This window comes from Plecotus auritus (assembly GCF_963455305.1).
Source record: "Plecotus auritus genome assembly, chromosome: 7".
Classification (NCBI taxonomy): domain Eukaryota; kingdom Metazoa; phylum Chordata; class Mammalia; order Chiroptera; family Vespertilionidae; genus Plecotus; species Plecotus auritus.
The window spans coordinates 151,563,175-151,634,382 of NC_137774.1; the positions used below are offsets into that span (position 1 = coordinate 151,563,175).

Sequence of the window (71,208 nt, forward strand, 5' to 3'; positions counted from 1 at the left end):
CAGATAAATAAACTGAGGCCTCCGAGGTTAATCAGCTTGCCCAAGGCCTCACAGTGAGGAAAGGCAGAGTGACTGCAAAGCAAACTGGCTCTGCAGTCCCTGTTCTTAACCAAAGAAACCAATCTGAGTTTGAGATTGGGCTGTGTGCCCTGATTCAAGTCCTGGAACAGGAAACTTTTAGCAAACTCCATAAGACAGTCAGGTTTTGTTTACCTAGAACTGCTTCCCTGTACAGAGCCACAGCTTACTAATACCTTGGGCTCTGGCAGTAAGGTTTGGGTTGGCTGCCAATGAGCTCAGTGGGAGGGGGGCACAGCAGCCCAGGGACGGCTCCATCTGCAGGCAGTGTCTGGGATGGCAATGGCAGCTGCGGAGCTGGTGTGTAAACAGCCAGTGCTTCTTGTTGTAAATATTATCACCAGGGATCAAGGAGAAATAATGGAGTGAAGGGGTCTTTACTAGATAGAATGAATTACTGAAAAATGAGAATTTTCCTGTTTCACAAAGTCTTTTTACGTCGTAGATTTATATTCATTTATATAAATCCCATTATATCCATTTATATAAAATCCCTACCGTCAACCATGTTCATCACAATTCCATCTGCTATGGCAGAGTAAGACTCTGAAATATGTATATATATAATGAAAGCATTTCTCCCATTTACAGGCTGCACAGTATTAACAGGCAGTCAATGCTAAGTGCTCTGTGGTGCTTTCAAAATAGACCTACTGTCCTCCTTACTAAGGCAATAGCTCCCGTGCTCACCATCCAGGGCATCCTGCCCCAAACTCCTCGGTGGAAACCTGGATGCTCTCCGACTCTCCCTCTCCCATTCCTCCACGTGGAATCAATTATGGGGCCCTGATGATTTTACCCCTGAAACGTTTTGTGGCAGAGTCAGTGTTATGTTAGCCGGACCCATTTCCTTTCTGTTCTGAGCACTCAGCTCAACTATGCTTGCTAGACTCCCTCGTACGGGGGGTGGGGCCATGAGTTTGAGTTCTGACAACCGACAACCAGGATGTGGGCCGAAGGTCCGTGTTGGCCACCCCCAGGCCTGGCCTCTAAGCTTCCTGCAGGGTCTTCCATCCTATTTCTTCCCTCTCCTGCTGGCCTTCTGCAGAGAACCAAGAGGACTGCCAGGCAGGCCCTAGGGAGTGGCAGAACTCCTAAACAGAAGAGCCTGCATCCCTGCATGACGGCATGGACCGGGACCCTCCTTCCTCACACCCAGGCCCCATCACAGACCCACATTGGACTGGGATGGAAGCAGGAAATAAACTATGACTATACCATGTTCACTGAGCTCTTAGGCTACTTACCTTAATTGACCTTCACCTAAATAATTCTTTCTAAACCTAATATTCTACCCATGACTGACTTTCTACTTCTCTCAACAGGCCACACCCTCCCAACCTCTGTCCCTGCCTTCAACCGTGTCCATCACAATTCTACCTGCTAAGGCAGAGGAAGTCTCCTGTTATAAATCTTTTAATAATGACTTCGAATATGGCCTCCAACTGCTATAACGTGACAGATGGTCTCTCCATGCCTGGCTTTGGTCTACAGTGTAACCCTCATATTAGATTTCTGTTGCCACCCATAGGGCCTGGCCACAGGAAGTGCTGGGCATTTCTGTCTCAGGACTGTTTCTCTCACCATGCCTCCTCGGGAACATCCTTCATCTGCCTGCCTTCTACCTCCCTCTGTTGGCTTAACCTCTCTGGGCAACACTTCTTCCAGGCTCCCTTCCACTTTATCTCCCGAATCACCTGCACACCATGCATGCCCCTGTGTTTTCTACACTGAGAGCCCCTGGGACAGAGATTGTGTTGGTCGTCTATGCTCCTGACACACAGTAGGCGCTCAAAAGCTACCCCCAGATGTGCCAATCAAAAATGTCTTTAGACATTGCCAAATGCCCCCTGGGAGACAAAATCAGCCCTTGAGAAGCCCTGCTCTGGAGTCATGTGGGAGAAGGGACTATCTGCTAACCCTGACAAGAAAGCACAAGGCACATTATTTTGGTGGAGTCAACCTTGTCAATGCTGACCTGAAACTGGATTTTGTCTAAAAAGGCTCCTGGAAGCAGACTTGTAGGGACCAAATTCAGAAGAGATTGGGGGTGGCAGACATTGGCTTACACAAACCCGCCATCTGCTTTTGGCTAACGCCCCCAGTCTTTTCCAACATGGCCATATGCCCAGCACAAGCACGTCTCGTGATTGGTCTAAGCCAGGGGTGGGGAATGTCCTGTCTCTGGGCCATATAAGACCTGCAAAATCATTTGGTCTGACCCTGCCAAGGCATTAGGGGTGAGTTAATTAACTGTTTGACCAAATATAGCAGACTAATTTTTAAGTTGATAATTTTGTATGGCCTGTGAATGAGTTTGTAAATATCCAAATGGCCCTTGACAGAAAAAAGGTTCCCCACCCCAAGTCATTCACAATCCTTCTGTGTACCAATATCCCAGCCTCTCTTGTAGGTAGGGGTGGTCTTATAACCAGTTATAGTCAATGTGATATAAGGAGAAATCCAGTGTGAGGGTCTCCTGGAAATTTTTGCTTTTCTGATAAAAATGGTCACACACAGCAGACAACCCACCTCTCCCCTTCCATCATTGACTGTGGGCATATGGCTAGGGCTGGGACAGCCATGGTGCCAAGCCAGGGGAGTCACAGTGGGTCAGCTCAGACATCCTGGAGTGCTGCTTCACCATGGCAAGAGCCCTCTATCTCTTGATTTCTTATTTTGGTAGAAAAAGAACTCTGCTTTGTATAATCCCCTGTAGTGGGGATTCATGTCTACCTAGAACCTCAGAATATGACATTATAGTATTTGGGAATAAGGTCTTTGCAAGGGAAATTGGTTAAGGATCTTGAGATGAAATCATCCTGGATTTAGGGTGGGTCCTAAATCCAATGACTGGTGTCCTTATAAGAAGAGGAGAGAACACAAGGAGTCTTGTGGAGAGAAGGCCATGTGGAGACAGAGGCAAATGCAGCTACAAGCCAAGGGACACCAGGAGCCACCTGAAGCCAGAGGAGTCAGGAAAGATTCTCCCCTAGAGCCTTCCGACGGAGGGTGGCTCTGGTGACACCTTGATCTTGGACCTTTGGCCTCCTCAACTATGAGAGACTAGATTTCTGCTGTTTTAAAGCTCCCAGTCTGCAGTCACTAGTCACATGCAACCCTGGGAAACAAATACAGCCACTGTCAGAAGTTTTCTGTTACTCTTGATGAAACTATTCTTAACTGACACAAGACATAAGTTGAGGGCTAACTTATAACTTCCACTGGGGAATTCTATTTCCAGGAATAAAATGGGGGAAGGGGATGAGCTGGTTTCTTCTAAGTCAAGGTGGAGTCCTTAAAAAAATGACTCCAAATATTTACCACTAATTTATTTTTATTATGTATCATCTAAACATTTAAAATGGAGAATAGCATGCATGCATAACACTCCATTTACCTTATTGTGAAGTAGTAAGACTTTCACACAAATTCTATTACAGATACCTGAGGCTTACCATTTTTTATGTTCACAAACTTCTACTATTTTCTAATATATATCTATTTAACATTAATTTTGAAGCATTTTGAAATTATATTTTCTTACTTCTCAAAACTGATTGTTTTTTTAACATGATTTAATTTATGTATGAATTTTTATAAATATAACTTAATTTATTTCTTTATTTTTCTATAATTAAATTTGTTCACATTTAAGGTATATAGCATAGTAATTTGATATACCTATACACAGCGTAATGATTACTAGTCAAGCTAATGTATCTATCTCCTCACAAAGTTTCCTTTCTTTTTTTGGGTGGAGCTTTTTGAAAATCTCTCGTCCCCCTAGAGCTCAACTTCTGGTGAAGGATAATGTGCTTCCTTGGATAAAGAAAATCAAAGTATATTTGAGGGGCTCCCTTTTTATAGATTCCCTACAGACCATTTCCCCAGTTCTGTTACATATTCCTTCCACTGGAATATACCTTCCATATTCTGTGTGACCGAATGAAGTTAATTTTTTATGGGGTCTAACTCATAGTATGTGCTCTGCTGAGGTCCCCACTCTCGTCATCCTGACTGGGCTGTGGTTTCAGACAAACCTCAGAATGCTCACCTAGAAAGTAAGGCGTTAGACCTGGGGATCTGCAGGGTGTCTTCTGCTTTTCAGATTAGGTGGGTGGAGCAGCCTTGGGATCCTGTGCTGGTTGGATGTGATGATTCAGCTCTGAGGAAACAGTGGACCTAGTGTTTTAGGCAATGCTCATCCAAGGCACTAACGTCACCACAAGAGAACACCAGATGCTGGAGCCTCCAGGTGGGACACAGCACCACCTTTGCAGTCGTATTGCCAAAACTAAAAAGACCAAACTGAAATTCCATCAAGACTCCAGATCCAGAGACCAATTCACAGAGATGACAGGAAACATGTTACATGATACCACATGGAGATATAATTGCAAAATACAGCCTGTGGGAAAAAGGAACCCTGTTTTCTTCAACAACAGATTAAAAAAAAAAAAAGATGAGGCAGAAATCACAGATTAAAAACCTTAGAAGATATAAATCAACCAATTGTAATGTGTAGATGTTTTTTTGAAAAACAAAACAAAACAAAAACAACCAATTAAAAATTTTATAAGATACTCAAAGATATTTATTGTTGGTCAGATATTTGATTAGATTAAGTAAGATAGTAATTATACTAGTGCTTGGATAGTATCATAGTTATGTTTTAAAACAAGAATGCTTAGAACTTAGAAATATGTACTAAAATATATATGGATGAAATAATATATTATCCAGGATTTGCCTCAAAATTGTTGAAGAGGAAGGAAGTGGGTGAGGATTCTGATGAACAAGCATGGCCATGAGTTGGTAATTAGGAAAGCTGGGTGATGGGTACACAGGGGCTCATTACATATGTCCTCTCTACTGTTATATAAATTTGAAATTTTCCATAATTAAAGAAAAAAGAGAGTTCACTCATTTTACAGAAAAACTCACTCCAAAGATTTCCTCTAATTGAGTGGCACCACTGCTTGAAACTTCCAAAAAGTTCAGCATTCACATTTGCAGAAAACCTCTCTTCGTGAACACAACATCAAAATTGCTAGGTGCAGATCTCTTTCTCTCTCTCTCTACCTCCCTTTCCCCCCATCAATGACAAGAGATTACCCACAAGCTAGACATAACCCATTGACTGTTCTAGACTGGGTTTCACAGTACATTATTATTTTCTTAATTAAATGCCATATCATGGTGCTTTCTGCAGCAAATGAAAGTGTGACCTGTCCAGAAAATACTTCAACTAGTAAGGAATGTTATCACCTCAGATGCCAAAGGGTCTGAGGGAGCCATGGTACGGTTAGATCTGCTGCTCAGCAAGCAGTCGAGAGCATCTTCCCATCATTCGGCCCATCCCCCAGAGGGTTGGTCACGTCTCTCTTCTGGCCTCTAGATGACCACAGCAGTGTGAGGGGTCCTAGGCAGATATAAGTATGTTCAGTGTGAAGAAGGAAGTTTCCTCTTATAAGTCTTTTTTATTCAACTGGGAGACTCCCAGGAGAGTCTTGGCAGCTTTTCCTGAAAGTCCCTCTAGGATAAAGTTACCTGCTGTGCTTACCTCAGTGCTGGCAGGAAGAATGAGATCAGGAACGACACAGACTCTGTGTCTGAGGAATGTGGCATCTTCCTTTGTACCTGGCCATGAAGACACCTGGGAAGAATCAGGGCTCTTCCAGCCAGAGCAGAGAAGCGCAGCAGGGCCAAAAGACTTGGGTGGGCAACCAGCTGCATTACTTAAGGGTTGACATTTCAGATCAGGTGATTACAGGCTCACAACCGCATTTTCCAGTTGTGTGGATCCTGCATTCTGGCAGCCTGGAGAGAAGCAGCGTTGGACCCTTTCCACTAGGGTCCCCACCACTCTTCATTCATGTCACTTTGGGGTCCCAATTATTCCCCTTCAGTATCCCACACCCTTTGCAGCATGAAGCTCCTTGCATCAAGAGGTGAAAGCTATTTCTCTACCACCTGAATCTTGTCAAGGCCTCGTCACTTGCTTTGGTGAGGAAGTGAAGGCATGACAGTTCTGACATTGTGTTTGTCCACTTTCGGCTATATTGAGAACAAGCTGGGTCTAGCCTGCTAGATAATGAGAGACACCTGGGCCAGTCCCTGTTGCCCAGCTGCCAGCCAGCCAATTGTTGGCCATGTGAGTGTGGCCACTTTAGACCACCTGCCTTCAGCTCACCTGCCAGCTGACTGCAGCATATAAGTGATCTGTAAGCCAAGTTTGGCTGTATCTGACCTAGATCAGCAGAACCACGCAGTTGGTCTGTAGACTTGTGAGCAGTAGAAAATACTTATTTTAAGCCACTGAGTTTGGGGGTGACTTATTACTCAGCAGTAGCTGACTAACACACACACACACATCTCTGATTTTTTCAGTTACTTACATTATCTATTCAGTTCCTGTAAACAGTTGAGGTTGGGAACCCTATATTAGGCAGAGGTTTCAAACTCTACTGTGTTTAAGAACTGCTCAGGAACTTACTTAAAATACAGATTCCTGGGCCTCACTCCTAGAAAGTCAGGTGAGCCCCAGATATCTGCATTAAACTAATATGCATCTCTAATTCTGGTGCAAGAAGTCCACTGTAGGCCACACTTTGGAAACCATTTATTAGTGAGAACAAACCATAATGTGATCTCTACTATTACCCCTCCTCTAATATCAGGAGAAAGAGAGAGAGGAGTGGGTTTTGGCCAAAAAGAGAAAATGCTGGGCTCATCTGTGAAACTAGGTAAGCAATGAGAAAGACCTCCCTTGCCCAGAGTCTCAGGGACTGCATTTTACTCTCAGTAGTGCTTCTTGATTTACATTAAGAAATATATTGCTTCTAATTTACATAAAAAGATTTATGACCAAATACACAAGTAATAAAATCCCAGGTCTAATTATAAGAAGTTGAATGGTGGATGATGAATCAAACTAAGGGAATTATCTAGAGGCAAACAGCAAAGATGGAGCATCAGGCTATAGGGGGGGGGGGGGAAGCTTAAAATATTGAAAAGAAGTAAACAACTTCAATCTATATAATAGATCCTGGAAGCTGGCAAGGTAAGTGCCTGCTTTTATATTCCCATTGGGTCGGTCAGTAGATCCTTTGTCATTCCACCAATGTTCACTGAGGACCTACCATGTGGCAGACATAGTCCTTGAGCTGGCCCACAGTATGGAAAAGGACAAGTAAAAATTCTTCTCCTTGTGGATCTTACATTCTACTGGGGTGAGGGGGCACAGCTGATGAAAAAGATAAATTTTATGTTAGATGGTGTAGAGTAGTTGAATTGTGTGTCTGCCCAAAAGATATGTTTAAGTCCTAAAGTTTGGTACCAGTAGAATGTAACCTCATTTAGAAATAGGCTCTTTGCAGATGTAGTCAAGATGAGATCATTAGGGTGAGCCCTAATCCAATATGACTGCTTACCTTATAACAAGAGGAGAAAAGACCCAGACACAGGGAGAATTCCTTGTACTGATGGAGGAGGCAGTGATTGGAGATTGGAGTGATGCACCTATAAGCAAGAAATGCCAAGAATTGCCCCCTCACTAGGAGCTAAGAGAAAGTAGGAACAGATTCTCTCCACAGCGCTTAGAGACAGCGTGGTCCTGACATCTTGGTTTTAGACTTTTAGCCTCTAGAACTGTGAGAGAATTTCTGTTGTTTTAAGCCATCCAATTTGTGGTATTTTGTTTCATGGCTCTAGGAAACTAATGAAGATGCTAAGAGAAAAATAAAGCAAGGAAGGGAAGTAGGAAGTGTTGAAGGTTAAGTGGCAGTTTAAGAAGAGTCACTTGGAAGTCCTCACCAAGACCTGAGACTGGAGTGGGGAGCCATGTGGACATCTGGGGGAGGAGCATCCCAAACATGTAACAGTAAGTGCAAAGGCTTTGAGGGAGTGTGCCAGCTGTGCTGTGGCTGGAGCAGGCTAGGTTAGGGGAAGAGCTGGGAAAGGAGGTGGGAGGAAGAGGGAGGACCAGGCAATGTAGGGACTTGCAGGTTATACGTAGTAAGGCTGATTGAGAGAGAAAGCCATGGAGGGTTTTGAGTACAAGAGTGATATGATCTGAATTTTTAAAGAGTAGCACTTAAAAAAAAAAGATCTCTCAAGCTGTTGTGTTGAGAAAATGGCAAAAAGGATAAGAATGGAATGTGGGAAACTAGCTAGGAGGCACCGTTTTAAAAAAGGCTATAAAAAGTGGTGGCTTGAAGGGGGTAAAGGTGGGGGAATGAAGAGGGGGGGAATAGCAGTTGGATTTTGCTGTTTCTTGCAGGTGAAGCCAAGAGGATGTGTTGGTTATGAAGAGGGGAGCCTGGTATGACTGCAAGAATTTTAGTCTGAGTCACTGGAAGCAAAGGGTCCTAAAATAACAATTATTTTTTTTTCACTTTTGTGTGATTTTCTGACCTTTGTGTGATTTTTTTTGTAGTTTAACACAAGTTCTAATCCTTGTCATAATTTCCACATGTACAATATACAAGTATTGAAAAATGTATGAACCAAAATGTTCATTTTTTTACATTAACACCATTTGCCAAAAAGCCTTAGTATGCAACACACGATCTTTCATGTTGGTACAATGTTTGAAGTGTCAAGCGCTTAGTGACATGTACTCATTTATGGTATAGATGAGGACGAGAGCATCCTATCTAACAAGGAGGGAATATGCAAATTAACCATCACAAAGATGGCGGCCCACAGTGGAGGCAGGGTTTCCGTAACACAAGATGGCTATGCCCACACCAGAGGCTGAGTTTCTATAATGAGCCTTAACAGCCTTAATGAGCAATCAGCAGGGACCTGAGGCTGCATGACGCTGGGCACCCCCCCTTCCCGGTAGGGCTTGACAGGGGACCTCAGGCCATGCCCCCCCCCTCCCCCGCTCTGGTGCCAGTCCGGGGGACCTCAGGCCGCACCCCCCTGCCCAATGGGGCTTGACGGGGGATCTCAGACCATGGCCCCCGCCTGGCGGGGCTTGATAGGGGACCTCAGGCCACACCACCCTCCCTGGCGCCAGGCTGAGGGACCTCAGGCCACGCCCCCCACGCACCATGCACCAGGGGACCTGAGGCTGAGACCCCCCGCCTGGTGCCAGGCTGGGGGATCTAAAGCTGCTCCCCCTACCCTATGGGGCTTGACAAGAGTGGGGCCTGCCGGGTCTGGATCTCACCCAATGGGGTTGTGGCCGGCAGGGTCTGGGTCTCGCACGATTTTGAGGCACCGCAGGTGGGTGGGGACTTGACTCTGGGTCCCGTGGTGTGCCCCAGACTCTGACAGGAGGAAGATTTTCATATACATCTTACTAATTTTCTTTCATTTCTGCCACTTCTATTATAGAGAAAGGGCAAATAGCAATATTAAAATATTTCCTCGCCCTGACCGGTTTGGCTCAGTGGATAGAGCGTCAGACTATGGACTGAAAGGTCCCGGGTTCGATTCCAGTCATGGGCATGTACCTTGGTTGCGGGTACATCCCCAGTAGGGGGTGTGCAGGAGGCAGCTGATTGATGTTTCTCTCTCATCGATGTTTCTAACTCTGTCCCTCTCCCTTCCTCTCTGTAAAAAAATCAATAAAATATATATTAAAAAATATATATTTCCTTGAATCCCCTTTTAATGTGCACGAATTTTGTGCACCAGGCCACTAGTCCTATACAATAAAACCCTAATATGCAAATTCACCAAACAGCATTAGGACGGGTTGTTATGATGCGCACTGACCATCAGGGGGCAGACGCCCAATGCAGGAGCTGCCCCCTGGTGGTCAGTGCACTCCCACAGGGGTTGCGCAGCTCAGCCAGAAGCCTGACTCACTGCTTACGAGTGCCCTGGGGGTGGCTGGAGGAGTCTCAGGTCAGGTAAGGAGCCAGGGGTCCCAGAATGCGAGAGGGCACAGGATGGGCCAAGTACCCCCCCCCCCCAGTCCACTAAATTTCATACACGGGCCTCTAGTTTAAAATATAATGCTCTTAAAAATACCTTGCTCAGGTTATGTTAAAAAGCGGTGGTGCCCTGGTGCTGCTGTGGGAGCAAGGAAAACGCCTTTAGGGCTCTGGCTTGGGTTCCTTGAAGCTGACAGCGAGAAGTGAGTGCAGTCATTAGGCTTAGACCAGGAAGGGCGGGAGTCCCCCTGAGGCCGGGAGTCGGGTGGGGCCAGTGGTGTCCTGTCAAGCCTTCTGGGCTTGCATGGCACTGCAGGTTTATATGACACTGGCGTTTGCTTTGGACGTCACAGAATATGTGCTTAGCCTTGCCTTCCAAACAACACCATTGTTAAACCGGGCTCATAGCATCCTCTGGACACTGGGAAGTCAAACAGCAGACAGCTGGGCGACTCTCTAGTAAGTCCTGCCAACACTATGTCAGCTTGAATAATCAAGGCCACGAGGCCTTACACACAAGTACACGGAGTGTTTCTCCCATGGGCAGCTGGGTAGCACTGCCAAGTTTGCCTCCGGAAATCGCACCAGTGAGCCGACTTGGAAGACTGAACCTCGTTTGCTGCACACAAAATTATTAACAAAAGGAAACAAGTAAAAAAAAACCCGGTGAGGTGACCCTCAGAGAAGGGTACTGCCAAGCCCCCACCCCCCACCCCCCTCCTGCTCTGGCACAGCATCGCCCAGGCCGCAGGGGAGCACGTGGGTGGGTAGAGACACGAGTGACTGTAGCGTGACCGGCTGCACAAGGAGCCCTGAAGATGGACGGGAGGGGACTTGGGCATTTTTGTCTTCCCCTCGGAGCAGCGGGCGCAGCGTGGTTAGGCTGCTCCGGCCTTTATATAAGGCTGGCGGACTGCATAGCGCGAAGCGTCCGAGACCCCCACCCGGCTGCTCGGAAACTTCCACCCAGCGGTGGCGACCTCTTGCCGCTGCGCACGCGCAGCGCGGCCTGTTGGCTGACAGGGAACCTCGCCCCAGCGCGCACGTCTCCACGCCTCCGCCTACGCACAGAGGCTGAAGGTGGGATTGGCGGAAGCAGCTGGGCCAAGGACGGCGCACTGAACTCCCCGTTACTTTCTCGCCGCTGCCAAGTTTAGGCTGGAAGGGGCCAGGCTGCCGCCGCCACCCTTGAGTCAGCCCCTCCCAGTCGCGTATCCTTCCGACTCCAGCTCTCCCCACCCGCGTGGAGGAGTGCCCAGCGCAGGCGCGGTAACCAAGGCGGCGGTGTCTACTGAGGATTTAAAATTGGCCGCGCGTGCGCACTGGCGCCCCGGCTCCGCCGAGAAAGGCCTTGCTTCCTCCGCGCCCGCCCCGCCCCCGCCCCGCTCCCTCTCCGCCCCTCATTGGAGCGGAGGCGGCGGCGCCCCCTCCTTCCCCCGCGCCCTGTCGCCGCTGAGACTGTCTTTTCGCCGCCGCCGCCGCCGCTGCAGGAGCACGGAGCCAGCGGCGCGAGCGTGACTGAGGGCCCGGCGCACGGCGGCGGCCCTTCCTCGGGTCCGGGGCCGCGGCGCCTGGGCCCGCCCCCTCCGTCCGGCCGCCCGCCCCTCTCCCATGGCCTCTCCCCGCGGCCCCTGTGGAACGCCGCCGCCGCGGCCCTCGCGCCCGCCCCGCGCCGCCTGAAGGAGCCCGACAGGCCCGAGCCGACCCGCGGCCTGCTTGGGTCGGCCCGCGCCGCTTCGGGACCCCGCGAACCGCCGCCGCGACCCGGCCGGAGCCGCAGCGCAGGCTCGTCCGCCCGCCCGTCTGTCCACCCGCAGCCCGTCCGTCGGTCCGTGCACGGCGCGGCCGGGCTCGGGGCGCGGCGGGGGCGGGGCCGCGGCGGGGCGGGCGGGCGCGCGGGCCCGCGGGGCGGTGCGTGGATGGATCCGCGCGTGGCCTGGATCCAGCCGGAGCAGAAGGGGCCGGCCAATGCCCTGTGGATGCAGATCTGGGAGACCTCGCAGGGCGTGGGCCGCGGCGGCTCGGGCTTTGCGTCCTACTTCTGCCTCAATTCGCCCGCGCTGGACACGGCAGCCTCGGCGGGGGCTGCCGGGCTGGGCGGCGGCAGCCTGGCCGGGCCCGTGCTGCCCGCCGCGTCGCCCCCGCCGCCGGCGGCTGGCCCCGCCGCGCTGCCCCCAGCGCTGCTGACGGCGCTCGGGCCCGCGGCAGAGGGTGCTCGGCGCCTGCACAAGTCACCGTCACTCTCGTCCTCGTCCTCGTCCTCGTCCAACGCCGAGTCGGGCACCGAGAGCCCGGGCTGCTCGTCGTCGTCCTCGAGCAGCGCCTCGGTGGGACGGGCGGGCGGCGGCCGCGGTGATGCCTTCTTCCACTTCGCCGACGGCCCTCCCAGCACCCCCGGCGCGGCCAACGGGCACTCCGGGGCACGCGGCCCCGCGCCCGCCGGCTCCCCGCCGCAGCACCAATTCCACCCGGGCCGCCGGAAACGCGAGAACAAGGCCAGTACGTACGGCCTCAACTACCTGCTGTCAGGCAGCCGCGCGGCCGCGCTGAGCGGAGGGGGCGGCCCGGGCCCCCAGGCGCCGCGGCCCGGCACTCCGTGGAAGAGCCGGGCATACAGCCCAGGCATCCAGGGGTGAGTGCGTGCGGGCGGCGGCGGGCGCGCAGGGAGGGGGAGGGGCAGGGAACCGGAGGGGTTAGGGAGGTGGGCACCTGGCCTGGCCAGCGAGCGATCCTGCGGTGGGTGCTACGGGCGCTGAGACATCTCCGTCTGGGCTCTCGTTTTATTTCAGGGGTGGATGTTGGAGGCTAAGGTCCGACTGTGCTAGAAGGTTTTCATTTATTTTTTTAAATATTAATCTTAAGGCTCTGGCTATTGCTTAGTTGTGTTTCCATATTTGCAAACCTTTTAGTAAATCTTCATTTCTAAAGAAATATTAAGCTCCTTTTAGAAACGAGCGATCAATTAGACTTGTGCAGATGTGTGCTGTTTTTGTCTTTTGAGACTGGGAAGGGGTATCAGATCCTTTTCCTCCTTTCCTTCCCCCAGAATGCTTAGGGACAGACCTTTTGTCAAAGTGAGATGCAGGTAGGTATGGCGTTTTATGTAAGCTAAGTTGCAGAATGTAGTATTGCCAGGAACTTGAATCAAATTGAAGGTAAATATTGTTAATATTGCTTTTTTTGGCAAAGTCCTTCTAAAAGATGACTTTTTTGGGGTAGTAAAACAATTTGAGAGGGCTTGTATGTTATGATTTAATTTAATTTTGTGCTGAAATTAACGTAAAAAGCATCAACTGCATTTTTTAAAAACCAGTAGCATTCAAAGAAAAGAAAAACGTTTATTGCACATACTTATTTTTTGGAAGATGCCACCTTTATTTTAAATGTTTCCACAACAGGATAGAGGGACTTAGAAGTTCTCCTTAAGTTTAGTGCAATTACAGATGGCCAGGCCAGATAAAAACGTGTGTGGTTGGATGGAGCTGTCCTAGGTGAGCCTGCTCAGGTACCGATGTTACTTACCCAGTCCCTGTGATTTTCTGTGCTTTTCTAAGCATCTAGAAATAATATTTGCACATAGGTTTTACTTCAGTATTTCAAGATTCAAATCATAAACTTTCCTTGCACAATTGCATGCTCATTTAAAAGGCACTTAAGGATTTCCCAGGTGTCAGGGTTGTCACAAACATTAGAGTCTTACTAATTTCACAATTGCTAAGTATTGGGATTACTTCTTAAAGGAACTCTCTTATCGGTCTGCTTATTCTCATTGGAAGTGAGAATAAATTGATCCTACTTTAAAGCATGCGTGATAAACGTTAAAGCTGCATGTTCTGCAACTTAATTTCACCTGGTTTGGGTTAAAAGTGTTACTTTCTTAATTACCTGAATCCTGAGAATGCACTTTGGACCCAAGTAGGAGACTTGTCTTCTTTCCCTCTCTCCTTTCAGTTTTCACTTGTACAACTTGTTGAAAAGAGGTGGTGGGAGCGCTCTCTTGATGTATAACATTATATCTAAGGGCTCTTTGGGGAATCTTCAGGTTTCCAAAACTGTCATGTAACTGGAGTTGGCTCTGTGTCTTAGTACTAGGAAATGGGAAGATATGTGATCTTCACTATAGAGCATTTTTGGACCAAGACAGCTGGGATTCCTGTTTCTGCCCTTCTTGAGCTTCTAGCAATGGCAGCATCATGCCTTGTGCAAATCACTTGGGCTCTGAACACTGCTTCCTCACCCTTAGGTTTCTATCTAGTAAGCCTCAGAAAGTGCCTTGCTGTTGCTTTTCTTAATGAATGAGCCCACCATATGCCAGGTACTTTGCTAGGATCTGGGTCAGTGTTTGGCACAACCTCATGATCCTGACCCTGGAGCCTGGCCCTCCTGAGAGTGACTCTGCCTAGCACACATGAGCACTGTTTGTCCAGGTATGCAGATTTCATGCCCATCACTCTCTTGTATACAGTGTTTCATCATTGTCCTGTTCAATCTCTCTGTACCTCATCTTCCTTATCCTTCCACAGAACTGTTGTTACCTCTAGTGGAGATTGCTCAAGTAGTGCCACGTGGTTGTCTTGCCCCGTCTCTGGGGCCTCTCCCAGCACTGCCAATGGGGTGATATCCTGCTAGGTTTCATCCCACCCCCTTGTAATTCTATGAGGGCACCTCCCCTGTATCCCTTAAGTCAGTGGTCGGCAAACCGTGGCTCGCGAGCCACTTGCGGCTCTTTGGCCCCTTGAGTGTGGCTCTTCCACAAAATACCACGGCCTGGGTGAGTCTATTTTGAAGAAGCGGCGATAGAAGAAGTTTAAGTTTAAAAAATTTGGCTCTCAAAAGAAATTTCATTCGTTGTACTGTTGATATTTGGCTCTGTTGACTAATGAGTTTGCCGATCACTGCCTTAGGTTAAAGACTAACGCCTTAAGCTTTCAGCAGGCCACAGGCACTGCTGCTCTGGGCCCTGCCAGGGGGCTGGCTTGGTTGGCTTCCCCTCTGTGAGGATTCCCACCCTGCCACACCTCCGAGCTTGCTGGTTAGAACTCAGCTCACAGGCCATGTAGTATAGAACTAAGAATGGGCACTGAAGCAACCAGGAGGTCTCTGTTTTAACCCACCTAGAGGTGGTGGGAGCGCTTCCTTAATGGATGACATTATATCTAAGGGGCAGTAATGCTCAAGTTAATGCTCCCCCCCCTTACTGGCCACATTTCCTTGCCTGCCTTAGGGGTTGGGGGAAGTGGGGAGAGGCATGTACCTCACCCCCAGTACTGACCTCAGTGTATCTACTTCCTGCTATCTCTGCCTGGAGGAGAGCCTGCTAGGATTGCCTACCATGTTCATGAAGGGTGGGGTGCCCTCTGCTTGGTTTGCTACTCCCAATCTATCAGACTAACATTTCAGAGGGGACAAGGAGGAGTACACTCAGAGTAGTGGTTGAATGGTGCCTATGGTTAAAGGAGGAAGGCCACTCTGATGGTCATTAACATGGGACGCTCTGGGCTTAAGGGAACTAACCTTTTGATATCAAGAAATAGCTCTATCTGGAACTTGCCCCTGGCTACTAGCTTACCCAGAATGATGGGGAGGCCACCAAAAACTCTTTCACTTGTGGCTTAGAAAGGGAAAGAGTTGAGATAAGAGAGTCCCTGGCCTGGCCAATAGAAAAAAACCTTGTTGATGAGAAGCTGCTCAGACTTACCTACACCTAGGACAGGTGTTTCTGGAAAGACAGTGTCTGTGGTCCTCAGAGATGATAAGCAGTTGCCTGGTGCCGTGGAAGTTTGAGTAGCATCAACTGAACCCAGTTGGGCCTTTGCCTGGTAGTCCATGTAGCAACCTGCACTGTTTGTTCTTTTCTGGAGAGGAGGTTTCTGCCCTTAGAAACCTTGCCTGGTGACCTGGCTTTGTGGGCTTGCCATTCTGCTTTCATTCTTGACTAAGATGAAGAAAAGCAGGTAAGAGGAGAGGTGTTAATGAGAGAACTTTCGGAGTAGTGAAGGTAAAATGCTTATTTTGGAGCTGCCATTGGCTCTAGTTCTTATTCCATCTTTTGGTTGAACTCGCACACTTTTGGGAACAATATGGACAGTTTGAGATATATTCTCTACCTGGGCTTCTGACATAGAGATGTGGACTGGTGTGTGGATAGGTTCCTGGGTCTGTGCATCCTGGCCTCTGGTTGCTGCCATTCTCTCATGCCCTCAACTCCTGAACCCTAACCTTCTGACCTAGAAGTGCTTTGCTATTTTGCTTTAGTAGCTTCGGAAACCTCATCAGTTTATAGGTAAAGTCCTGCACAAGTGAAGGGGGAGTGTAGACCTCAGATACTTTACCACAGCCTTACTGGTGCCCTTTAAAGTCCCAGGAAGAGCATAATGCAACAAGAGAAGTCCTCCAGCCCTTTGGCAGACCCCTGCAGGACTGGTCTCTGACAAGGCTTTAGTTGGGGCTTGGCCTTTCAAAGGTTGTCTTCTCAGGCATGCTTGCAGTGTGCAGCAGTCATATGCAGTATTCTCTCTCTGCAGGTCCCTTGACGATATTTAATTTTTGACATCTTCCGTTCCTCCAAAGAAAATGTTGTTCTTTGTGTGAACTTTATGAGAAATAGGTAGATGCCATTAGTAGGACATGGTCAGCTACACCACTCAGGGCCCTGGGCATGGGTTCTTTCTAATTTCATGTGTGTTCTCTTTCCTCTGTTCTCCTGAGGGAGTCAGAGCTTGGAGGAGCAGCCAGGATCCCTTCTCTCTATGTGGCTCCAGCCTGACTTGGCACTATCTAAAGTAGAGCCAGTGTGATCTCCCCAGCACATCCTTGGGGCTACCATGTGGGAGGGCACAGGTGAGAGCCCATCAGGACCCACCTCAGACCACAGCCATAATCACTATAGTTGTTTTTCTTTCACTCCGATCTCTTCCTATAAACATCACAGGATGCAGGGGAGAGATTATTGCAAGATCTGCCTCAAAATGTGGAGGTGGCACACGTGGGCCTTGTTTTCTGAGTGTTCATCCTCTGATACCCCAGAAGTATAAGGTTGTAGGGGAAGCAAGAATGATCACACTTTGCACATATTTGCTGCTGTACTGACCATTTATGAAAAGAGCTCAAACACTCCTTCCTACCTAATAATAGCATCACTCATTCCTGCCCATTGTACCACAGCCAGTCTCTCTGCAAAGTGAAATTGAAAATCTAGCACAAGAGGCTGGCTGTGATGAAATTGAGGAAAGTGATGCCTGGTTAATGATAAAGGAGATTGGATGAAGATAGGACAGCCAACACTTGGGGAAGGGGCTGCTTATGTGGAGGAAGAGGAGGGTGTGGGCAGGATAGATGCTCTGGAAAAGGAGGATTGGAATATCAAACAGGTTGGGGAGTGTCCTTTATGGAAATAGAGACTTTGGCTATTTCTGAAAAAAATGGCCTTAATTCTCAGCCCCCAGAAGTCAGAGTGGGGTAAAATGGAGCCCGTCTTAGTGTCACAACAGTTGCTTCCTAGAAAAAAGACATGGATGTGACTTAATGCTTTTGTAAGTAATTTTCTAAGTAAATATTTGAAGTTAAAAATTAGTTTTTCATAATTTTAATTTCAAGGTAAAATTTCAGAGCTGCTTCTGGTCACTAATATGAAATTTTGGTCCCCATTATAAATGGATTTCTGAAAGTGACCTATGGGAGAAGAGAGAACAGTTATCCCTGGAAAGTGAGGATCTTCTGTGCCTTGGTTAGGTCCTTACGGTTTAAGATCTGGTTTTTCAGTTGTGAAGTAAAAGAGGGCTGTAGTAAAAACGACAAAACCCTTGATTTTGATGATGCAGCCAGAATCAGGCTAACAGAGAGGGATGACTGAATCATACTAACCAGATTCACAGGAAATTGTATAAGCCACAGCATTACCTAGAAATTGCCACTGGCCATTGTGACTGAAGAGGCCTATCTAGAAGGCTCTGGTCAGCTTGTTAGTATTTTCTCCTCTCAGGAGGCTGCTGAGTGAGCGTGGCACCCGAGTTAGGGCAGATAGGAGATGACAATGATGGAGACAGAAGTCCAAGACACCTGCCCTCAGTGCAAATGTGCCTCCCAAGTAAGATGGTCAGGGTACATCTCCCCTGACAATTTGGGATTTGCACTACAAATTAAGTGTCTTACTCTAAGATTTTCTGTGGCTGTGTAACAAATGGCCACAAAATCAGTGCCTTAAAACAATACTCCTTTATTGTCTCTCAGTTTCTGTGGGTAGGAAGTCAGGGATGGCTCGATTGAAGTCAAGATTTTGACTGCTGTGTTCTCAGCTGGAGCTCAGGGTCCTTTTGCAAGCTCATTCCTGTTATTGGCAGAATTCAGTTCCTTGTACTTGTGTTAGGACAGATATTGCTCATTCCTTGCTGGCTGCCAGCTGGGGGCCTCTCTCAGCTACTTTAGGCCATCTGCATTCGTTGGCTTGTGGGCCCTCCCTCTTAAAACTAGCAACAGCTCCCTGACTGCCTTGACCATGTCTTCTCCAGCTGTAGGAAGCCCTCTGCATTAAGGGCTCATGTAATTGGGTCAGGCCCACCCAGGTACCTTCTCTCTATCTTAAAGGCATGTCACATGAGTGATGATGACATCATCATAGTCACAGGTTCCAAGGATTAAGGCATAGAATTTTCTGGGGCTGCTTGCCACATGCAGGTGTTCTCTTATAGGTAGACTTCCTACTGTGGGAAAATAGGTGATGAGGAGGTGGTAGTTTTCTTTTCCAACACTTTTGTCCCTTGCCTGGACTCAAGCTCATAAGGATTACTCTTGCAGATTGCTGGTTTTGTCCTCTGGCTTGGTTGTCACCATTGAACTCAGATAACCAGAGTGACCATTGCTATAAGTGTTTTTCTGTGCCTCTCTCATGTGGACTATTCTTAAAATATGTTATCTAAGAAAAGTTTGCATTAAAGCCATTTAAATAAGTACATTAAAATTAGTGATTGAAAAGTCCTGTTCACGAGGTATTGTGCATTGGTCACTCCTATGCTGGGAGAAAGGGTGGTTGGTGACTAACCCAAGTCATCTCTCTTTTTTAAAAAAATGTATATTTATTTCAGAGAGGGAGGGAGAGGGAAAGAGAGATAGAATCATCAACGATGGGAAAGAAAGTCCGATTGGCTGCCTCCCGCACATCCCCCACTGGGGATCGAGCCCGAAACCCAGGCATGTGCCCTTGACCAGAATTGAACCTGGGATCCTTCAATCTGCAGGCTGAGCCAAACCAGCCAGTGCCCAAGTCATCTCTGTAATCTAGTTCTAAGTACATACAGTCCATCTTTGCAGAAGACTCCGTACCACCTGTTTTTTAGCCCAGGGCAATGGGAGTGAGGGCTTTCTGAGAGCCCCTTCAGAGCCCTGTGCTTCCTTCAGGAAGAGAACAAAGAATACTACCACATGGTTTTGCCATGGTCCCTTCCTGTGGAGTTACTGCTGCTCTTAAAATACTGACCACTGCTCTCCTGCGGCCCCTCAGGGGATGTGGGGCTGTATCTCAGCCTGCCTTTTCAGAGTCAAGCACATGTTATCCACTACCTGTGAATAAGTGTTGGATGGATGGATGGAAGAAGAAAAGGAGGATCTGCCATCTTAGATGAGCAGGTCAGGGGTAGCAAATATACATAGTTTAAATAAACCAAATTGTTGTTTGTCTTAGAATTTCTAAAGACTTGATTGTCATCTCTGAAGTTCTTAAATGCAGAATATTTGTTTATTTATTTATTTATTTTTTGTTTTGTTTTAATAAATCTTTATTCAGATTATTACAATTGTTTCTCCTTCCCCCCCCCCCCCCCATAGCTCCCCTCCACCCGGTTCCCACCCCACCTTCTGCCCTTACCTCCCCCCACTGTCCTCATCCATAGGTGTATGATTTTTGTCCAGACTCTTCCTGAACCCCCCCATACCCCTTTCCCCCTGAGAATTATCAGTCCACTCCCTTTCTATGCCCCCGATTCTATTATATTCACCAGATTATTCTGTTCCTCAGGTTTTTAATTCACTTGATTTTTAGGTTCACTTGTTGATAGATATGTATTTGTTGTTCATAATTTTTATCTTTACTTTTTTCTTCTTCCTCTTCTTTAAGAATACCTTTCAGCATTTCATATAATACTGGTTTGGTGGTGATGAACTCCTTTAGCTTTTTCTTATCTGTGAAGCTCTTTATCTGCCCTTCAATTCTGAATGATAGCTTTGCTGGGTAGAGTAATCTTGGTTGTAGGTTCTTGCTATTCATCACATTGAAAATTTCTTGCCACTCCCGTCTGGCCTGCATAGTTTCTGTTGAGAAATCAGCTGACAATCGTATGGGTGCTCCCTTGTAGGTAATTAACTGTTTTTCTCTTGCTGCTTTTAAGATTCTCTCTTTGTCTTTTGCTCTTGGCATTTTAATTATGATGTGTCTTGGTGTGGTCCTCTTTGGGTTCTTTTTGTTTGGGGTTCTGTGTGCTTCCTGGACTTGTAAGTCTATTTCTTTCACCAGGTGGGGGAAGTTTTCAGTCATTATTTCTTCAAATAGGTTTTCAGTATCTTGCTCTCTCTTTTCTTCTGGCACCCCCATAATTCTGATGTTGGTACGCTTGAAGTTGTCCCAGAGTCTTCTTACACTGTCTTCAACTTTTTGGATTTTTTTTTTTTGCTTTTTGCTTTTTCGGTTGAGTGTTTTTTGCTTCTTTGTATTTCAATTCTTTGACTTGATTCTTGTGTTCCTCTAGTCTGTTTTTGGGTCTCTGTATAATATTTTTTATTTCAGTCAGTGTATGTTTAATTTCTAGTTGGTCCTTTTTCATATCTTCGAGGGTCTTGTTATATTTATCGGCCTTTTCTAGGATATTCTTGAAAAGCCTTATAACCGTGGTTTTGAATTCTATATCCAGTTGTTTGTTTTCCTCCCTTTCGTTTGTGAGAGACGCCGCATTTTCACTGCTTCCCTGAGTTGGTAGGGTAGATTTGTGTGCTAGGTTTCATATATGGCCCAGTGGGTCGGCCTCCCCAGTTAACCTGAGGTGGACACTCTTGGCACACCCCTTTGTGGACTGTGTGTACAGCCTTGTTGTAATTAAGTCTTGATTGTTGTTGGTATCACTGGGAGGAATTGACCTCCCGGCCAGTTGGCTGTAAGGATCAGCTGTGTCTACACTGGGAGAAGTTCGGTGCTGGAGACAGCCTTATAGGATTAGACTTGCCAAATTGCAATAGCCTCTGTGCTCAGCTTGGATGGGGTGGAGTCTCAGGGCGAAGCAGACAGTCTTGGCTTCCCGTCAGCCCTTCCCTTGCGCGCACGTGCGCGCCTTCAGACCTCTGCCTTCCCCGGCTCCCGAGTCTCCGCCCGAGAGTCCAGATTCCCCCCATAAGAGCGTGGGTCCCCAGGGGCTCGCCTGGAACTGGGGTTCAGTGCAGTCAGAACTGGGGCTCAGTGCAGTCAGCAGCTTCTGACTCCCTTCCACTAGGGAAAGCCTGTGGCAACCTCCGCAGCCTTTGTGCGCACTGGCACGCGCGCGCCTTCAGACCTCTGCCTTCCCCGGCTCCCGAGTCTCCGCCCAAGAGTCCAGATTCCCCCCACAAGAGCGTGGGTCCCCAGGGGCTCGCCTGGAACTGGGGTTCAGTGCAGTCAGAACTGGGGTTCAGTGCGGTCGGGGGCTTCCTTCCCCCTTCCGCCAGAGAAAGTCAGCCAGGCTCTCAGCCGCCCTTCCTCTCTGCGCGCACAAAGACCTTTTGCAGTACCTCCAATTCTCTGTGAGCTTTTCTCTTTCCTTCTAGTTGTAGAATTTTCACTCAGCCAGCTTTCCTGTGGTTCTGGATGGTGTCCGTTCTGTCTTTTAGTTGTAGTTTTGAAATTGTGTGAGGCAGCAGTTTAGGTGCTTACCTATGCCGCCATCTTGGTTTCTCCGCAATGCAGAATATTTAGATCTATTGGGGTTTATTGACCTGTCTTTCTAAAGAGAGTGTGTGGTTAAGACAGTTTTATCCCTTCTGATGTGGAATATAAAACAGAAAACATTCAAAAAATTATACTGAATTTGAGGCATCCCCATTTAGTTTTTTTTTTTAATTTTTAAAATTGATCTTGGAGGAAGGGAGGGAGGAAAAAGGGAAGGAGGGGGAGAGACAGAAATAACATCGATGTGAGTGCCTCATCTGGGGATCGAACCCACTCCACATTGGCCAGGGCCTCATTTAGTGTTTTTTTTTGGAATGTGTATTTTATTGATTTCAGAGAGGAAGGGGGAGAGAGAGAGAGAGAAATGCCAATGATGAGAATCATTGATTGGCTGCCTCCTGCATGCCCCTAACTGTGGATTGAGCCCAAAACCGGGGCATGTGTCCTGACTGGGAATCAAACCGTGACCTCCTGGTTCATAGGTTGATGCTCAATCACTGAGCCACACCAGCCAGGCCCCATTTAATTTTAATTGGTCTGTCTTTATTATAAAAGTAATACCTAACATCAGAAGTTAAAAACTTGGCTACCTGGTATGTGTCCTGTGTCCAGTTCATGTGTGTCCTGGGCTTTAGAGGCGTGTGTTCCTTATGCTGGTGACAAAGAGGAGGAGGCAGGGACTGAACCTGGGCCTGGGCCAGGTGGGTCTGCAGAGATTTATCCCTATCCCATTGACAGGTGGACTGTATGGGAACAGTGCAGTGGTTCCCATTGGCAGGGAATATCTTTGATTAGCATCAAATCATTGCTCTGCGCAACCACTTAGGCTCTTCTGTGGGTTAAGATGGGAGTTAATTTCCTAAGTGATAACATGTGAATATAGGTCGTTTGTATCTTTCCATGTTTGAAAGAGATTTCAGACTATGGTAATGTTTCTGGAATCCTGTGGATCTGAAGGAATGGCTAGATGCAGGGCTAGAAGGGCAATGAAAAATCAAATTTTATTTTTTTGCTTTGAACCCTTTGGCTGGCATTTGTTTCCCAGCATTGGGAAGCATGCCTGTGGCCTTGTGCTTGCAAGGTTAGCCTGCATCGTGCAATTGAGTAGCCTGGCTGACAAGTCTGGTTTTGGCTGGCTTCATACCTGGGTTCTGACTTCTGAGCCTCAGTTCCCCCATCTGTGAAGCAGGGCCTAGGGCCATGGTTGGCAAACTGCGGCTCGCAAGCCACATGCGGCTCTTTGGCCCCTTGAGTGTGGCTCTTCCACAAAATATCACGGCCTGGGTGAGTCTGTTTTGAAGAAGTGGTGTTAGAAGTTGTTTAAGTTTAAAAAATTTGGCTCTCAAAAGAAATTTCAATCGTACTGTTGATAATTGGCTCTGTTGACTAATGAGTTTGCCGACCACTGGCCTAGGGCATCCTCCTCATAGGGCATATTATATTTAGAAGATTTGGAAGTGCTATGTGTGTGACTTGTCACATGAGGGATTAGAAAGGCCTCTGCTTTCCCTTTCTTCTTTCTTCTGAGGAAATTGAAACCAAAAGTTAGGTGCTTCTTGTTGCCAGCTGGATAGAAAAAACCTTTTGCTTGGTTTTTGAAAATATGGACAACTTTCCCTCTCAGGCCAAAACATTTCTCTTGGATAAACTATTAAAGACTGGAGGTTCTGAGTCTTCAGGAAAAGCTGTGGACACAGCTGGAGGCCAACATGAAGCTTTGGAAATATTTTCTCCTTTTGAGTCAAGATATACTTTTCTATTTTTAAAAATCTAATGTGTTCTCTAGTTTGTAAGTAAGCTTTAAGGGTACTCCGGAAGTGTTTTATCAGGTATGTGTGTGTTGCTGTATGTAACTTGTGTGAATTTGTTTACGAGTTTCTTGTTCAGCGCACATGGTAGAAGTGCATGTTGTGTTCTTTGAGCTCTTTGCAGCTCTAATATGTTCTGTGTACAGTGGAGAAAACTAAAGTAAGGGATAGGAAACGTTAGAAGCTAGAGCAGCACTGTCCGGGAGATGGTCTGAGAAGATGGGAGAGCTCTAGTTTTGTGTGGTCCAATACAGTAGTCACTGAGCACTTGAAATGTGACCAATGCAACTGAGGAACTGAATTTTAATTGTATTTAACTTAAATTAAAATTGAAATAGCCTTATGTTTGGACAGCATGGAACTGGAGTAATTTTAGACTCTTTATTCAAAACACAGTGTTTGATTCTGTAACTGTTGCCTAAATAAATTGAAACTCAGACAACAGCAAAAGCTGTGCTACCCAGCAACTCACCACTAGAAATCTCTAGAAATTGTTTCTGAGTTTCTAGAGTAAATCTTTTCAAAGGGCTGCTGGTTCATAACACATAAAGGATAAAAATAGGTTCACAGCAGAATGTGACCTGGCACAACTTTTACGGCTTGACGTGCCTAGTCCAAGGATGCAGGTGATAGGTACTTTTGCACTCTGGGTTAATGATATTATCTGACAGACACTTCCTGGTCCGCAGTGCACGGTGCGTGGGGCTCTGTGGGGCTTGGCTCTGCCTGAGTCCTCCTTGAGTTCTTTGAGCAGGCTTATGAAATGGGTAATGTTACTCTTGTCTTTAGACAGAAAACCAAAGCCTAGACAGGCTAATGTGATTTGGCAAAAAGTGCTGCACTTTAAAATGCCAGTCCAGCGCTAAAGTCAGGGAGCTCCAAGCAGTGTTAAGTGAAGCAGACATCCCCAAGATGGGGGTGATGGAAACTAGCAACTAACGTGTCCTGCAAACCTTGTTTAAATGTGTTTGTAGAGCCCAGATTTAAAGTGGGTGTGGGTTAGCTTCTCTTGTGAGGACTCTGACAGTCAAGTGCAGAATGAAGACAGGGAGCATTGGGATTGCAGGAGGATTCCAGGGCAGGAAGCCAGTCCTGCACTGTAGTACACTAGAACCTCCTGCTTCCCGGGGCATTCCAGAACTGGCCTGGAGGGAAGTTGAGATAGAGGGAGTAGGACTCCTGCCATCTGGATTATTCTTAGATATCGCATCCTACCAAAAAAGGAATATTTGCTGAGTTGCTGTTGTACCTGAAGACAATTGAAAAACCAAAAGCAGGACCAGCGAGCATTCGCCAACCTTCTCCTTGGTGTCAGGTGCTGCATTGTGTGGAACCTGTATTATCCCTATTCTTCTAGCAATAACTAATTTTAAAGAGAGACAAATTAAGCCTCAGTAGGTGTGTCTTGAGTGAGGTGCAGCCAGAAACCAGAAGGAATTGAGTCCTGCTTGATGAGAAAGCCCATGCACTTCACCATTGCCTCCGCAGGGAGGGAATTGGTACACTTGAGTTAAGAGCGAAGCAAGAACCTGGTGAATTGGTGGGAGCCATGGTGCAGCACCCTAAAGAGTATTTCTGTTATGGGCATCTTCTCTAAATTTAAGCAAACAGATTTTTAAGAATTGAAGGACAACTCTGAAATGATGGCTGAAAATATTAAAGAGGACAGATAACCTTGCATGGCCTGTGAAATGTAAAGAAATTCAAAAGTATTGTTATAAGTTATCTCATGGAAAAAAAGCAGAAAATGAATTTGTCTATAGAGTTTGTGGCTCTATCAAAGAATGACTCACAAGAGACTGATGTACTAACCTAAGTACAAGCATGAAGGATAGAAATAAGAATATAGAACTGAGACTAATGTCCAAAAAATGGGAACCTGTGAGAATTGCCACAGGGTAAGGCTTGGAATGAATTGAAGCTTGCAAAATCGTTAAGAGTCAAAAGAGCCTTTTAAGGTAGGTTTTAGAATAAGACCAGAAGAAGTAAAAGCCCTGTGGATGGGGAAGAGGACTCATTGTGCTCTGGTAAGCCGTCTGGCTCCAGCCCTTGCATTTGTCATTATCTTTTTGTTGGGTGTGTTGATTGGCCAACTTTCTAGAGGGGCTAATTGGTGCCATATTCTCTGAAGCCTGCAGTGTGCCCGAGTGACAGGTTTCTCTGCCTCAGAGCCTCTGCATGTCCCCAGTATCGCTGGCTTTGATTTGTGGAGAAATCTGAAGCAAGTTTGACTCCCACTTTGGGAATGCCTACTGTGTGTATATCCACAGGTGTATAGAACTGGACATGGTCAGGCTTTACCAAGTGCTTTTTCCAATCTTGGTGATGTGGAGGTGATTATCAAGTCCTCTACCAGGTGTCTTCCCTGCATGGGCTTTCCCGCTCTGAGGGACTTTGGGATGACTTGTCCTATGAGGACAGCAGCACTGGGGATAGGCTGAGCATGTCTGATGTTGCTACTAAATGGTAAAGGCCAGGCCAGTAGATGGTGGAGAAGAAGCAGTTTAACATGGTGGAGGTAGAATGGGGTTTGGAGATCCCATAGGTCTGCAGGAAGCAGACAGGGAGGCTTCAGAGAGTACTTTGAGCAGCAGAGAGACACCTGCTGTAGAGGTGCTGTCCAGCTCCAGACGAGCTGCTCCGGCAGTTTGTTTAACCTCCACGCCTTCTGTAATCGGGCGATAATGGTGGTTATCAGGCTCATACTTGGTGAAGTGTGTCAAGCAGCGCCTGGACAAAGTAAGCAGGTGGTAAATCTCAGCTAATATTAAGAATATTGATATGATAGTATCACTAATGAATTTTAAGTTTTCTTCTAAGTGAATGCAGCCTCAGAATTCTGCCCAGCTCAGGCCTCTGGCAGCAGTGCCTTTGGTGAGAGCTGGCCTCTTTGGAGAGAAAGCCTGTTAGTTGTAGCTGGTGTGACAAGACCAGAGAGGTGGGGTACTGGAGAGAACCCCTCCCCCCTTCCCTTGCTCACACGCATCTCCTCTGGGTATGGTCTTCCACATCTGCAGAGGTTTTACTGTGATTGTGGGGCAGCTTCTTCAGGAGCCCTGTCTTTCTTTTGAGGGAGGATGTGTATGTTGCAGTGAGGGGTAGCTTCCTAAACAGTGACTGAGAGTGGCACTAGAACCAGAGCCATAGCACTGAGGGGGCCTATTAGCCTCGTGGCCTCAGAGCTGAGCAGTCATAGGAGTAGTTCCCAGACCTTCAGGATGCCAGGCTTCACTCACTGTGGGCTGCAACAGAGCCAGAAAGGAAAGTTCTCACTGGTTTGTCCTTACTCTAAAGGCTGAAGGAGGCCAGATTCTTTAAGAAGACCTATGCACACTGATATCTGCCCTTTGACCTTTGGAGGTAAAGTCTGTCAGTAAAGCTGAAGTGGTAATACTTTGTTTTGGTTATTATTATAAAAGCAATAATGTACTTATTGAAGAAATCTGGAAAATACAGAAAAGAAATTACCCATGATTTTCCTGCTAACAGTTGAGCATATTTCGTTCTGTTATTTTTAATGTGATATCACTGGCTTTTTAAAGCTTTTAAGAAGAATTGGAAGGAGGGAGAGAGTAACAGTTGAAGACAGTTTCTAGTATTTTCTATTGCATTTTATATCATAATGGAAAAGCCTGGTTTTCCTCAAGCATTTGGAATTGACCAGGTTCATGGGGGATGTTAAAGGTAAACTACCACACATGGTTTATAGAATGACACGTGGTTAACACTGGGGACAGGGATTTTGGGGACCAGTGTGGAGAGTTCTGAGAGTTCAGTGAGGTGGGAGGATTGGACAGTTTAGCACTATTTAGTGGGTTCGGGTGCTGAAACTTTCCTTGTAAGTACACCAGAGAATGGTACATTCATTCATCTGGCTTCTCTCTTTCCTTAACAAAACGATGAATAAATATCTGAACTCTGACCATAGTTGTGCTCAGAAGTAGCCATCGGATTTACAATCTAGGGGAGCAGGCAAACCCCATCCCTCCTTCACCTTTACAGATTGGAGTGTTTCCTTTGCCCCTTTTGTTTCCATACTTTTATTTTAAACATATGTTGTTGTCCTTCTTGGTCAGGCACAAAGAGGTCATCTTTAAACAACTTACAGATTCAGAAGGGTGGGGGAGCCTGAAGGTAGGGGCAGGGAGCCAGCTCTGTCTGGGGCTGGGTACCAAGTCTCTGGGCTGGGGGAGTCACAGAAACAGGGAGGAATAGGGCTGCTCCCCCTCCCTGCACCCCTTCAGAGCTAGCCAGCCCTCCCTGGCTTTGATTCAAATTTAGACACAGTTGAGAACTTTGAACCCTGCCAGCTGAGCTTCTAAAATAAAAAAATCATCTCCTGAAATGGTCATCTGTTTTCATCAGTAGCTTCATTAGCTGTGAAATGAGGTAGTTTGGTTCTCTAACCAGGTAATTCATCTTGTGCTCTTTAAAACAGCTCTTTGAGGTGGGTTTTATAAATATTTACTGCAACTATATACCAGATACTAAGATAGATACTAAAACATTGCTGATCTTATATGTGGTACTAAGAACAGAAATTAATTTAGGATATATACTAAAAATTGAGAAGTCAGTCATTACCTTTTGAATGGGTTTGTACTCTTCTAAGAGAGCCATTGTAGATGAGAATGTTTAGTGTAAAAGTACCCTAGAAAATAATACTTCAGAAGTGTGTTCACCAGTAGTTTCATGGGGATTGTGTTTCTGGAGCCCGGCCACAGGTCAGTGCTCCAGTACTGAGAAAGGGGAAAGTAAAAGGGCTGTGGGAACTTATCCCCTTAGCAAACTTTTCGAGAAATCTCCTAGTAGCTTCTGCCTGGAGCTGCTGAAGAGGATGGTCCATGTGTCCTCTTAGCACACCAGGCAGGCAGCCAGCAGCTTCTGCCACTGAAGTAGGCTTGGAACAGGTCCCAGGGCCCCCTGATAGATGTTTGTAGTTTCCTTCGGGTTTTGAGATACCACCTCTGACTAATTTTAGAAAATTTTCTTTAATAGCCACAGCCTAAAAAGCTTGGAGGATTTGGAGACTGAATTCTAGTGGACTGACATTGAGCTGTAAGAGATAACAATGACTAAATTGTCTTTGGGTTAGGACAGTGGTCGGCAAACTCATTAGTCAACAGAGTCAATATTAACTAGTACAACAATTGAAATTTCTTTTGAGAGCCAAATTTTTTAAACTTCTTCTAACGCCACTTCTTCAAAATAGACTCGTCCAGGCGGTGGTATTTTGTGGAAGAGCCACACTCAGGGGCCAAAGAGCCGCATGTGGCTCGAGAGCCGCGGTTTGCCGACCACTGGCGTTAGGAGATTTAGTGTGGTTTTTATGTAGCTATCTTGTCAGCTGTGAAATGCCTTTGAGGTTTTGATATGTGAGAAGAGTGAACTTCCTCATTTTGGTTTTTGAGGAGAAATGATAAATACTTTTTGTGGACTTAATTCTGTGAAACTGGAGAATTGAGTGTGTGCATATGGGAAGTAACAGATTAAAGAAAATGACCTGTGTTATGTCTGATGCTGGTGGTTGGACTTGTGGCTGATAGTACCTGATAGTGAAAGTGTTTTGTCCCTACCCATATATGCAGTTCCTTAAAGCGATGAAAACTATTTGTAATGTTAGTATTGAATAAAGTAATCCAAACGCTTTTATTTAGCACTGTTTACATTTCTAAAAGGACGTTTGGCCATTTAAATGGGTTCTGTTAACACATCTAGTGTAGCCACTACAGGGGTAAAATATTACTTCTTGGAATGCTGATTTTTGATGTCTTTTTGTACGGAATGTAGATTTTAAATGACAAAGTCATAGCAAAATATTTATCAAAACTTGATTTGATTCATTCCACACATATTTATTGAATGCTTGCCATAAGCAAACACTGTTCTGGTGCTGGAGATCAGGCAGTGAGGAGGTAAGCCCTTTTTTTCTTCTAGAGGTTGGTAGGTTCCATCCTAGGTGGAGACAGACTCCAGTCCATTGATACTTGGCCCTGAAGAATGCAGGGCGTAGGGGAACAGTGCGTGCTGGGTTTGGCCAGGGAGAGGGTGCTGCCTTACTGTCCTGTGGCTTCTGTTGATTGCTGCGATGCCACAGTTCTGGGTCCTATCTCACCGCCTAATCCCCTGCCTCTCCTTGGTGCTTCCTCTCTTTTTGAGGTTTCCACCTAGAGACCAGCAGAGGAGGCAGCTGCTGTAGCTTTTCCAGTATGTCCAGAGGTTATGATGGTTTTTAGACCTTCCTTTGTATTTCTGTGCCGAAGGTGTAATCACAGTGCAGAGCCACGCAGTCCTCTGGTGGTTCCAGGGTCCTTCACTAATCCTCACAGTGCCTTCAAGTCCCCTGCTTGCCTCAACAAAGGGCTAGCAGGGCTTGGCCAGTGAGAGCCTTCTAGTCCAGCCAGTTCACCAGCAGTATCCCTTCATTCCCAGAAGGCAAAGTCAGAATACTCTTACTATGTAATGTTTGTTAGAACAGTTGCAGACTTTGAGATCCAAGTTAATACCTATTTCAGATAGGTGTATTATCAGTGTATTTACTGGTGGAAGATGCCACTGCAATCAGGAGGCCTGTGTGTCCCACTTGGCACCTTCTTGCTCTGGAAATGTGGGCATGCTGCGCCCCCAACATTAATTTATCCTAAAATATGGGAAGGAGGGAGTGCTAGACAACCTCTCTTATGTCATGAGCCAGTCAACAGACATGTGAGAAAACGGACACTGTCATGCGGATTGGGTAGCGTTTGCAGACAGGCAGCACAGGCTCCCTTCACGCCTTTCCTTTTCCTGGTACATCCAGGGTGCTAAGGGCAGGGGTCCTGGGAAGCTGAGAAGGGACTGTCTTATGTTATTATTTCAGATACATACTACTTAAGAAAACAGTGACAGGACGTTCTACTCTGCAAGTGCAGACTTGCATGACATTTGGAATGCCTGTTGACAAGATGATTTAATGTATTATATTTGTGGGGTGTGGATATAATTTTAGCATATTAGCTTTGGTATTCTTCTTCCATGACTCTGGGCCAATTGTTTAATTATTCTAGGCTCATATCTTTATTTTTGTCTCTAAATTTCTATACTACTGTTGTTATCAGACCAGAACTAAGAGGTGTAGGAGAGCATGTGCCCTTAGTGCTTCAAGTGCACTGACTTCTCACCCAGGGTGGCAGCTGGTCCCCCAGCACAGGATGTTCTCAGGAAGAGCCCAGTGCTTCTCCCAGGCAGCTCTCCACAGTGATGTCCTACTAACAGGGAAGGAGTCACCTGTGGCTCTTATCTGGTGTGGGCACTAACCTGCTAACCAGACACATCTAGTCATGCTAACAACATTGCCAAGCGGTAAGAAATTTTAGGTCACACCTCAGACTTTAATATGTCTGCTGAGCTGCTGGAAGAGATGTGGTTGGTGCTCAGTAACTGTTAAAATAATAGAAGCTTTATCCTCACTATCTTGGACTTCAATGATATTTTGGAAAATGTAGTGCATTTTAGTGTTACATGACTTACCTTTTTGTTTTTATTAAAAGACTGATCCTGGCTGGCTGAACTGGCAGCATGCCTGGGTGAGGTTTGCTTTTTTTGATTAAAAAATAAAATTAAATATGGTGAACAAAATTGGATTCCAATGATGGCCTGAGATTGATGGCCTAACGAGGGTGTTGAGGATTTATTTCCTACTGGAGGATTTATTTTCCCTGCTTCTAGTGGCCTTAAATAGTCTTCAGACCTACTGCCGAGTATCAGGAATGGCCACTCCAAATGAATTTTGGGAGTAGGGAGGCAGTACTTCAGGTAAGAAAGGTGAAGTCGACTTTAAGCAAGAGCCTATGTAAGATAACATGTAAGATACTATGGTGCTCTTTACCTTTGTAACTTGACATTAAAGGTCCTGTTGAGAAGTATTGCCTGCTGTTATGTGGACTATTTTGTTAGCTATTCAGCTGACATTATTATTATATTACTAGAGGCCCAGTGCATAAAATTCGTGTACGGGGCGGGGTCCCCCTCAGCCCAGCCTGCACTCTCTCCAATCCGGGACCCCTCAGGGGATGTCTGACTGCTGGTTTAAGCCCAATCCCCAGGACATCCCTCTCACAATCCTGGACCGCTGGTCCTAATTGCTCGCCTGCCTGCCTGCCTGGTCACCCCTCACTGCCTCTTCGCGCCGGCCTGATTGCTCCTCACTACCTCTGCGTGCCAGCCTTATCACCCCTCACTACCCACCCTGCTGGCCTGGTTGCCCCCAACTGCACCCCTCTGCCAGCCTGGTTGCCCCTAACTGCCATGCGCGCGCCCCCCCCCCACCCCCACTGGCCTGGTTGCCTCACACAGCCTGCTGTTCATTTGTTTGGTCGTCCCTCACTAACCCCCCTGCCAGTCTGGTTGTAGGCAGCCATCTTGTGAGGATGTGATGGTCAATTTGCATATTACCTCTTTATTATATAGGATTATTGAGATAATTTTGTTTTGTCTTTTGTTTTTCTCAACAAACTTGGAATGGAAGCAGGTGAATTTGATTTGTTACAATTTTTAGGATTGGACCATCTCCCGTCTCCCACTCCAGCCCCCATCTTTATTTAATCTAAAGGAAATGGAGAATGACCATCTTTCCTTCCTCCAAAAAGACTTCTTTGCAGAGCAGGTCTTTTGGCCCTAAAACTTCACAAACTGTTACCACCCCCACAGGACTGGCTTTTTGCCCATGGCTGACAGTGACAAATGACTTTTGAGGCAGAGGTGAGATATAAAGTGGCTTTCGGAACTCACTCCTCTCTCCTGAAGACCTTTGTTAGGAAAGAAAGGGCAGGCCATACTTCTGCCCACTTGTATTTGGTTGTTGACCTTCTTGCCTCTGAGTCATAAGGAGAGGACACATAAGGAGTGTTGAGATAAATAGGGTTGTTCTGCCTCCAGGGACAATGTTTCTGTAACAGGTTGGGAGGCACTGGACACTGGATCTAGCATGTTGTCAACAGTGGGAGGGCAGAGCCTGACTGCTAAGACAACCCTCAGGCCTCCTAAGCACGTGTGTCTTCTTTGTCTTTTATGTCCCTGTCTTGCTTTGGCCTGTCTCAGACCATCCATGCATAGAATGGGCACCAAAGGTGCCCAGTGGACCTCAGAGCACATCAGAACTGGGGTGACTGTGTTTTAAAAGAAAAACACAGTGACACATCAACTGGAATTACCTTTCATCTTTCATAAATGGAATTCTCTTCCTTAATGTAAGATCACTGAAATGAATTTCTTTTGAATAAGTCTTAAAGTGCCAGTCAAAAGTTTTGGTATATGATACTGACAAAATCCACTCATGTTAATCTGTGGTGCTATACAATACTGTGTAATTGGTCCATCACAGAATGTTCAGAGGAGGAGAGAAACTGGTTTGTAAGTGGCCAGAAATATATTGCAGTGTCACACAGATCTAATACCAGAGTGTAACGTTAAGTTTAATTATAACTCTAGTATGTTTTCTTCTTTGTTTACTAGACTTCATGAGGAAATAATCGACTTCTATAACTTCATGTCCCCTTGTCCTGAAGAAGCAGCCATGAGAAGAGAGGTGGTGAAACGGATCGAAACTGTGGTTAAAGATCTTTGGCCAACAGCTGATGTGGGTATAGTCTTTGTACTTCTTTGTCGCATACAAGTCAACATGAGCACCCAACGTTGTAACGTGTCAGTCCTGTCTGTGAAGACCTATTCTCCCTTATTAGCCCAAGGCATGGATTCTCTAGGTGTGGTCCTGAGCCAGGCAGCAGCATCTCACCTGAGAGCTTGTTAGAAATGGCACCTGCTGAGTCAGACACTTTGAGGAGGGGCAGGGGTCTGTGTTTAACACGCCTTCCTGGAGGTCCTGACATGTTCAAATGTGAGGACCACTGCCCTAACAGAAGGTTTTTTGGAATCGTGTGATTATTTTTCTTTTAAATTCACCTTAAGATTAGAAATTTTACCCCTTCCCCAACACTCATCGTAGCATAAGTTCATTTTTGTGAAAATTGAAAGTACTTCCTCACCTACCACTTTTACAGTAAATGAACTAGAGTCCATTGAGTTGAGGGCCACTGACATTTCTAGTGCTTAGCGCAGGCAGCATGAACATGTCATCTGACCAAGTTATGATGGTCCGCCCACAGGCTCCTGTCCTAATCGGTCAGCCTCTCCTACCGGTGACCAGGGACCATGACTGGTGGCCCACAGTGATGGAGATGAGCTGGCAGCTGAAGAGCATGTGAGCTCCCAGTGAGCCAGGCAGCAACTCAATTCCCCTCCACTTTTAAAGTGACTTATTACAATATCCTTGTCTTTAACTTTAGTGTCCTGGCATAGTTCCCTGCCTCTGTGTCCCAGCTGTGGGTTTGAAAGTTTTTGGAGAGTTTGAACCAGGCTCTAAAAAGTCCTTGGCTTTGGTAGGTGTGGGCAAGGCCAATAATTATTTTATCTCTTAATTTTGAGTTTTTAAAAATTCCTTTTTGGGCCAGGTCTTTAACTTAAAGATTAACTAGGTTTCATTGGATTGTTTTTGGGTCCTCCCAACGTGCAGGGCAATTTAAATTTTACCCAGAAGTAGTAAGAGTGAGGTCTTTCAGTGAGAAGTAATCAAAGGATGACCGAATTGTCACCAATTCCAAGACAATCATTCTTTCTTTCAGGTCCAGATATTTGGCAGCTTTAGTACTGGTCTCTATCTTCCAACTAGGTGAGTGCCGGGTTAGTGTTTATGTTTACTGGGAGCAGGGGGTGGTGGTGTCTCTGTCTGTTTTCAGGGCTCATGGTAGGTTTCTTCAAATCTAAGGCTAGAAGTACGAGATAAAGGAAAAGACTAGAGAGCACAGAGGGGACATAGCAGGAAATAAAATTTAATGTACTGTTATGGTAATTGATTGCTTTGTATTTTTTCTCTTGTATTTAGTTTGATGGGGTACGAAAGTGCTGGACACTAGAAACATTAAGAAGATGAGTAAGAGGGCCAGGGGAAGAAAATGCAATAGAAAACATTCTGCTTATATATTTTTGGATATGTTTTGAAAAATTGATCTTATGTTTTAATGAAGATTCAAGCAAATTTTTAATTAAACAATACTTTGTTAAGCTGTTTATTTGACAGAAAATTGTCAAACAAGTTTACATGCTAAAGTCATTCTTCAATGTTTCCTTATCAAGGACTCTTAATATCCAAATCAGTTTATGTACATTGTTTCATTTAAAGTCTATTTTTTTGTTAACCCCCTGTTAGCATTTGGAGACTAAAGAGGCTGTAATCTCAGGGTTTGGGGTTGGCGTTGGCAGGGCCAGTGGGGAACTGAATAGTTTCAAGGAGTCCAGGAGTCCTGGGTCAGCATGAGTGACCCAGTGTAGACAGCACAGAGTGAGAGCCCAGAAACCTCAGAGGGGCAGACACTTTATTTCAGTCCCTTATTACCTTGTGATGTTGGGAGATTCTGTCAGCCTTTTTGTTTTCAGTCTTTATGTAACAAATACTACTTCATAAGCTACATTTTCTCTCCCTGCGAGGGATATTGGTAATGCGGCTATGTACGGCCTTGAGGGAGATGGGAGTGCAGGCTGTGCACCAGCCTACCCCAGATGTCTATGTTACCGCATGGCGAGGTGAGCAGTAGTTTATGGCCATTTTCCTTTTGTCCAGTGACATCGACTTAGTGGTCTTTGGAAAATGGGAGCGTCCTCCTCTCCAGCTGTTGGAGCAGGCCCTGAGGAAGCACAACGTGGCTGAGCCGGGCTCCATTAAAGTTCTGGACAAAGCTACAGTAAGTGGAGGCCTGCTCCGATGCCGGGGTGATTAACTGGGGTTGTCTGCAGCAGGTATTGGTTACGTTTCTGAAGACTTCTCTACTTTTGGTGTAAATGTGCATCCTGGTTATTGTCACCAGCTGAGAAATGGTTCAGTAGCAATCTGAATCACAAGTTGTGAGAGCATCCGACTGTTCCTGGCACTAAAATACATGACTGTCAACTTCTCTTAGGGTGTGTGAGGAAAGGATGTTAGTACCTGAAACGAGACACATTCAGCTGCTGTCCTTTCTGGAGTATGTAACTGAATGATTAAACCATGGCTTTTATTACATAGAAAAAGATTACTGTTCGCTAACTTATACTTCAGAAAGAAATACTTAACCTGTTTCATTCTAAAAGTACACATTTATGAAAAACCTCTTATCTTGGGAGGAGTTGGAAGATGAGACTGATTTTGAAGCATACTTGTCAAGGTTTCTCCGAGTCCAAGATTAGAAACAGTGCAGGAGCTGTAAGTTACTTGCCTGTTATGTGATAGTTATTAGCTCACCTAGACTACAGGCTGACATTTCATTTTTAAATTGTTTCAACTTGTATGAAGCCAGACTAAGTCCTTTTAGTTTTAAGAAAATGGTCAGAAATTAAGCTGTATCTTGCTCATGTAGTGGAGCCATTTGCTCACCTGCCTTCTAGCACCATGGGTAAGTTTGGGCCATTTTTTAAACCACTTACAGGCATTATCTCAGTTAATCCTCCAAGGCATTCTCATTGGCAGAAGCTATTATTTTTTACATTTGATAGGTGAGGAAACTGAGGCACAGAGAGGTTAGGTAATTAGCCCAGGGTGGATTCAAACAGCCACACCTTTTCCTCTGCTGCCAGAGGTCCACTTCATCAGGTGTCCTTGGCAGTTGGCCCTAGGTGAACATTTTAGATCAGGTTATGCACTGAAAGCTTGTGTCTGTATTGACTTCTGGACATTTTAAACCTTTAACTAGATCCCATTTGTTTTGGTGAAGGGAATTCAGTCTCTTTAGTCCTTAGAGGCGGAATGAACAAAATATTGCCTTTTCTTCTGGAAAAACACAATTTTGGGGGTGGGAGTGATTTGAATGGTTGCTTGGGCATCTTTTATGAGGCCAGTTTTTTTAAAAAATATATTTTTATTGATTTCAGAGAGGAAGGGAGAGGGAGAGAGAGATGAAACAGCAATGATGAGAGAGAATCATTGATTGGCTGCCTCCTGCACGCCTCCTACTGGGGATCAAGCCCGTAACCCAGGCATGTGTCCTGACCAGGAATCGAACCATGACCTCCTGATTCATAGGTTGACCTTCAGTCATAGAGCCACACCGGCCTGTCTTGAGGCCAGTTTGGAGTGCCTTTTGGTGATAATTTCTATTGATGAGTATTTCCAAAATGGCCTTTTATTCTCTGATTTTTAGGGGGGGAGTTTTGTTTTTTTTTAAGTTTGTTTTAAAGATTGAAACCCATAGTAGAATTGTTTGGAGAAACAACATCAGTACAAATTATAATTCTAAAAATGGCTTTGAAGTTCTCTTGAATGTTTTCTGAAATTCTAGCAAATATAATTTGGGGACAGGAGTTCCTCTCAATAATCAGGCACTTGTGGTGGAACTGGGACTTAGCTGGCCTCTCCTTGTGGTAGGCAGGTGTGTGGAGCCTGGGCCTTCCCACCCCTATTTCTCCTTTCCTCAGCACCTGTTCCCCTTTGCCCCATCTCGTTGGCAGAAGCAGATAGTGGCCATGATTGATGCTCGATCACTGGCAAGGTGCTGAGTCACGCCAGCAGAGCTGGGCAGAGGCATTGCTGGGGCGGGGGAGGGGGAGGGATTCTTGGGTTCCAGGGACTAGAGGTTAACTCTGGCAAAGTCCCTTTTCTTCTCATCTTTAAAATCTTGGGTTTATGATCTCTAAGCCCATTTTGTGAATAATTTTTTAAAAGCCTCTCTATACAACTTTGGGAACATTTTGATTTCTGACTGTAGAGAATGTTGCATATTGAAGCACACTTTTTCAAATTAAACTTTTGCAGGTACCAATAATAAAACTCACAGACCAGGAGACTGAAGTTAAAGTTGACATCAGCTTCAACATGGAGACTGGGGTCCGGGCAGCAGAGTTCATCAAGAATTATATGAAGGTACTGCTATTAGCAAGTTAACACAATAAAAATCAGGGACTTAAGATGATACGTTGGGTATTGTTTCTCTTATAAATGTTAAAAACTTTAAACTGACTGTCCATAATAATAGAGCCTGTACAATTGAGTTATTTATCCTCAACTGAAATAAATCTGGAAAACAGCTATGTAATTTCAGTTGCCTGTAGTCTGGGTGCTGCCTCTTCCCACAGTTTCAGGGACCTTACTTCTCCTGTTTCCCTTTTCCTTTACATCAGGTCTTGTCTGGGGCTCATTTCTACCGCAGCAGACATGAAAACAACAGAAGTTTCCTCTGTCTCCCACCCCTTCTCCCGCCTCTGCATTTCCTTGTTACCTTCACCCTGCTCTCCCCTTGGGAGGTCTGACCACTCATCCTGTTGTTATCCCCTGCCTCATGAGCTTTCCCCCCTCCAACATCCTCTGCTTTTCTCTGGTTGCCTCTGAGTGTTGGAGGTTCTTGCATTGGTTCCAGGACCTTCCCTTGGTCACTGTCACATCCCTCCCTTAACCTGCACAGCCCTCTGCCTGGCAGCAAGCCCTGGGAAGTATTTGAAGGAATGTACTCATTCATCCCCTGAGTTCTTCTTTGTGCAAGGTTCCCCACCTTGTAACGGGAGGAGCTCCCCAATGGGATCCTAATGAGCCCTTTGAGGATGATTAACCTAGAGCTTTCCAAGGGGCAGGAGGATTGAGGAAGCTTTCTTGTCTACTATGTAAAATTTGCTATGTAAGAAGTCTTCAAGGTGTATAAACTAACCAGTAAATATTTCTCTTTTGGAATTTACAGAAATATTCATTGCTGCCTTACTTGATTTTAGTATTGAAACAGTTCCTCCTGCAGAGGGACCTGAATGAAGTTTTTACCGGTGGAATTAGCTCATATAGCCTAATTTTAATGGCCATTAGCTTTCTACAGGTGAGTGGGCTTTCTCCGCAGTAGGACTAGGTTCTTCCTCGGTGGGTGTTCTGACCAGTTGCTGTGTGGGTACCAGCTGTCCTCTTCTCCCTCCACCACTCTGTTTAGGTTTAGAAGAGATTGACTTCTAATTTTCATAATAAAACCCTATTTTGATGAATACTTCTTTCCTACTGTTCTTTATAGCTTATTTTGTAGCTGATTTAACTGTTAGAGGAGGGAGGGCTTATCTGGTTGTCAGTTAAGTGTATATCAGTCTAAACTCAAGGAAATACATTTAGAAAACTTTCATACCTTGATATATAAAAAAACATTTTTCTTGTGCTTGACTATGATTTATACTATCTCAGAGAAAAGTTTGATACCATACATGGTAAAAAGTATTAAAAAGAGGCTTTTTTTTTTCCAGATTGACAGAACTTCAATATTTAGTTCAGTACCATGGGAACATTTTTCAGTAGAAGACCTACCTAAGGATTAAATGCTGTGTTGTACTGATACACTATACTACAGAGTAGTCTCTAAGTTAATTGAAACATTATTTATATTTTCTTGAATGAAGCGTTCTGTGCTTTACAAAATCTTGCCTATGTATTTTAGCTACACAACACATTTTCTCCAGGTTTATTATTAATTTTGTATTTGTGTTTGTGCTTAGTGAGGGTTTTATGTCCAGAATTTGGTCATTTTTGCATCAGGAAAATTGCTAGTAGTCAGTACAACTCCTGGTTGCACTGCCTTCAGTTACTTTGACTTCTTTGGGTCTGTGCAGAGATGCTATACACAGAAGGAAAATGGAATTTTTTTACAGTTTTAATCCCATTGACTTATCTTTCACTCTCACCTCCACAGTGCTGCCCTTATAGCCACTCTTCCCTAGTTTTTGGACATGATTTTGAAGTAACATAACCATCTCTTCTTAGCTTACTTTGTCATGTATTCCTGATATGAACTATTTTAGTAGCCTTGTAATAATGACAACTCCTTACTTTTATTGCCCTTGGCTAAGTGCCTTTTGTCGAATTACCCCATGGGATCCTCGCAGCTCTCCTGTGACCTAGGAGCCTTGCCTAGCATGGGTGGGATTGTCTTTGTCATCTCTACATTCTTTTTTTTTTTTTTTTTTAATATATTTTATTGGTATTTTACAGAGAGGAAAGGAGAGGGATAGAAAGCTAGAAACATCGATGAGAGAGAAACATCGATCAGCTGCCTCCTGCACACCTCCCACTGGGGATGTGCCCGCAACCAAGGTACATGCCCTTGACCGGAATCGAACCCGGGACCCTTCAGTCCGCAGGCCGACGCTCTATCCACTGAGCCAAACCGGTTTCGGCTCTACATTCTTTAGTGCCTTGCCCCTCCTGCCTCAAAACTGAGTTGTAGCACCTGAGTTCATTTCATGGCTAATTGAGATAAGAAAACTCAGCCTCGCCCTGGGTAATCCTTAGGTATTTTATTTTGACTAGAAGGCAAGGAATAAGAAAGAGTAAGGTAAGGAAAAATAAGAATGCTACACTTGTGCCTTTGGAGTATGCATATCCTCAGAAGTCAAAGTTATGAACCCTAAAAATACTTTCAGGATTCCTTATGGAGCTCTGTCTTGTAAATTGTGCTTCTATCAGGATTTTCATTTTTGTGTGCTGTCCAGTGTAACTCTATGCAGTTGGCAGTGTTTTCTGCCTTTACAGTCCAGCATGAGCCAATGGGCCAGATGCCTACTGAGCATTGGGCATGTCGCTAGCAAGACCGACAAATGGAATTTTTTAATTAATAGGTCTTAATTTATCCTATATAATAAAAGGGAAATGTACAAATTGACTGAACAGTGGAACGACCGGTTGCTATGATGTGCACTGACCACCAGGGGCAGATGCTCAATGCAGGAGCTGCCACCTGGTGGTCAGTGTGCTCCCACAGAGGGAGCACTGCTCAGCCAGAAGCTGGGCTTACGGCTGGTGAGCGCAGCTGTGGTGGTGGGAGCCTTTCCTGCCTCCAGAGCAGCACTAATGATATCCATCTGCCGACAGGCCTGATCCCCCTAAGCGGCCTAAGCCTGCAGTTGGATATCTCCTGAGGGCTCCTGGACTTTGAAAAAAGGCACAGGCCAGGATGAAGGACCCCCTCCCCGTGCGCGCGCCCCCCCCCCCCGCCCCCCCGCATGAATGTTGTGCACCTGACCTCTAGTTTAAATAGCCATATGTAGCTCGTGGTTTTCCTTATGGGCAGCACAGGTATGCATTGCTCAGATTCGAGTCTCTTAAATCAGTTACTCAGGAAGGTGTCAGTAAACAGTGACTTGGGTTCAAAAAAAGTCCGTTACCCACTTAAAGAAATGGTGGCGTTGAACTGAGGCTGATGCTAATTTCTATGACAAGTTTGCTATAAATATTATGATACAATACTAAATTACTATACACAGTTAATATTAATCCTTTTGCATTCTGGTTTTCTGTGATACTGTTTAATACTGCCCCCTTTTGGTTGTATTTTGGAACAATGAAATTAAGATTAGAATCTGTAAAATCACTTCCACCATGTAGACTAGCAGTTTTCAACTTTTTTATCTCATGGTACACATAAACTAGTTACTAAAATTCTGCAGCACACCAAAAAATACGTTATATTTTTGCCAATCTGACAAAAAAAGATAGGTATAATTTTGATTTATTCACATAGGATGACTATTGTTGTGTTGGCTGTTGTAATTTTTTTTTTTTTCATTTGACAATCTAAGGCAAGGGTGGGGAACATAGGCCTGCAGGCCATATAAGGCCTGAGAAATCATTTGATGTGGCCCTGCCAAGGTATTAGGGGTGAGTTAATTAAATGTTTGACCAAATATAGCAGACTAATTTTTAGGTTGATAATTTTGTATGTCCTGCAAATGCTGTTATAAATATCCAAATGGCCCTTGGCAAAAAAATGTTCCCCATACCCCGCTCTAAGGGAGAAGAGGTCAGTGCCCCTGACTGAATAGCCAGGTATTGCATGTTTTAAAAATTCTGTGGCACACCAGTTGGAAATTGCTGATTTAGATGACGCTAAATTGTGCAGAATATGGCCCACTCATCAGTGATTGGGAACTTGTGGTTAATCAGATGTCTGTTTGTAGGAAGTTGCTATATAGACTACCAGTTTCAAAGAATTGAAACATAACAAAAACATTCAGGTAGAAGGTTTTATTTCTTTTGAATTCTCTTTATTGACCAGGCTCTGTTACTGACTTTTGCAACTGCTCTGAGCGTCCCAGTGCCTGTGGGTGAGTGGGTGCTGCTGAGGGCGGTCCTAGAAGAGATCACTAGATAGCAGATTTCATCACATGCAGTCTTCTTTAGAAATGACTTGAATTCATTGCTTTTACAGTTGCATCCAAGAATTGATGCCCGGAGAGCTGATGAAAACCTTGGAATGCTTCTTGTAGAATTTTTTGAACTCTATGGAAGAAATTTTAATTACTTGAAAACTGGTATTAGAATAAAAGAAGGCGGTGCCTATATTGCCAAAGAAGAGATCATGAAAGCCATGACCAGCGGGTATAGACCTTCGATGCTGTGCATTGAGGACCCCTTGCTGCCTGGTAATGGCACTTTGCTCTGAACTTGCCCCAAGCGATGTGGGGGCATTCCTTCCCCGGTGCACCGGTGTGGTGGTGGTGGTGGTGGTGGTGGTGGTGGTGGTGGTGGTGTATCCTCAGGCCCTGGGAACCAAGGGCAGTTCATTAGGACTCCTACTGTCCTAACAGTTAATAGTGACAATTTACAATTCCTTATTTAACGCTTCTAATTACTTACTGCAAAGTTGCAATTTTATTTACATTCTGTAGTCAACCAGAAAGATGTAGAAGGTGAAAATTAAGAAAAAATTTAATATTTTATTATAAAATTATTACATATTTATCATAAACCATTTAATTCCCAGAAGTATGTGGTAGAGAAAAAGCAAAGTATGCCATTGTCCCCTCCCATTTTGGTGTATATTTCTCCCATTTTTTTTTTTTTTACATATATTGCAGCCTTATCAATTAAATGGCATAATATAATACAAACAGATTTGCAACTTGTTTTTTACTTAACAGTGTATCCAAGACCCCCTTTTTTATGTGTGTAGGGTCTGTTCTGTAACAAGGATTGCCAGCCACCTTGAAGAACCTGAAGCAGGTCTCCAGTTTTCCAGTTTTATTCCTTTTATTGTTTTTAAGGGTGCTCATATTCCCAACCTTTGTGACAGTCTTAAGTTTTTGCCAGTCTGATAAAGTCATGCAATATAAATTTTCATTTAATTTACATTTCTTTAATGATAGTGAGGTTAAGCACATTGTTATTTATCAATTCCACAAATGTTTATTGAGCATCTATTAGGTGAGACACTGTTCTTACTGTTGGTGATAAAGTCAGTGACGGACAGGTGACAGAAAAGGTGGTGGAGATGTCAGCTCCAGGTACACTGCCCCTTTGTATGTCTTTTGTGTGAGTTCATGTGCTTTGTCATGTGTCTGCTGGACTGTTCCCTTACCAATTTTGTGAGACCGTGTAAGTTAGGGAAGCCTTTCTTTGTTGTACATGCTGTACTTTTATCTCCCAGTTTGTCATTTGCACCTGGATTTATCTTTATTGTTGAAAATGTTACATATGTCCCCCTTTATTCCCCATTGACCTTCTCCACCCCACACCTGCCCTCCCCCCAGGCCTTCACCCCATTACTGTTTGTTTCCATGGGTTATGCATATATGTTCTTTGGATTTGGTATTTTTTATTGTTTAGCTTCTCTATATATTTTTAATATCCTCATATTTAATGATTTTTGTTTTATGGCTTTTGGGGTACGAAATTTATTTCTTAAAATTTTTTTTAAAGAAAACATACTGACTCTTCTGTTGTTCGTAAATGCCGTGATTTATGCCATGTCTTTTCAGTAGTGATTTTCCCAGCAGCATGGTGTGGCAGGTTTTCATCATCTGTCCATGTTTATAAGTTAAACACAGAATAAGTTAAACATTGTCTTCAGTGTTTGCTAAAATGTACTTGAAAAACAAAAACTCCACTCTGTCACTAGGTTATCCTATATAATAATCGTATATAATAAAAGGTAATATGCAAATTGACCTTAAGGGCGGGATGACCTGGAATGACCGGTTGCTGTGACGTGCACTGACCACCAGGGGGCAGACGCTCAATGCAGGAGCTTCCTCCTGGTGGTCAGTGCGCTCCCACAGGGGGAGCTCCGCTCAGCCTCAAGCCTGGCTGATAGCTGCGAGCACAGTGGCGGTGGTGGGAGTGCCTCTTGCCTCCTCGGCAATCGGTCAGTCACATCCCCCTGAGGCTTCCAGACTGTGAGAGGGCGCAGGCTGTGCTGAGGGAACCCCTTCCGTGCCTCCCCACCCCAGTGCATGAAATTCATGCACTGGGCCTCTAGTATTATATAATTAAGTGTGAAAAAGATAATCCAATACTCAGAATACCGCTTCTAAAAAAAATCCTTACCTGACTTGTGAAGAAATTTTATGTAAATTAAAGTTAAGGTTAATCTCCTTGACTATGACTTGCTTGGTGACTTCAGTGGCAGCTTTATTTGATTTACTGCCCAACACCCAGAGTTCAGATCTGGAACATTCTATCCAAGAGGATTTGCTCTGCAGGCCTCAGGTTAACTGCTTGCTGCAGACAGTGTGCTCTCAGTCAGTGGGATGGCAGCCTGATTCAGGTTGCTACTTTGGCTCACTTGTGTTTTTTGCCTCCTGGGGGGGAGTTACTTGACTTTTTCATAAACTCACTCTGTCTCTGTGAGTGAGATCTCCTCTGTTCATGGAGGTAGACTCTGATCTGATGATGCAGATCAGGCCCCTCAGCTCGAGAACAACGTGGGATGCCATGTGGTGATTAAGGTGTGTTTGCAGGTGCCTGATCTGGCTTAGCTCTTGGGGTCTGGATATGTCTGAGTGGTGAGGGCCTGATTCAGAATAACTTTATATGAGAAAATAAAAAACGTCGATAATGGCTCAAATGTTTGATAGAGTTTTACAGCTGCCTTTCTATTTCAGGAAATGATGTTGGCCGGAGCTCCTATGGGGCCATGCAGGTGAAACAGGTTTTTGATTACGCGTACATTGTACTCAGTCATGCTGTGTCACCGCTTGCGAGGTCCTATCCAAACAGAGATTCGGAAAGGTAACAGAAGTCATTTGACACCTTTGTTGGGTTCACAGCTGAGGGGCATGATCCTTGCATCCTTATTAGCGTCTGTTGTTTGTTTCCATGAAGTTTTCTAATGTATGTGCCATCAAATTTTAGTAAAACTTGAAAATATCAGTAAAGGGAGACCTTTTAGGAACTCAGGATGGCTCTATTTGATTCATCCAAGGATAAGAGTTGAACATTTCTTATTTGAGGAGTTAGCATTTTTTCCCCCTTAGAATATTTTGTTTTGGGGAGGTGATTCTTGGCTTTTAAAACTTTGGAACATGATGCTTTTTTTTTTGAAACAGTCTTCAAAATGTTGGGTAGTCAGCTCTACAGGAATGTGTATCCCAGGCCCCATGCCCCACCCCTTCTCTCTCAGGCACAGCTATCCATCATTCTCCATTCTGGAACACTTACAATATACACTTATTTCTAGTGAGAATTATTTTTATCTGCAGATCATGCTGTTGTGGTGGAGGTGGTGGGATTGGGAGACAGAGAAAGGAAAGTGAGATCAGGGGATGGAAGGAAGAATGGTGTGATTGTCACAAGTGGTAGTTGAAAGTGCCATTGACTCTGTTCCTTGGGCGGGTTATGGAATACATAGGTTTGGAGGCCCCGCGCTGGTGGTGGTAGACTTGTCATGGGTTTTGTGGCCTCAGTCCACTCAGTGTTTTCAGGCAGCACTTTGGGGCCCTATGGTGGGTGTACTATCTCCCCATTCTCACCGTGCAGGGGAAGTGGGAATTTCACACCTTCGTGATCATGGCGGGTGGGGAGGGTGGACTTCCCTACTTAGGCATTGGATTTAAATAGTCTTTTGCAGATAGTTAGGTTTAAGAACTTCTACATAAGTGAATCCACTTTTACTCTGATCTCAAAGTACGTTTGGACTCAAACATCAGAAGTCATGTATTTTTAAAAATTATTTTAGCTTTTTTCCTGTATTTCACTTAGCAAAGTATAAGTAGCCAGTGAAAAGGGTTCATGGCTTCACAGTCCTGTTGTGCTATGTTGATGTCCCTCCTTGTCCTTTTGTAGTACTTTAGGAAGAATCGTCAAGGTAACTCAGGAAGTGATTGACTACCGGCGGTGGATCAAGGAGAAGTGGGGCAGCAAGGTCCACCCAGCTCCCGACCTTGGTGAGAAATTCAGTCAGTCACCTTTCACCTTCTGACCACTCATGCAGGAGTATCTCTTTGTTCCTTCCTGGGACGTTGTTCACACTAAGAAAAATACCTAGTTTTTCTTTAAGAGTTTAATTTAAAACTGTAAGACAGGCCAGCACTATGCAGAAGAAATATAATGTGTGCCACATGGAATTTTAAAGTTTCTAGTAACTGCCTTAAAAATGTAAAACAGGTGAAATTAATTTTGATATGATTTATTCAATTTAGTGTTCAAATATTAACATTTCAAAATGTAATCAATATAAAAATTATTGAGATATTTTGGAACCTTCTTTCATACGAGATCTGAAATCCAGTGTGTATTTATACTTATAGCACATCCCAATTAGCATGTTAAATTTCCACCAGAAATACTTGCCTGTATTTAGATTTCATAAAATGTGTAGTTGAAAACTCTTTACCTAGCAAGTTATTTCAAATACATTTAAATGTTTTCTAATAACTAGAATATAATTTTAAAAATTAAATAAAATTAGAAATTCAATTTGTCAGCCTCATTAACATCATTTTAAAGCTCAGTCACATCTGTGGCTGGTGGCTGTCCCATCAGGCCCACATGTATGCACTCCTAGAAAGTGACTCACCTAGGCTGTGTTTTCCTTCCACAGACAATAGAATTAAGATAAAAGAGCGAATAAACGCATGTGATGGGGAGCAGCCCCAGTGCCGAGACCCGGAGCCACCCTACAGCCAGCACTTGACCTTGTCTCTGCCCTGCCCCCAGCTTCTCTCCTCGGGCTCCTCTGCGTCTTCCGTGTCTTCACTTTCTGGAAGTGACATTGTGAGTGTGTCAGCTTGGAGGTCTGTGTCTGTGGAAAGTGTCCATAGCAGGGAGTTTTTATCACTCCCTATGTGTATGTGAGACCACCCTAGTTCTGCAGTGAGTGGTCCCACTCTGCTGTGAGCCTCAGTCTCAGTGGCCCCTTGTGAATAGTAATGCCACTGACGGTAGAATTACAGTGGACTTCCTTGAATAGTTTTTTAAACAACTTACTTGGAAATGAAACAATTAAGTCTAGGCATTCTTTCTGTATTTCCTTTATATTTTCCTTCAGTTTTGAAATGAAACAAATGTGAGCAGCTTTGGGCTGCCTGTTGAACAGCAGTAATGGAGGGATTCTAGCAACTTTGCATAGCAAGTATGCTGCAGGCATTTCTTTCGGGACCTTAAGTAGTCGCCTCTGTACAGCCCTCCCTGTTCTTTCTGCTCACAGGATTCCGACACCCCGCCCTGCACAACACCCAACGTTTACCAGTTCAGTCTGCAAGCACCCACTCCCCTGCTGGCCAGCTTGCCCACCGCCTTGCCCATGCCAAGTGGCAAGCCTCAGTCCACTACTTCCAGAACATTGGTCATGACAACTAACACTCAGGTATGTGGCCACTGGTGCCCATCCTGTGATTGGTCCTTGGGAACTGTGTAGGAGTGGCTGACACTTTGATTTAGGAAAAGAACTTTAAAGGTCTTTGGAAGGTACATTTCTGTCTCGTAGGAAATTACCCTCATTTGTGGGTCCCCTAGAATATAACTTTTGTCATTCTTTACATTGATACCCAGCGTGAGACCACTGTTCTGGGGTTGTGTCAGAGAGAGAGGGACTGATGCTTTCCTCAAGCAGAAATGGACACTTGTCCCTGTTTCTTCTGAGAATCACAGAGTTTACACTCTTACCAAGTGTAATAGTCACTTTGGCTTTTTCACATTGTTTCACACAGGCAGTATTTATAGGGACTTCAGCTATTAGAATATGTTCTCTCTTTTTTAAATTTAGACAAAATTCGAAGTCTGAAAGACAATATCCAAAAAACTAAATTTTGTTTCAACTTCCCAATTATATATCAGTTGAATATGTATATGTATAAAACCCATCACATTAATTTACTTTAAAGAGTAAAGCCAGTTTCTCCAGTGTGGTTATAATTGAGTGTAAAGTGACATAGATAACGTGCAAGGAAGGTCGCCATCACTCTTCAGAGGTCTGTGGGGCAAAGGACTGTAAGATGTGAGTAGTGCAGTTTTGGAAAGTCTGAGGAGAGGGCTTCACGCCAGCACTCTGTGCTGTGATGGAATGGTGATGCAGAAATAGGAGTAGTCCTCAACTACGGAGGAGAGGCAGGGACTGCCTGCCTCGGCGCCGGCTGCAGGCTGTCGCTGCTATGGGCTGTTTCCAGAGATTCAAGGGACGGTTACTCTGATGGCTGTGGTTTTTGAATTGTTATTTGGTCTTAATAAATATTGAAACATTCTGACTTGGGTTGCTAGGTCTACTTCATATTGTGATTGCTTTTTCAGAACATAAATGTTTCTGATTTAAAACAAAATCTTGTGAGGTTTTACCAGGGGTGGGCAAACTTTTTGACTCGAGGGCCACAATGGGTTCTTAAACCGGACCGGAGGGCCGGAACAAAAGCAATGGATGGAGTGTTTGTGTGAACTAATATAAATTCAAAGTAAAGGAGCGGTGGGGAGAGCAAGAGAACCAGATAGAACAGCCGGATCCGGCCCACGGGCCGTAGTTTGCCCACGGCTGTTATAGTCAAACACAAACTGGGCCCCGGACCTGGAATGGTTGACCTGTATTGGCTCTGTGCCTTATGGGTGTCTCTGGTTCTTTCCCTAGACCAGGTTTACTATACCTCCGCCGACCCTGGGCGTGGCCCCCATTCCTTGCAGACAAGTTGGTGTTGAAGGAACTTCAGCACTGAAGGCTGTGCACCACATGTCTTCCCCGGCCATTCCATCTGCGTCTCCTAACCCGCTCTCCAGCCCTCATCTGTATCATAAGGTAGGTCTCCTGTCCGGTGCAGGCCCCTGGCACCTACCACAGCAGGTTCATGATAGGTGGCACTTAATTGCTGCCTCTGCCAAAGAGAGGATTCCAGAGACTTTAAAGTGTGTGTGTGTGTGTGTGTGTGTGTGTGTGTGTGTGTGTGTGTGTGTGTTTGTGTGTGTATGTGTGTGTATTTAAAATGTATTTTTATTGATTTCAGAGAGGAAAGGAGAGGGAAAGAGAGATCTCCTGGGGATTGAGCCCTTAACCCAGACATGTGCCCTTGATTGGGATCGAATCCAGGACCCTTCAGTCCGCAGGCAGACGCTCAGTCCGCTGAGCCACACTGGCCAGGGCTCTAGAGACTTTTTAAAAGGGAATTTGTTTTCTGATCATTCAGCTTCATGTTTGCTTTCCCTTGTAACAAATAAAACTTTAAAAGTGTTAAGAAATTATTTTAAAATTTAATATAGCTTAATTCCTTTCCAAATATATTTCTCTTAATTTGTCTAGTGAAATTTTTAGCATAAAATTGAAGTTTGAAATAAGATTTGAAGTGAAGAATACTTTGTTTTCCCATGTATCTATTAATTTATGTGCTAAAAACTTTGGTTTTCAAGAAGCAAATAGAATCTAGAACAAATATTGATGCGGCTCCTTGCAGTGCTTTTCATTCCCACAGCATCACTCACTCCCCAGTGCTTTGCCTGGCACCATGCAAGAGGGCGAGGTGGGCTGGCAGGGCCCAAAGTTCATTTGCTTTCTAGGCCCTGGGGTCCCTGCCAGTGCCCTTCTCCATTTCCCTGTGGCTCATCTAAGTCCAAATCCCACACATTAGAAACTGTTGAGTAATAAGAAAACAGTCCATTGTGAAGTTCCTGTGCTTATGAAGTGCCTAGGTGTTTGAAAGAGCTGTGACCGGCATCTTCCGGTAGAAACAGGGTAGTGTCTGAGGCCGATGTTCCCTTGGGCCCTCATGGTCTGTATTTGCTACATTTATCACTGTCCCCCATCACTCCAGCCAGATCCTTTGTTGCTTAGGCTCACTGCCCCGAGGCTGAGCTCGCAGGAGCTGGGATGGGCGAGTCTCCCATGGCAGTGGTGTATCTTGTTCCCAAGCCACCCTTCATTGTGCTGTTTCTCTTTGTTTCTCTTTATCTCTTCAGCAGCACAGTGGCATGAAGCTGGCCATGAAAGGCTCTCACAACCACAGCCAAGGCGGCAGCTACAGCTCTGTGGGCAGTGGAGGTGTGCGACCCCCTGTGGGCAACCGAGGACACCACCAGTATAACCGTACCAGCTGGAGGAGGAAAAAACACACACACACGAGGGACAGCCTGCCTGTCAGTCTCAGCAGATAATAGCTCCTGGTGGCGCCTCCTGGCCACCACCCTTCCGAGACTGATTCGGGTGGCCTCGGCGCCTGGCAGGAACTGAGACCAGCATCCAGCACATCAGCCGGGCCCCTCAAATACCCGCCGCTGATCACTCTGCATGTTCCTTGTGTGGTGGTCACGTCCATCTTAAAGAACAGCTCATCTGTGAAGCCTTATTCCACGTGGACGCTGTTTTCTGCCTTCCCAGGATCCTTCCAGAAGCAGGTCTGGACCTGGAGCTGCAGGGGGTGAAGTAGGCTTGGGCGTTTGTTTCTCAGCCGTGTCTGTTCCTTCGAGGTTGGGTGTTTTTATTTTACGTTTGTCAGAGCCACAGAGATCAACCCTGTATCGGCTCTTCCTCGGCAGATGGATGGAGGTCACATTGTTTTACTGCCCTCACGTTTTGTTTCAAGTTTCAGAACTGTTTTTCTATGTAAATATTGAAAACTTATCATTTGTGCAATAACTCAGATATTTTTTATTTAATTTCCTATTTTCACATAAGTTATATTTAAGGGAAGAGGGAATTTTTTTAAACAAGCTTAGGTCCTTTCCCAAGTTGCTTTTCTAAGTTGGGTTCATAGAGTCGGCTGGTTGTCTGGTGAGCACCGTTGCAAACACCATGAGTGAGGGGCTTGGGTTTATTTTTATGTTTATTCTTTGGGTCAGAGGGGAAGCCTCTCAATTTGTGATGAAGGAGCCGAGTTGCCCCCTAGTTTTCTGAAGGGGTTTGGCCCCTGAGTCTTCTGACCAGCTGCCTGCCGGTTCTGCCGTCCAGCCTGCCTATTGTCTCGCTCTGACCATGGAGTTTTAACGTTTTGGTTTTTGGTTCTTTTAAACTAGACAACAAATCCAGCATTTAAAGTGCCAGAAGTATAACTTTCTAAGGGGAGAAGAGGTTGTCACATTATAAAAAAAAAAAAAAAATGTGAACTACATGCTTCAGTCAGCTTTAGTAATAACAGCCTGTAATGATGGGGCTGGTGAGGATCATGACGGACAATGGTGCCCAGTTTAGGAATGTGGAGAAAGGAATTATGTTGATTCCATTGAGGAATCTGTGTAGCAGTATGCATTCGTTCTGTTAAGAGCAAATATAGGAAAAGTACTTCAGCTGCTCAGCAAATATAGGAAAAGTGCTTCAGCTGCTCAGCGCACTGTGGGGAGTATTCCTAATGCACTGCAGGAGAGCACAGCTCAGTGTCGGGCTGGGAGGGCTGGCGCCTGACTTGAGAAGCATACAGGTATACTATGCAAGTGTATTCTGCCATGACAACCACTGTCTTTGTTACCTTTTTTTGAACAAGAATATATTCATCCTGCCTAACCCTGAGTTTTTGGAGCACCACAGTTGTCCTGGGAGTTAGCTGCATCTCATAGGTCTGACTTCCCATTTCTAACATGGGGTATTGGCCCTGCTGAACACTAAAGGGAGGTTGGCCTTTGGAGTCTACCCACTGAACACTAAAGGGAGGTTGGCCTTTGGAGTCCACCCACTGAACACTAAAGGGAGGTTGGCCTTTGGAGTCCAACCACTGAACTCTAAAGGGAAGTTGGCCTTTGGAATCCACTAGTGGAGTATGTTGAGACAAGAAACTTATTACCATGACACCTGATTGATATGTAGAGTGATATCTGAATGTGATGGACACCCAGCAAGGACAAGCTTTAAAATGTCTACGTCTGTTTGGTTTTAAGCAGGACTGGCCCATATTATCATTGAGAGCTGCCAGCTGTGATTGCAGCTTCCCTAGGAGGCATTCCAGAATAGAGTAGCACATTTTGTCTACAGTTCTTAATGATGAAAGATATCAGAATATTTAAAGATATTTAAATTGTAAACCTATTGATAAAGAGATATTTATAAAACTGATATGTAGGTCTGTACTAATCTCTACATATTAGCAATATTGACTGTAACCCTATACACTAAGGACACCACTGCGGGGACGGCAGCCAGTGTCCCGTGGGTGCCCATTTTAAAGCGCGATTCACACGCACAGGTGCCATGCTCCACCCCGTCATGGTGAACAAATGAATTGGCCTGGCTACCACTGTGGTCACAAAGGATATCATGTTTCAATTTTTTTTTGTGTGCAGACAACAATATGAAGCTAAATGGACATATTTTTATGTAAAGTTTTTCTATTCTTTGATTTTTAATAAACTTTGGAGAAACCATGTTGTGTTTGTTTGAGTGTGAACTTTCAAGGGGAAAGGTGCTTTCTACAGTTTCACATTCTGAGATTTTTCTAAATTTAGGCAGTGGAAAATTATTTCATCCATTGGTTCAGCAAATTCAGAACTTAGTTGAGGTTCCAAATTATGGATGAAAAAATCGGAATTGGAAGAGTCTGCTCTCATGCTGTGCTGTCAGTCAAACCATTCAAGTGATACTATGTCTGCGATTTCTGACGCTGATACTGGGATACTATGTACTTAGACTCCCCAGTGAAATGTGTTTCTTCATTTATATTACTTAAACATATGACACATTTTAAGCTGTCAAATAACAATGTATCTTGAAATGTAACTTATGCGTAGACTTTAAAAGGAAGTTTATCAAAATCCTTACAAACCAGTGAGTGACCACTACTTGTCTCAGGCCACACGGCCCCTTTGTGTGTCCAGAGCGATTGACCACGTGGTGAAGGCAGGTGTCCTGGGCACACCGCACATTCAGTCGGTCCTTCCAGAGAAGGTTTCCAGGGGTGCTCCAAGCAGGTACTGCTGGAGACCACTGAGGCCCCTCCTCACAGCACTGCGTTCCGCAAGGTCGCAGGAAATGTCAGTGTGCCCGAGAAAGTGCGGTGGCTGGAGGCAGTGACCTGTGCTGATGTGTGTGCATGGATGATAGCCCCACTGGGCTCAGGAAATGGGCGAGTTCCTGTTGGATTGGGGTTTCATGGTCAGTGTTTGTAAGGTGCTGGCCCTCATCAAGATAGGACCTGGAAAAGTGTGCTGTGATTGTTTCAAATGCGCTAACCTCAGCATCTGGTCGCTTTACCTCCTTCCTCACCCACATAAGGCTGTTAGGCTTTCTGTTCTGTCCTCCCTGTCCCCCGGCTGCCTCCTCATCCAGCTACATGGCCCATGCTTCACAAACCTGCAGCCCCTCGTGGTAAAGACTCTCACTTGCTGTCTCTCAATTGATTGTCCTGGCAAGACCCCAGTCCTGGGTTCTGGCCCCTGCTACTCCCCTCACCCTACAGCCTGTTTGCAGGGTAAGGCAGGGAAGGAATACTGGGGACTTGAGCCAAGACCCTGTAGGTGGCACCACGGAGATGCGGCTGACATTGGTAAGGGCTTAATGGCTGCCCAGTCCCATGGCACAGGTATGGTTCCCATCTCCAGGTGAGTAAACTGAGGCACAGGGAGGTTAAGAAACTGGGCCTAGGTAATTCAGTGAGTGTCAGAGCAGAGACAGGACACATGTCCTCTGTGCCCCTTTTACAGTGACTGCTTTTATCTCCCACTTTGTCCAAACTCCCTCATCCCTCCTGTTCTCATTTCCTCTTGGCCATTGGCCTTGGCTCCCATCAGCAAGGAAGCTCCTCTGTGCTGCTGCCTCCTGGCAGCCCGAAATCTTCGAACTCCCCCTCATGAATGAGGCCTGTGCGCCCCTCCTCATCTGTGTAGCCCTGGGCTTGTCCCAGCACCCCATCCTTGCCGCTCCAGGGCACCACACTGCCATCCAGCCAGCCTTCAGTCCTCACCTCAGGGTAGCACTGGCCTGGGGGGCGCAGGGGAGGGCCTTCGTCACAGACCCTGGCTGTACCTTCAACCCCTGGACAGCTGTGGCCGCGTTATGGATATGGCAGTGGCTACCTGTGGGTGGGCCACGTGTCCTTCCCGTGGAGAAGGTCATGGTTTCCCCTGCCTTCTGAATGCTTGCCTCTCAAATGCTCAATGGAGAGGCAGCAGGACTTACTTATTTTGTAACATACTATTAGTCATGCATGTACCAATACTCATGTAAAATACAATAAAATGAATTATCTCGAAAAGTGAAATGAAAACCCTGGAGATACAGCCTATGTTGTTACTGGATTGGACAGACGCCAGCCATGCTGTGGGTTACAGGTCTCTGTGCTTCCCATCAGCACCCACGTCCCTGAGCAGCCACAGCTGGGGCTCTGAAGCCCACCTGGCCCCACACTCTGGGCAGCAGCTTCCACAGGCTCAGCCCTCTCTAGGCCCTCCCTCTCAGGGAGCATTCCTCCTGCGCCCTTGGAACTAATGACCCGTGGATCTCAGGCCCCAGGACAGCCCCTAACCACCACACTATCTGTGCTGATTCCTTCCTATGGGTGGCTAGTGGGAACCCACACTGCGCCATTGTTCTTTACAAAGTGATTCTAAGACCTGTGTGCGTGTCTCCAAGGAGGTATGGCTGCCCTGGCCCCACCTCCGAAGATGTGAATTCATTGGTGCAGACAGAGCTGCATCCAGGGAACTTTACGCCTTGATGATTCTCCTGCTGAGAGCCACTGCCAGAAAGCACCATTATTCCTATTTCTGTGCTGCCTCAGCAAAAGGGATATTTTCCTTTGCTGCCATGTGCATGTAACCGTGCCACTCTTACATATATGCCTCGTTGGTTCTCTTCTATTTCATGAAACAACTAAACGTTGATGAGGGACAGGGAGAGTTACCTTGGAGAGATGTTAGAGACCGGCAGAGCCTGCCTTCCTCCAGGTCTCCCAGCCCCCTCTGCTGCTTTTCTAGAGGCCATGATGGGTGGGGTCCACATGCCCTTTGATGGGAGCATCTTCCTGGCTGGAGGTGACATTGCGTGGTCAGGTCTAAATGTTGGTGCACTCTGTCCCGGGTGCAGCACAAAGAGCAGCTGGGACATGTTTGGGGGCTGGTCTCCCTCTCTTCATGCCCTGAGTTTCCAGTTCATCGTGAAGTTTGAGAAGTCCAGGGGTAGGTTTGGTACAGGTAAGGGGGTCCTGCCTAAGTGTAGGAGGTCTCCACCTGTGTGACCCATCCCTTGCAGGGCACAGGGTGAGTGTTGGCAGGAATGGGGCGGGGGGGGGGGGACCGTTTTTCTCTGTCCATCATTTCTGGGGCTAGCTCCTTTGCCTACGTCCATGGGGTCCCTCCTCTCCTCAGAGCCACATGGAGGGGTCTAGATGGTTGTTTTTCTCTTATCTAGTGTTGTGCCCAGAATCTTCAATGGCCAAATAGGTTTTTTTTATAATATCATGGTGAGAAATTATTTCTTCTGTGAGCTTTCTGAGGGGTGTGTGTGTGTGTGTGTGTGTGTGTGTGCATATGTGGGTCCCTCACAGGCTCAGCACCGTGCTGGACACCCAGACCTTGCTGGACAAAGGTTTAAGGGAGGAATCCTGCTTCCCCTGCTCTGGTATCACATGCCAGATAAAGTCTGGAGCAAATAAACTGCAAAGCTTCAGTGAATAAAAAAAAAAAAAAAAAATGTGTAGAAAAGCAGCAGGAAATAGAGTCAAGACTCCAGATTTATTTTTTGGAGAAATTGGAATCTAGATGTGTTCTAACATTTTTTAAAAAAGTGTTTTGTCCTTTCAGCTGAAGCATAGCCTATTTGAGTGTCCCCACCCAGAGGGGTTTTTGTTTGTTTGTTTGTTTGTTTGTTTGTTTTGACAGAGTGCCTGCCAATCAATCAGCATAGGAGGAAGAAAAGTTGGAGTCAGGAGGAAGCCAGATAATTGCCAAGAATTTGTTTTGTTGTTCTGCTTTGTTTCATTTCATTTCACAAGTTCCTGGATGGGTGTGTCTGCCGCCCAGTCTGTCTCCCTGACAGGTACATAGTCCTTCATTCTTTTTTTTTTTTTTGAAGTATTGCAAATAGTAGTACATATGTCTCCTTTTTTGTTCCCCATTGACCTCCCCCTGGCCTCCTCTACCCCCCAGTACATGCCTTTACCTGCCCCCCCCCCCCAGTGTCTTGTATCCATTGGTTATGCTTATATGCATGGGTACAAGTCCTTCGGTTGATCTCTTACAGCATGGCCCCCCCCCCCCTTCCCCGCAACCTCTCCTGCCTTCCCGCTGTAGTTTGACAGTCTGTTCAATGCTTCTTTGCCTCTGTATCTATTTTTCCCCATTTCTTTCCTTTAAAAAATCTTGCCTCTGCAGACTAGAAATAAACATAATAACAAAAAATGTTTGAGTCCCAATTTCCATGTCCAACAGTTCTGAGTCCCCGTTTCAATGTCAAACAGTTCCTTATGTGTGCATGTCAGCAATGATATCTGGATGGTGGGCACATGGTAGTAATGCAGGTCCGACCCTCTCTGGTTTGGTCCTAGGCAACCTGCTGCGACGCACAGCTGCTGACTGCTAGCGTGGCAAGGCATCGTCAGCGTCTTCCATCTCTGGACTGTTTCTCCTCTTGTCTTCGTGGTTGGAGCAGACCTGTCAATTCCTCTCTGTTGCAGGAATCCACATGGTCTTGGAGTTGTTTTCTGAAAATATACAAACATATTCTCGACCAAAAGTTAATAAAGGAATCTTTTCTATATAATTGATTTGGGATCCTTTTTATTTTTGCCCAAACTACTTTCCTTTGTCTTATTTAGACACCATGTGTGTTTTTCATGGGTGTCTTGCTGTTAGCATTACAAATGAAAATTAATTTTGTAAAGTAAACATTTTCTAGATATAATTTACTTATAGGATATTTTTCCTTACATGATATTACCCTACTATCCCCCCTTTTTTTGATTAATGGAGGCTTTTGTAAATTTCATAATGCAGTCTTGATAACTTTAAATTTTAATTTTTTGCACAGAAATATGACTGCTTTAGGTTCATTGCATGTTTAGGAATTTTACCATGAGATGAACTACCAATAGAAATTTTAGTTACTACTTTAGGAACAGCTTTTTGTCCAGTACAATTAAATTTTCTTAAATATTCACTTATTTCAATTAGCCTATTTAAATTAATCTGAAAACTTGATTATTATTTTACTGTCAAATTTAATACTCTACCAACAATCTTAGTTTACCCTGTAAATATTAGTGGAAAGGATTATTTGCATTCTTGAGTAGGCCCTGAGCATTCCTGGTACTAGGCTGGATTTAGATATAGGGCAGCTGCTGTCGGCCAAGTCTCTGTCTGTTACCTGGGTCCCAATCTGAGCTGGGCATGGGAAGCAAAGCAGCCATGGGGGCAGGAGACCTCCCTGAGACGGTGTGAGGGTTCAGGCCCCTGCAAGGTTGGGGGGGGTGAGGGTCTGTGCCCCACCTCTGTTGACCCCCAAGTTCTCTCCTGCTGGCCCCTCTGCGACTGTTAGGCCTTCATTCTTTCTTGCTGCTGACTGTTCAGGAAATCTACCCTTGACCCCCCTTTCAGGAGGTCCTGGCTGCTCCTCCGAGTCCAACCAAGAGAAGACAGGGGGCGCTCTCGCCTCATGAGCAGATTTTCTCATCCTGGGAACCTTCCTGGTGAATCCCCCTTCCCTGCAGGGGTTGCAGGCCTGCACATCACCAAGAGGCAGAAGGGTCCCTTACCGGGAGAGGGGAGCCCCTGAGGTAGGCTGCGAATTAAGTTAGTATTTGAAAAACCTTGTGCTCGGGTTTAAAAAATAACAGAGAAATAAGGCTGCATTTTTTTCTATGGGAAAAAAAAAAAAAGAAATATCTGTAACATCCCAACATTGACAACGAGGCTGCATGGTGGAGGACTGGGCCACTCCTGCTGCCCCAGGGGGTGCCCATCAGCTCCATGGGGCGGGGCGGGGGGGGGGTGCGGGTACCCAAATGGGTGAAATCAGACCTCCACCTTCCCTGCAGAACCTGCAGGCAGACTGTCATCAGGTTCCTCACGTGCTGGGAGGGACCTGCAGGACCTGCCCCCAGGGTGCCCTTCTTCCACAGAAGGACTCTGACGGGGAGCTGCAACAGGAGCTGCTTGTGGGTTGAGGACTGCATCCTGTCCCATCGCCCTCCCTCATTGACCATGTGAGCTCCCCTAAGGCCACGACTACCTTTCTCAGCGCCTTACCCAGAACTGGGGGGGCAAAAGCACTTTGTAAGTGGCCAGCTCCTCTGCAGGCGCCACCACAGCAACCTTTTCCTCTGACCTCGGCCTTCAGGGCACAGGCTTCCTCGCCTTCCCTTCCTTCTCTAACCTCTCCCCTCCCTGTCCACCGCCTTGGCACTGGCTCGCTGGACAGGCCTCTGCTTCTGGGAGCTGCACACCAGCATGCGTGCATTTACTTACGGGCACACACACAAGAAAACACCTGGTTAGACGCCACGGAGAACCCGTCACACAGTCCCCTAGGGGCTTGCAATGGGGCCGTTGACATTATCTCCTTATAATTACATTTTCCCCTGAAACAATTCTCAGTGAAATGTCTGTTTGGCAAGGTACCGAGTAAAAGCCAATCCGACCTAGAAAATGACAGGAACACTTTTAATCCTTCCAACTTAACCTTTTCATCCTGACTTAACCTTCCCCTTCTGACATAAGTGAAGACATGCGGGCTCTTCACCGTTATGGTTTCAGGGGATTGGAGGTGTGGCCAGGGAGAATTTAGGAGAGTTTAGCTCCCCTTGGAGTTGAGCTCAGCCTTGTTCTTGGCCCCGTTGGAGCACACAGACTCCACCGCACGGGCTGGACCTCCTCTTGACCGCTGTTAGGGCCTGGCCAGTCTTTATGCCGGCTTACTGGGTGCCAGGCCCCCACTGGCACTTGGCACATTTGTGGGGTTTTGTTAGGTGACCCTGGGACACCAGCACAGCCTCAGGGAATGATGCTGCGGATGGCCTTGTTCACCTGGGCCATTCACTCACCCTTCTTCAAGCTGACCCAGTGCCAGCTTGGGCGGGCAGCACCTCTCCCCACGGTGGTGCTGTGCTGAAGGAGCAGGGCACTTTGATGGTCACAGGGAGCAGGGTGCGGGGGCCTGGGCTGCTGAGCTGGAGCCCCACGCTGCCCGGCTAATGGGGGTCTCAGCAGGGGGAGGGGTGGGGAAGGGTGCCTGCACATCTCCTGCCTCGTGTCACCCACAGCTGCTGACACCAGGGCCCTTTCCTGGGATCTCGGGGGCATTAAATAAACCAGTGCTTTATTCAGTGCTGTGGGGACTGACTGGAACAGATGTGGTGAGGAGAAAGCATTCCAGTTTGCCTCATTTTTTCATCCCTACTGAGTGTGTAGTGTAAGAAATAAAAGTATTTTCTTTGACTTCCACACTGCCATGAGATGAGAAGGTCATTTGGGAAATGTACTGGAAAAGAGAATTCCAGCCACTTCCCCCAAGATCAGTGTGTGTGTGTTGAGTATGTGAGCCTGCACCCAAGTGCCTGCACAGATTAAGGACAAGAAGTAAAGGGAATAAAAATCTCTGTTGGAGCCTCAAAGAAGCCCAGTGATACCCATTCAATTCCAGGCTCCTTGTAAACAGTGTTTGATCCACAAGGATCTTTCTCTCCACTGGGGAGTAAACCTCAATCAATAGAGCTGATCAAGGCACCAGCCACTAATGACTGCCTTTTTCTGATCGTAAATACGATGTTCATGTTCATATCAGCACACTTAGAAAATATAGAACAATATAAGGAGTATCAGAACCACCTAGAATCCAACAGGCATAAATAACCGCTGTGATCCATTGGTGTATTTTCGGGCAAGGCTCAGTAATTGATGGCCCCTTGGTCAAATCTAGCCCGCTGCCTGGTTTTACAAGTTCTGTGAAGTTGTATTAGAACGTGTCCACATTTGTTTACTTATCGTCTAGAACTCTAGACTCTAGGGCCGTGTTCTGGCTTCAGTGGTGGAGCTGAGTCATGACAGGTACTGCACGACAACCCCAGCTTCGGACAGTTTTGTGTGTGTGTGTGTGTGTGTGTGTGTGTGTGTGTGTGTGTGTGTGTACACCCATGAGTGTGCATGCCTATGGCAGACCCATTGAGTTGACAGGTTCAGTGTGTCTTAGCAAGGGCACTCCAAGAAGAACCCATTTCAGAGTTTCTGGGGACATGAGCTGCGTTTGGCCATGCTGACTGTGAGATAGGAGCCTGGGAGAGAGCGGGGGTGGAAATGGGGGCGTGAGGAGGGTGGTCTGGGTGGAGGAGGGTCTTGGTAAACCTTGGAAGCTGTGGGCATGAGTGACCACTGAAGTTCAGAGTGAAAGCAAAGACCAGCGATGGGCTATGGGGAACGTGGTGTGATGCGCTGTTCTTGGTTGGGGGAGGGGAGGAGGACTAGAGAGAAAGGAAACGAGGGTCCCACGTCCCTGGAGGAGAGTGTTACCAGCAGTCACAAATGCTTCAGAGAAGGCAACGGAACTAAGGAGTGTGAAGGGGCCATTGGAAAGTTGGCAGGTGGTTGGTGAGTCGTGTAATCCCACAGGCTACAGAGAAACACAGGCCAGAGAAGGGTGGGGAGGGGGCACACAGATGTTCTGGAAGATAATAGGTGTTTCCTGTAATAAAAAGTGACCTAACAATTTTGTACACATATGCAATACTAGCTAGTGGAAAGTTCTTTTTTCCCCATTATTTAAATACAAGTCCAAGTAAAATCTTTTCTGTGATTTATAGGTTTTTTTTGAATAAAGATACTGCTTCATACATATAAGACATTTTAACATGGTATTATTCACTAATTTATGTAAATGTTATGTTGCCTCAGTGTTCATATAAATAAAATCTATATTTTTAATTACCACAATGAATCACAGATCCTGGGGAGAGGAATTATAATATGAATAATTTTTAAAATCAATAGTTGCAACCCAATTTTATCTGATTTGTATTTTAGCATGTCAGCTGGCTTGAAGAGATGCATATATTAAGCATCTTAAAGTTTAGGTAGCAAATGCTTACTTTTAAAAAGGCTTAGAAAATAACTTAGTTTAGAATTTAATGAAACATTTCTCTCCATTTAAAATTAACTAGAACTGGATGCCAATATTTTGGATGTCATATGGTTTAGGGCCAACTAGTTAGGCAGTTGTGTGATTTTTTAACTGTCCCATCATTTTTCTTAGGTCAAGTGTTAGAGGACTAGCAGGTTTTTATTAATCATGCCCAACCTCACAGGACCAAGTAGAGTATCTTGGGGGTGACTCTGAGAGAAGAGGAGTGTGAGGGGCCAAATGTCTCTACTTGTGGAAAGAGCTTTGTGGGGATGGAGATGGGGCGGCAAAGCCATGCTGACCCATCACATCACCCCACCCCACCCATCCCACCCCAGGCTCCCAGGGAGTGAGGATGCTCAGGAGGGGGCTGGGCCCCTCCTCCAGGCTGTGCTCCCTCCTCGCTCCACAGAAGAGCCTTGTGAGGACGCTGGGCGGGCCTGCCAGGCCTGGGTCCCCTGGAGCAGTAGGGGTGCTCTCCGGACCCCAGAGGCAGGGAGGCTTTGCAGGAGGGGGGTGCCCACGGGGTCTCCAGCCCAGCCCAGAGATCAGACTCCTCAGGGGTGTCATGGCAGAGTCTCCAACACCACCAGCTGAGAAAGTTGAGGCTGCCAAGAGCTGACCCTGGCCCAGCCTGCTGCCCCATCCAGGGAGCTGCCCAGCCCCGGAATCATTAGAGGTAGAGAAAACCCAGAGACAGTGTGACAGCCCTGGTCCTCCCTTCCCAGAGCGGTGGAAATGGCCCAGACACTGCCTAACTTGTTTTTGGCTACGGTCAGATATTTGGGTGTGAATCTCCAGCCCAGGAATCTGTGTGCCAAAATGCATAGCACCCGCCAGTCGGAGTCGTGCCTCTGCTGGAGCTGTGATCCTGACTAAATTTATCCTGAGTTTCCTGCTGTGCCAGATCTATCTCGACTTTGAACTTTAAGAACAGCTCCTTGGGTTATGCAACTGCACCTCACGGATGTGAGCCGAAGGCAGTGACAGAAATCATGCACACGGACAGAAGGGCTTTCTTCCTGCTCCAGGCAGCTGGTGTCTGGCTGCAGGCAGGATAGGGCGCGGGGGGTCCTCTCCCCGCTCCAGCCTCTCTCTGAGGCAGGCCCTACACTATGGGCTGTTCCTCTTCCCACATCCCCTCCACCCCAACAAAACTTACCCCTCTGGGGTCATTGCTTCAGGGCTCTGCAAGGGGCCAGAGGCAGGTTGATGGGAATGAATTGCAGGTAAGATGTGAGCTACGTGAGAAAGCCAGGTGGTCAGCGTTCCACCCTGGCCACTCATTTCACTCACCTGGGACACTCATAAAACATCGCGGCTGGGCCCAAGCCCACAGATTAGGATTTGGTTGGGTGGAGTCTAGCCTGGATGCCAATATTTTAAAGCTCTCTTGGTGTTTTTGAGGTGGGGCCGGAGCTGAGCTCCACTGATGGGAGGCATTACTTTCCCAGGCAACATTTGTGCATGCACAGAAGCCTCGGAGCCTTCACTGCTAGTCTGCAAACCAAGGAGCTTGGTTTATATTATCTCCTCAGGATGCACAGGGCCCGTCAGTCCCAAACATTGGGTCTGCTAATCCAATGTTTCATGATCTTGGTGTTTGAATGTTGTGGGATTCCGAACAGTGCTTGAGGCCACAAAAGCTGCCCCAAATGGCACTAAAATTTTGGTTGTGTCATACCTACATCCACCCATAAGCCTACAGGGACATTTCTGAATCCCTGCTGAGCTCATTTAGTCATTGTTTCTTATTTCCCTGGTCATCACACAGCTCCATGCATTTTCACATACTGAACACCCCCCGTAATTAACCATTATCCAGAGCAAGACATAGAGCTTTCCATCCCCTAGAATCCCCCCTTGTACAGTAAGTCCTCAGCACCATAGATGGTTCATGGAACTGCAGCGAAATGATGGATAATGAAACCAGTTTTGCCCTAGGCTAATTGACAGAAACCAGAGTGAAGTTCCTAGGGTGTCTTATCAATTTAGAACAAAATGACATTGAACAAAACGACGTTATTTGAGGACCTGCTGTATTTTTTTAAGTCACCACTCCTGTCCCCCAAGAGTAATGTCTGGCTCAGCCTTTATCACCATAGACTGGCTTTGCCTGGTCTTGACCTTGACATAGATGGCGACCCACAGGTCCTTCTCTTTTCTATAAAGCTTCTTTCACTTAACCAGGACTTTGAAATGTATCCATGGTGTTACAGACATCAGCAGTTCATTCTTTTTCATCACTGTGTGCTACGGACGGAATGCTTGTATCCCCCCAATATTCATATGTTGAATCCTGAATCTCCAATGTGATGGCATCAGGAGGTGGGGCCTTTGGGAGATGATTAAGTCAAAAGGGTGGAGTCCCCATGACAGGGATCAGTGCCCTGAAATGGGGATGGAGAGACCAAGTTCTCTCTCTGCTCTTCGCCTTTTCAGGACATAGGGAGAAGCGGCCCATTCACAAACCAGGAGGTGGGTCCTCACCAGACTCTGATCTGCTAGAGCCTTGATCTTAGACTTCAAGCCTCAGGAACTGTGAAAAATAAGTGTTTAAGCCACCCAGGCTGTGGTATTCCATTATAGCAGCCTGAACTAAGACATTATCACATTCCATTGTCTGAATATACCAGAATAATTTTATCCTTTCTCCTGATGTATACTTGAGTTGTTTCTAGTTTGGGGTATTTTAAACCTGCTGGGAAGATTCCCATATTTCTCTCTAATTTTTAGCAAATAGTCTTAACTTGGATTTGCTTCATCAAACCTTTGAAATGCTGGTCTGGACACTCAGGAGGAAGATTGTAAGGAAAATGGGCCCACAATAAATCTGCTTACTTTTGATGCAATGTGAACAATGAGTCATGATCACTGCATTCAGTTTTAATTGAGTTGTTTGGTTTTAAAGATGTGCTTGGCCACTGCTGCACTACCTAAAACATGGGCAGGTGGGGTTTGCACTGGGTAGAAGTAGTTTGCATTGCTGTGGCTTGTCCCCAATCCTCCTGTCCTGGGAGGTGAGTGGGATGAAGCCAAAAGTGATGGGTCAGATGGGGTGGAAGCAGAGGCTACGATACATTGCTGGAACTCATAAGCATCATGGAGGTGCATCCCACAGCACCCAAGGGCAACCCCACACACTCTGAATTGTGTTTCCTGCTCAAGCTTGATATTGCCTTCTGCACAAAAAATGACATGAGTGTTTACAGATGAGTTTAGAAAACTATAGTTAAGGCCAATGACTACATTTTCTAAAGTTTCTCTGGGTTTATAGCTGCACTGGGAAAAAGTGGACTGGCCTTAACTCCAATTCACAACCACTTATTTCACACAAGAAATAGGTGAAAACTTTGTCAGATGCCAGAGAGGAGCTGTCTTATTATGCACCCCTAACTTCCCACTCCCTCTATCACCAGCCATTGGTGCACCTGTTCCCCGGAGAGAAGGGAAGAAGGCCAGCATCATGCTGGTGGATTGCATGCTCCCTGCAATGGCGGGCAGGTGTGGGAAGCTGTGGGTACCCTGTGTGCCAAGATTGGCATCTCCTGCCCTTCGCATGTGACCCAATTGGATTGAAATTATTTCTCCACTTCAACCTATCACATCTGGCTTGGTACAACTGACGCTGCATTTATAACCTGCCAATTACCTCAGGTGGATGTGATTTTCCCCACTTTTTCACTCCTAAAGCACATGGCCATCATTTCTGCATCACACCAGTTGTTACTGTCCTCAGGGGTGACAGTCTTCTCTCTGCTTCCTGGTGTGGCCACAGGAGGGCAGTACACTCTACTTGTTATGAGAGTGGGCGCTGGAGGCAGATTTCCTGGGTGCAAACCCCTGCATCGGCTCTCACCAACTGTATGGAGGGCAAGTTAACACTCCCATCTGTAAAACAGGGCAGATCTTGGCAACAACTTTGAGTTTTTGAGTATTAAATGAGTCCTTACATGTAAATTAATTAATATGACCAAAGCACTTAGAGCACACCGAGTACTCAATAATGGTAGCTGCTACTTTTATTACTAGTTTAACTGAATTAATAAAATGCAGCATTCAGAACATATTATCCTTTAAATACATGTTATTATTATTATTTTTACTTGATTGTCAGCTCCTTGGTGATAGAGATTGTGTCTTGCCTAGGAGGTCGCTGAGAGCGTTTTTAGTGAAAGGGCCTCCATCCCCAGGGAAAAATGTCTCAGGGCACTTTGTAAAAGCTGGTTGGGCTTCCAGATCTACAGGGATCTTAATCATAAACGGTGACAGCCAAGGTTTGAGGCTGAGACAGCCCGCTGTCTGAGGGTCTCCAGGGGTGGGTGTGCTCACCTACAGGCCTGCCTATTTGGGGTTTCCTGGAAGAAATGCAAAACTCTGACCCCCATGGAGAGGGATCTTGAGGAAGGAAGGGAGAGAGGATAGGGAGTCACAGTGGGACACAGATGGAAACTGGAAACTCAATGCAACTGCCGCGATGCCCTGTGCTTGAACCGCCCTCTGAGGCTGGTGAGTGGAGGAAACCGAGCTTCCGGTTTCACCTTCCACGTGACTCATCACTGATGCTCGAAGTGTATCTGCTGGGTAAATGAATGGGCATCTCAGGCTGCTAGGGGTCGGCCCTTCCCTGACTACTGCAAACCCAAATGAGTCTCTCCTGCTGCTTGCCCTCGATTGAGGGTGGTCTCAGGCAGAAACCTGAGGGTAGTGGCAGTGCCAGGCCGGACGGCAGAGCCTGGCTGTGAGCATGACACTCTGCCCAGAGGCAGCGTCAGCTGCAGGACAGCTGTCCTCGTGCCAAGGAATTGAGTTTCCACAGTGAGATAAACCGAGTTATGGAGAACAATGTGATTAGAAGAAAGACATCATCTGTCTTGCAGTCCCAGGACATGATAGGCTCACTGGTCAGGACTTTTTAAACAAAGAAATAATAATAAAAGAAATCCTTAAAAAAACAAACTTAGAAATGTTTATAAAATATTTATAAGATGCAGGGCCTTTTCATACGCAAGGATTTATTAACAATTTTTATTCCAGGAAGGGCTATTTTTGGAACCAATGAAATTATTCTGAAGGATTAATTATTGTGATTTAATTATATTTTTTTTGAAGGGGGGCTTGCAAAAAGCGTTTTGAACTTTTAAAAAAAAGAAAGAGAGATAGAAACATCAATGATGAGAGAGAATCATTGATTGGCTGCCTCCTGCCCCACACTGGTCATTGAGTCCGCAACCCAGGCATGTGCCCTGACCAGGAATCAAACGGTGACCTCCTGGTTCATAGGTCAATGCTGAACCACTAAGCAACTCTAGCTGGGCTGCATTTAATGAGTTTTTAAAAAATGGAGACATAAAACATTACAAAATAATCATGGTCAGCACAGACAACATAATGGAAGGACAAGAGCTGGGGATCTGTCCGTTTGTGGATGGTTGTATGTCTGTCCACTCATCCTGAGTCCAGCTGGGTCTCAACAACCATCTAAAAACACACATCAGGTAACCTGTAAACATTATTTATTTAATCCTTACCTAAAGATATGTTTATTGATTTTTAGAGAGAGAGGAAAAGAGAGAAACATTAATGTGAGAGAGAAACTTTGACCTCAGATCGAACCCACAACCTGGGTGTGTGCCTTGTTCAGGAATCAAACCTGCAACCTTTTGGTGTATGGGGCAACACTCCAACCAACTGAGCCACACCAGCCAGGGCAAAGTGAAAGATTTTAACATAAAATTATACAATCTTAGTGTGTGAAGGGCTTTCAGATTACTTAGTCTGACATCAAGGATTACCCATGGGGAAACTGAGGCTCAGAAGAAATGATGCTAACAAGGTCTTATTGTTCTAGTGACACAGATTTGTTCCCCCAAAAGTCACTGCCTGGATACATTGAAAATTATAGGTATGGGTCAGGAAAAAGTTCTGAGAAATGAGGAATACTTGGGAGTGTGGGATAAATGGGAGCTTTGAGATAATTTATTTTCTAAATAACAACATTGAAACTGCTCAGCTCTAGCCTTCCAAATGCTAAGCCAGAGACCAAAATCAGTCTTGGCTGGTGCTTCTTAACGCCCTCCCCGGGAACTTTTGGGGACGTAGGGACCTAGATTATTAATAAGTGATGGCATTGCTTCCAGCAAAAAGGGAGCGGCATGGGGTGGGTAGTCAATTAATTTCTATACACACTAAGTTAAGAACGTTAGTTTTTTTTAAGCTGTGGGACTTTCAGATTCTTTAGTATGCCAGTGTGCAGTGTTTCCCAAGGTCATTTAATCAGGGTGCCCTTTCTGGACTGTTATAGGGCAGTGCTCCACAGAATATAGGTCAGGTGGTAAAAAGATGTCAGGAGCGGAACTATACAGGCATGAAATGAAAATGATCAAGTTGCATGTAATATACAGCAGAACATTGAATCTTTGCAACAGCTCCTCCAGATACCAGATTACAGGTGAGGAAACCAAGGCACAGAAGTCCCTCAGGGCTCATCAACGGTGGCTGCCACTAAGCGGCGGTCAGGCTCAGCTCCAGAGCCCAAGTTGCCAAGTCCTGGCCTCTGTGGACGCCATCGGCTCCCAGGCCTGCCTCTCTGATTCTGGAGGTCAGTGTTTCCTCACCTCCTGTCTCTGCATCTTTATTCTCTCCACTCTGGACATTGCAATTTCTCCAGTGACTCACACAGCAGCCACCTCATGCTAGTGCCTCTTCTTCTTGTTCTCGGTTAATACCTTCTCACCCTTCAGGTGTCAGCCGAAGGTCACTTCCTTGGGACGCCTTTCCCTTTTCCATCCATCAGACAAAGTCACCGTCTTCTGTGCTCACCACCATGCCACTCCTCATAGGGCTCATACACTTCCCTCCACAGCAGGCAGGGGGCAGTGTACACACATGGTGCCACAGGCAGGGGCTCAGCACAGCAAAGATGAGTCTCCCTGCTACTGGCTAGTCTCTCACATTTACGACAGTGCAGAAGACTGGCCAATGCACTTGCTGGGTGCTGGCTCTGTATGTTGAATAGTTGACACATACTTCATGTTTATGATGGTGTGTGGCTTAAAAAAACTAACGTTCTTAACTTAGTGTGTATAGAAATTAATTGACTACCCACCCCATGCCGCTCCTTTTTTGCTGGAAGCAATGCCATCACTTATTAATAATCTAGGTCCCTACATCCCCAAAAGTTCCCGGGGAGGGCGTTAAGAAGCACTGCTGTAATTAGTACCTTGGAACATAGCTTTGTTATTTGAAAACAGATATGTACATTTGTATGTGTGTTCTCCATTTGGAAGAGATAGACTGGCTTGCCTTGATCTTTACTGTTGGTGGTATTTTAAGATACATATTTTGATTATCTGGCTCTCATATAGTCAGAAGAAAAACAAACACCAGCACCCTCTTATTAACACAGCTGATGAAATTTACTTCTTTCTATTAACAACTTTTAAAAGTGGCACTCTTATAGAATGAAAGGGTTGTCACTTATTGCTAGCTTTATTTGCTGCTATGCTATCTTTCTCTAAGGAGTGTCAAGTTAGTATTTCACCTGCTTCTCTGAGAAAACCAAAATAATCACATTGACCCCTACCCGCAGGGAGTGTGAGCCATAATGAGCAAAGCTGAGCGACAAACACTTTGCAGGTGCCAGATGCTACCTAAATGCTAAATTATTAATTGCTACCATATACCCCTCCTCCATTGTGAACTCTCTCTGGCAATGGTAATTTTAAGATGGGAGCTTTTCTTCATATGGCATAGGGAAAGCTCAAAATCGAAATCGAGCTTGTAAATGTTTTTATATTTGAAAAGGGTCTTTATAGGATAATATGGCAAGTTGTTTCACTCACACATTGAAACCAGAACTATGAGGTTATCAAATGTCCACATTCTTTGCAAGTGTTGACACTTTTGTCTGTCATTTTGCAATGATGGACTCCCTCATTGCTAGTCACTGACCAATTATCAGAACCTAATGGAAAGTGCATTGACGATGCATGCCTATTGGAGGAATAGACCCAAGATTCCTAAATGGGGGTCTTCTAGAAGAATGGGATCCATCCTTGACCTTGGGGAGTGGAGATGGGCATCTTATAAAACTCACCCTTGAAAAAGAGGTTGTCTATACTCTTAGACTTGCCAGTCCTCGACATGTCTTGGAATTGGAAGCCTTCCCTCACCACTAAGCAGGTGAGCAGTGTGTGAATCGCTGACCCCACTATGAGCAACAGCTACATTTGGCCCTAACCCATTCACTTCTGCTCTTGGCTGCAGGCCAAGCCCATGCCCACATGTGTCCCTGGCTCAAGGAGCTGAGATGAGGTCTTTCTGAGCCACTTCAGATGGTTCCTCCTGAGGACATGAACTGGGCACCATTCTTAGAGAAATGATGACTCCTTGGCTAGTCGATCCATTGTAACTGAGTGAGGACCTTAACAACAGAGTTTCTGTCTGGTAGCAGGGTCAACTAAAGAACCTTGGAACTGCGAGAACCTTGGGTTAGGCCTCAGGACTTCTGAGATAAACATTGGGCTCATTTAGGTATACAGGTATGTATCTAGGTACATACACACATATACACACACTTTATATATATATATTTATGTTTATATATGTACATATACTAGTATGTGTGTATATGTATGTACTAGAGGCCTGGTGCACAAAATTTGTGCATGGCGGGGGGGGGGTGTCCCTCAGCCCAGCCTGCACCCTCTCCAATCTGGGACCCCTTGAGGGATGTCTGACCGCCCATTTAGGCCCGATCCCACCAGGATAGGGCCTAAATGGGTGGTCAGACATCCCTCCCACAATCCAGGACTGCTGGCTCCCAACCACTTGCCTGCCTCTGCCTGATTGCCCCTAACGCTTCTGCCTGCCAGCCTGATCACCCCCTAACCACTCCACTGCCAGCCTGATTGATGCCTAACTGCTCACTGGCTGGCCCGAATAACCCTAACTGCCCTCCCCTGCTGGCCTGGTCACCCCTAACTGCCCTCCCCTGACAGTCTGGTCGCCCCCAACTGCCCTCCCCTGCTGGCCTGGTCACCCCTAACTGCCCTCCCCTGCTGGCCTGGTCCCCCCCAACAGCCCTCCCCTGCTGGCCTGGTCTCCCCCAACTGCCCTCCTCTGTTGGCCTCGTCACCCCTAACTGCCATCCCTGCTGGCCTGATCGCTCATAACTGCCCTCCTCTGCAGACCTGGTCTCCCCAACTGCCCTCCTCTGCTGGCCCGGTCACCCCTAACTGCCCTCCCCTGCTGGCCTGATCGCCCACAACTGCCCTCCCCTGCAGGCCTGGCTGCCCCCCACCCCCAGCTGCCCTCCCCTGAAACCTGGTTCCCCCTTACTGCCCTCCCCTGCAGGCCTGGTCCCCCACAACTGCCCTCCCTGCTGGCCTGATAGCTCACAACTGCCCTCCCCTGCTGGCCTGGTCCCCCCAAACTGCCCTCCCCTGCAGGTCTGGGTCCCCCCCCAACTGTCCTCCCCTCCAAGCCTGGTCCCCCCAAACTGCCCTCCCCTGCCGGACTGGTCCCCCCCAAGGCCCTCCCCTGCAGGCCTGGTCACCCCCAACTGACCTCCCCTGCTGGCCTGGTCACCCCTAACTGCCTTCCCCTGCAGGCCTGCCCCCCCAAACTGCCTTCCCCTGCAGGCCTGGTCCCCCCAAACTGCCCTTCCCTGCTGGCCTGGTCTCCCCCAACTGCCCTCCTCTGCTGGCCTGATCACCCACAACTGCCCTCCCCTGCAGGCCTGGTCCCCCCAACTGCCCTCCCCTGCAGGCCTGGTCCCCCCAACTGCCCTCCCCTGCAGGCCTGGGTCACCCCCAACTGCCCTCCCTTGCTGGCCTGGTCTCCCCCAACTGCCCACAACTGCCCTCCCCTGCCAGCCATCTTGTGGTGGCCATCTTGTGTCCACATGGGGGCAGCCATCTTGTGTCTTGGAGTGACGGTCAATTTGCACATTACTTTTTTATTATATAGGATATGTTTGTGATATGTGTGTGTGTATATATATATATAAACCATATCTATGTAAATGACCCTATTAAAAATTTGCAGCTAGAACACCTAAATGCAGAGAAATTATAAAATTAACAATTTATTAAATTTTGAATGTTTAAAATTTATTTCAACTGTTAAGTAAAAAAAGTTATATGGTTTTACTCTGACATTCTAGGTCTTGATTAAAGGTTTAATAAAAAATTGTAATTTTGTGCTCTGACCCAGGCACAGGTGTGCTGGAGCCAGCTCCCATTAGGTAGTTCACCAGAGCCACTGTGACCACCTTCCCAACTCCATGC

The 71,208-nt window shown here is 46.1% G+C and overlaps 1 protein-coding gene across 4 annotated transcripts; it reads left to right on the plus strand.

Annotated features, from left to right (window-relative positions):
• Positions 1–11,478: 11,478 nt before the first annotated feature.
• Positions 11,479–51,606, plus strand: TENT4A (terminal nucleotidyltransferase 4A). 4 transcript variants are annotated; one of them, XM_080679473.1, is made up of 13 exons: positions 11,479–12,603; positions 33,174–33,297; positions 34,340–34,386; positions 35,335–35,455; positions 37,498–37,605; positions 38,414–38,542; positions 41,909–42,122; positions 44,583–44,709; positions 45,763–45,863; positions 46,520–46,692; positions 47,126–47,284; positions 48,533–48,697; positions 49,849–51,606. In XM_080679473.1, the coding sequence occupies exons 1-13, from the start codon at positions 11,891–11,893 to the stop codon at positions 50,041–50,043; spliced, it is 2,376 nt and encodes a 791-aa protein (XP_080535599.1). In that variant the 5' UTR covers positions 11,479–11,890; the 3' UTR covers positions 50,044–51,606. The 4 variants fall into 4 exon arrangements, with proteins under 4 accessions (XP_080535599.1, XP_080535596.1, XP_080535597.1 ...); XM_080679470.1 differs by having other exon boundaries at positions 11,752–12,603; positions 49,852–51,606; XM_080679471.1 differs by lacking the exon at positions 47,126–47,284 and having other exon boundaries at positions 11,752–12,603.
• Positions 51,607–71,208: the final 19,602 nt, after the last annotated feature.

Bases quoted from the DNA above. Each gene is read 5' to 3' on its own strand.
- TENT4A (XM_080679473.1), top strand. From the start codon at position 11,891: ATGGATCCGCGCGTGGCCTGGATCCAGCCGGAGCAGAAGGGGCCGGCC. The intron at 38,543-41,908 runs GTGAGTGGGCTT...TTGCTTTTACAG, and splicing joins TGGCCATTAGCTTTCTACAG to TTGCATCCAAGAATTGATGC. The intron at 44,710-45,762 runs GTAACAGAAGTC...GTCCTTTTGTAG, and splicing joins CCAAACAGAGATTCGGAAAG to TACTTTAGGAAGAATCGTCA.